Below are 72,089 nucleotides of genomic sequence, written 5' to 3' on the forward strand. Positions count from 1 at the left end.
ATTTAAGTGAAAAACTCAATTCAATAATTAAGTACAATCTAAATTACTAAATGTACGTTTTTAGACCCCTTAAACACAAACAGATTAACCTAGTTATTTAGCCAAGTGATTAACTTAGGTAAATTATTTAGATCTAGGTTAACACAGATAAATCATATCATTGAAAGAATGTGGAAAATAAGTAACACAATAATATGATAATCTAGGAAAATCAAATCGGTAAAAAATCTAGGGAGGATTTAACTTATCTATCCTCAAGGTAAAACAGATCCACTATGAAAGAATTGAAGTTTACACAATAGCGACGTAGACCACTAACATCCTATTGCTACCTTGAGTAGGAAACTTACTACCACGATCACGTGACAGCTTCGAGTCCATGGACTACTTCATTCTTGGATTCATAGTAACCACAAGTACTCCCACTTGTGTTTTCTTTAAGTTTTTTATGCAACAACTGAGATGATCACCAAACTCTCGACATCAATCTTGAGATTGGAAACCCTAAGAATGTATGAAGGCAAACACCTCTTGGTGTGCTGTCGTAAGCAACCAAAAATAAAACCTATACTCCTAAAAATATATGTAGTAGTGCGAGTAAGGATCGTTCCCACAGAGAGTATCTAGTCTAATTTTATGCTACGTGAACAAGGAAGGGGGGGGGGGTTTGTGTATAATGAAAACAATTTTAAGAAAAACAACTAAGGAACAATTCAAATTAAAGTATCAATATCAATCAAGAGAACAAACCTTGGTCCAAGTCAACATCCACCATCGGAATTTTATAACTGATCATCGATGCAAGTATATATCAATTCACACCTTGAATATTCACCGTTGGAACTATTTTCCTATCTCTCCTTAGTCATAGTTAATTAGAAAACAAGCGATCTAACAAACCCTAACTACTAAACAACCTAAGACATGGTGCTAAAGGTTTAATCTTGTAGCAGCCTTAAGAACTAGAGAGATCGATGAAGCTAAACAACACAAACACAAGCGGTTGCATTTAATTTAGTCGAGTGTTCTTCCTAAGATCTAATAATTTCTAACGCAGCAAATCATTAAATCTTGGTTACTTCACAAGTTAGAGAGATCAAACAATTACGGATTTGATATCTAACCTAGCAGTAGATTGAAACGAATAATAAACTAGTAGGCTTCCTAGTAATTAAACGAGACAATCATGAAAATAGGCACAGAAGAACATCCGATATTCAAAGTATAAATTAAATAATAAAAACAAATTAGATCTCACAGTTTTATTGATTCCGAGGCTTCAGTTTCCTTAAACCAAGTATAAAAGTTTTAGCCACGCAGAGCCATGACAGAAAACTCAAAGGAGAAAATTAGAGAAGAGGGGAGAGAGAGGCGTGTGTGTGTATGTAATTCTGATTTCTCCTCCCCATTTTACACGTTAATTCCTCCTTTCCCCAAGCCTACAAAATCTCCTAAAAATATTTTAAATAATAATATCCAAATCTGACTAATTAAGGAAAAATATTAAAAATAAAACAAAGTCCTAATATAACTAGGAAAGTGGTGTTTTTCAACTGGAAATTTGTGCATCACATCTGGAACCTTCCAAAAATAAACCACATCAGATCCACGTATTAGAATTTCAAGCAAAGGAACATTCCAGAACGTCAACAGTGCAGGTGCAGCAATTTCAAGGCCGATTTCGACCTTGATGTGGCCCGTATCTCTCAAAAATCAAAACATGAAAGTTGTAGAGCTTTGTCTTGGCATTCCATAGCATCTTGAATCATCTCAATCAGAGCTTTGGTGAGAGAGTTATGCCCAGATTACGAAGTGATGTCAAAGCTGTCCAGAATTGTCCAATTAGCTATGTTTTGCACTTTATGCCTCATTTGCATTCTAAATCAAAATATAAGAATAATGAGTAAATTTAGACACCAAATAAATATAAAAGACTAAACATTAGGGATAAAAATATGACATTTTGCATTCTCATCACCTCTAGATCTCACAAGAGATTCATACACATAGCATAAACAACAACCAACAAAATGTGGTTAGAGTTTTTCCTTTTATATTTAAGGCAAAACATAAAACTCTACACGTCATACGGGCTTGGGTTGAGTAGGAAATTTGCAAAAAAAAAAAAATATGCACGAGCTTCGATCGATCGAATTTAATTTTTGATCGATCGAGCCTGATAGATTTACACAATAAATCTTGTAGTACACTCGATTCCAACTTTACATATAAACACACTTTGAGCAGCCTAATTTTAAACTTTAAGTTTTGATCATGGTTTGCCAACATTACATATTGAAGTTCTAATACATTTAGATCCTAAATCCTTAGAACCTAACACTAAACATAAAAAGTAGCTTAAATGAAGCATCGAAAAGAAAGAAATATAAATAATAAAAAAGTAACTTCAGTGAAGAATAAAAAAGAAAGAAATATAATTCAAGACATAAACTCAAAGTTACAAAGAAGTTCCTATTTAAAAAAAAAAGTTATGGAGAAGAAATTGAGAGAATGAAGTCTAATATATGTGCAATGTTAGCAAAAAGAGTGAAGGAAAAAAGAAAAGAAAACAAAACAACAACTAAGTCTTCATATTTATCTAAAAAATTAATAGAGATGTATAAAAAAAAGTCAATAAGAATAACTATAATTTTATGTCAATATATGAGGTGTTTTAAAAAATAAAATTAAGCGTTATTTATTTATTTATTATTATAAGAAATTAAAAGTGTAGATAAATTAATAATAAAAAGATTACATGAAGAATTTGGATTGTAATCAAATTAAATTTTTTATCAATTTAGAAATTATAGAAGAAGAAGATAAGGACAAAAAATATATATCTATTTTAAAAAAAAATTTAAAATATTTTTTGCAATTTAGTGAAGCCACTTGACGCAATCACGGCTTCTAATTCCAACTTTTATTATATAGTATATAATATGATACAACTTTTTATTTTTTTTTATTTTTAGATAGGCTTTTCTAATAAAGTTGATAAAAATCACTTTGCCCCTATTAAGATGTGCCAATTTGATAAGTAAATGGACAGTGACATTTCAACCTTTTTGATTAACTCGGTTTGAAACCATCAAATTAATTAATCAATTCAAATTTAATTCATTAGTTTGAATGAATTGCAATTTGAATTTAATTCAATTCATTAAGAACTAAATGTAATGAAATTTAAATATGCACTTAGATTAAGTTAGAATATAATTTCTATCTTGTATTAAAAAAAAAAAATGCAAATTTGAATGGGTTGGTTGGTTTTACAATCTTATTTATTAGTTTGGAATAAGCATGAATTATTGGAAATATAAGACTTTGTGAAGACTCCAATTAAAACCTCAATATAATATATAGAGACAATACTATATACTTAATTTAAAAGTTTAAACATATGAATTTGGGTCAACTAGTGTTACTGTTTATCTTGTGTTCGTATTTATTTTATTTTATTTATTTATTTATAGGAACTTGTTTTGGTAGTTGATATATGGAGAGGCCAAAGAATAGTGGATATTAATTTATTGTAGTTGGTAAAAAAGTCTATCACATGTCAAGAAATAAATTGGAAATCGGATCAAATTTAAAGTGACTTGGTCCTCATTTTACGTAAGGAAGTTGGGATTTCAAATGTATAAATTGAACTAGACTGTAACTCAAGCGTATGCACAGAACCGAATTTTATCAATAATCAAATTTGGTGGTATGAAACGCTATGTTGTCGACAATTTGTTATAAAAATAAATTAAAATTTTTTGTTTATTAATTGAGATTTAAAATTAAAAAAAAAAAAATCAAATTTGAAATCTTTAGTACTTCGGGTTTTGTTAATACCAGGATCGTGTAGAAAATAATACTTGTATGCCATAGTTTAGTTTTTTTTTTTTTTTTTTTTTTTTTTTTTTTTTTTTTTTTGTTGAGTTTAATGTTATGATGATTACATTGTTTAGTATTTTTTTTGCTATTCAATTGAATAAATAGTGAAGAAAAGAGCATAATATGATTTTTATATGGCTAGTATTTAGATTCCAAACATATGAATTGAAAATTTTATTTCAAGAATTGGGGTAAATGAATGTCAATTCCATTCAAATGAACAATACCTGGGTTTCCAGAAAAGGACTGAACTACAAAATATATATCTGTTTATTAAACACAAATCAAAAACTAATCATACTATAAGCCAAAATTAGCGTGAGGCTTCCAATAAGAAAAGTTTCGCAGCTGTCAGCTGTAGGGTATGCATTAAATTCATGTTTAACCGTAAAGGAAGTAGTTTTCATACCACCAGCCCAATTCCCAAGTCCCAAAAAAACCTCCATTAACATAAGGTTTTTCTTTCTGAGTAAAGGTTATTAGGTCTTGTCCGGTAAGAAACTTGATTGGTTTCACTTTCAATCTCTTTCATGTGTGAAAGGGAAATCATAAAATCAAGTTTATCGTAGCATATACAAATATAATTTAGTAATCTTTTCAGTCCCGATTTGCAGCGCCAGTCGTGCCACAAATCAAACAATTACAGGAAGTGGGTCGTTACGTTTGGTAGAACTTGGGATGCACGGACGCGGCTCCAGAGACGCCGCACCCGCGTCCGCCGCGGCGACATGCGAGGCACGCCGCTGACCGTACATCGGTGCCACGTCAGGCCGCGTCTTGCCACGTGGTTTTTTTTTTTGTTTTTGTTTTTTTGTTTTTCCCTGACTCGTGCCGACACAAGTGAGACTCGGCCTAATTCGCGCTGAATCGGGCTGATTCGTGCCGACTTGGGCCGTATCGGCCGTATCAGCCAAAATTGGCGAAACTGCTGAATCATCCGAAATAGACGAAACTGTTGAAATGGCCGATTCGAGTCGAAATGGCCGATTTAGCATGAAATTCAAAAAAAAGAAATGGTGCAAAACACACCATTTGAACTTATTATCAAACCCTAAAACTCCCTTAGCATTCTCACTTCGTCCAAAACTCTTTCTCACTTCGTCACCCGTCTCTCTTCTCTGTACTCTGAAGATCCTGTGACACGAGGTGTCCACCCATTTCCAACACAATCTTGCCACTCCTTGTGAAACCCACTGCCCTCGGTATATCCTCTCTTCAAAGGAAGCCACATTGATTAGTTATAGTTAAACTTAAAGCTTTGGTCTGGTGTGCTCAATGTGCTCGGCTTCAATGATCACTCTCTACCTCTTTGTCTCTGCTCTCCGTCTCCCCTGTGAGACATAGCCACTCAGTCACTTCATTCAAACTTTAGCTCTCTCACGCATTCTCAACTCAGGTATTGATATAAAGCTTTCAATCTTAGTTTGATTTGTGATTTGTGAACCTGTGAATTTGTGACTTGTGAATCTTAGTTTCTTTTCAATCTTAGTTTTATTTAGTTAATAGTTATTACTTATTAGTTATTACTCATTGTGATTTGTGAATCTATGAACTTGGGTTTGATTTATTATTAATTAATTTAGTTAATAGTTATTATTTGTAGGTTAAATTGAATCTATTGAATTTGCAATGGACGAAGTCACTAGCACAAAAACTTCACCTTCATCTAATCAAGAAGTGCCAAATGATCAATCTCCTCTTTGGCAGTATGTGACTAAAGTAGAAAAACCACATGGTGGTTCTGTTAAATTAGGTGGAAACACATACTTTAAGTGCAACTATTGTGGTATAGTTTATATGGGATCCTATTCTAGGGTTAAGGTTCATTTATTACAAATTTCTGGCAAAGGTATTAAACCATGCCTTAAGGTGACATCGAGCCATAGGCTGGAAATGCAGCGGATGCATGATAGAGTTGAGAATGATACGTTAGAGAGAGAACAGAGAAGTCAAATTCCCTTACCCTCACCTCCCCCAGGCCATGGGCCTATACTTATTTCCCCATTTCAGAGATAGGAAGAGAGTGATAGTACAAATCTGGTTGATGGTAAGAGGAGGAAGGTGACTATGAATTCTACTTTGGAGAAAACATTCCAGAATAATGGTAGACATGATTTGGATAGCAGGATTGCTAGGATGTTTTACACCGGTGGGCTTCCATTTAACTTTGCAAGGAACCCATATTATCATAGTTCTTATGCATATGCTGCTACCCATAACATTCTGGGTTATCTTCTTCTTGGATACAATGCCTTGAGAACAACACTTTTGTAAAAAGAAAGAGCTTATGTTGAAAGACTTTTGAAACCAATTAAGGACTCTTGGCTTGAGAATGGTGTAAGTATAGTTTTTGATGGATGGTCAAATCCACAAAAGAGGCCTCTTATTAATATTATGGCTGTATCAGATGGAGGTCCAGTGTTTATAAAGGCAATTGATGGGTCAAGTGAGTTCAAAGATAAACATTATATTGCTGGGGTGTTGAAGGATGCTATAAAAGAGATTGGACATGAAAAAGTTGTCTAAGTCATCACTGATAATGCTAGTGTGATGAAGTTTGCTAGAGCTCTTATTAAAGGTAAGTATCCTAAAATATTTTGGACACCCTGTGTTATCCACACTCTCAATCTAGCTTTGAAGAATATTTGTGCAGCAAAAAACATTGAAAAGATTGAAGTTACATATGAGGAATGTAGTTGGATTACACGTATTGCTAATGATGCATCCTTCATACATGTCTTTATCATGAACCATTCAATGAGGTTGGCAATGTTTAATGAATTTTGTCCATTAAAACTTCTCCAAGTTGCTGATACTAGATTTGCTTCGGTTGTTGTAATGCTGAAAAGGTTGAAATTGATAAAAAGATGCCTTCAAGCCATGGCTATTAGTGACCAATGGGCTTCATATAGGGAGGATAATGTTGGAAAAGCTCAAAAGGTGAAAGATATGATTCTAAGTGATCTTTGGTGGGATAATATTGATTATATCCTTGAATTCACAGCACCCATTTATGATATGCTATGAATAGCCGACACAAATAAGCCTTGTCTTCATCTTGTGTATACGATGTGAGATTCAATGATAGAGAACATGAAGACAGTAATATATCGGCATGAAGGCTTGGAAGATGATCAGTATAGCTCATTTTGGGGTGTGGTGTATGATATACTCATTGATCGATAGACTAAAAATTGTACACCACTACATTGGTTGGCTCATTCGTTAAATCCTAAGTAAGTACATTTATTTTTCTATTTTCCTTAGTTCATCCTTTTAGTAAAACACATGTTTCATCTATATTTGTTTTTTAATCGTTAACTAGGTATTACTCTAGTGAATGGCTTTCGGGGAATCCAAAACGCATCTCTCCACATCAGGATCATGAAATTTCTATGGAAAGAAGCAAGTGTTTGGATCGATACTTTGAAGATAAGAATGAATTAACGGTGGTGAAGTTTGAGTTTGGTACATTTTCAGGAGGGAGGTTTCCTTCATCAGATGCCTTGATAGATAGATGGACCTTACAACCTTTGGTTTGGTGGCAATACTATGGCTCTGCATTTTCAACCCTTCAAACCCTTGCACTTAAACTTCTTGGACAACCTTGTTCATCCTCATGCGCTGAGAGAAATTGGAGCAAATAAAAATTCATTCATTCCTTAAAAAGAAACAAAATGGCTCCTGCACCCGCTGAGGATTTGGTATATGTACATTCTAATCTTTGACTTTTGTCAAGGCGCAATAAGGAGTACGTACATACAACAACAAAGATGTGGGATATTGCAGGAGACTCTTGGTATGAGAGCGACATACATGGAGGAGCTGGAATTCTTGAGAATGCAGCCTTTACACTTGATGAGCTAGAGTTGGAGGCTATGGTTATTGGGAATGCTAACACTAGTGCGACTACTAGTGAAAGTGAAGTTCGAAGTGAAGCTATTGATCTTGAGGATGATGATGTTGGTGTTTAATTGTCTTGTTGATTATCTTTTATTTTGTTTTAGTTTCAAACTTATGAGTTGTATTTTAATTTTTGAACATCATGGAATGTTTTAGTTTCAATCTTGTGGGTTGTATTTAATTTATGAACATCATGTTTTAGTTATTATTTAATATTGCTTTTAAATTTGGTATATGTTTATATAATGTGAAAAAGCATGCTTAGCAACATATTAAAAATATAAATAAAAATATTTTTAATAATTTTTTAATCGCCGAGTCCTGCTGCACCCACACCCACATCCACACCCGCACCCGAGTCCCGAACGCACCCGTGCTTCATAGGGTAGAATGCATCATTTTACAAATAGTTTTACAACTTATTTTTTTTGTTTTGACAAAAAATTTTATGTACAAATAGTTTTTCATATTTTTCAATGTTGGGTAGCATTTGAAAAAATGAATCAAAAGAAAATTGTTATTATATTTTCCTTATCATCAGACTAAAATACCAATTGGTTTTTAGTGTGAGCGGAGATTGAATTCTAGAATTTTTATTCAACTATGAAAGACTTTACCAATTGAACTAAATATAAAAAGTATAGTTTATTTTTAGAGATTTTTTTCAACTAAATTTTTTTGGAAAACGAACTTCTTTTCTTGGTAAGTTAAATAAGGGAAGTTAAAAAAATTATATTCCAACTCATTTAAGGTTTCTACCAAACATAAACAAATGAGATATTTTTATAGAAAACACATTATGAAAAAAGAAAAATGAATTATTTTCTAGAAAATATTAATGTTGAAATTAACAAACAAAGCTTTAATTCATAATTTTTTTTTTTTCACAATTGCCAAGTTATGAATGATAGAAAATAAATTGGTGTTAGTGGTGGATTCATGTGAAAATTATAAAACGTACAATTTTAGTAGATTGTGAAATTCATTGTGTCTGTAACACTACTAGAAAAATTAAAAGAGTCTATAACTCGCATGGCATTCATGATGCAATTAAATTACGTAATTTTTTAAAGTGAATTCTAGAATTTTTATTCAACTATGAAAGACTTTACCAATTGAACTAAATATAAAAAGTATAGTTTATTTTTAGAGATTTTTTTCAACTAAATTTTTTTGGAAAACGAACTTCTTTTCTTGGTAAGTTAAATAAGGGAAGTTAAAAAAATTATATTCCAACTCATTTAAGGTTTCTACCAAACATAAACAAATGAGATATTTTTATAGAAAACACATTATGAAAAAAGAAAAATGAATTATTTTCTAGAAAATATTAATGTTGAAATTAACAAACAAAGCTTTAATTCATAATTTTTTTTTTTTCACAATTGCCAAGTTATGAATGATAGAAAATAAATTGGTGTTAGTGGTGGATTCATGTGAAAATTATAAAACGTACAATTTTAGTAGATTGTGAAATTCATTGTGTCTGTAACACTACTAGAAAAATTAAAAGAGTCTATAACTCGCATGGCATTCATGATGCAATTAAATTACGTAATTTTTTAAAGAGAAAAATTAACTAATGCTCTAAGAGTATTTATGGGAAAATGGAAAAAAAAAAAAAAAGTAATTAATGTTTTGACAACTTCTTCAAATTTTCATAAAAGTGATATAAAAACTTTTTTTAAATAATTTATTAACTATTGCTTTAATGACACTAGTTAACAAAACCCTTTTTAAATTTAGGTAGGATTTACTTCTAATTTTTTAGGCACCTACTCTTAGTTCTCTTTGTTTAAAGGGAAATGTTAACGAGTGCCCTTAGGACACTGGTTAATAATAAATTTAAAAAAGGTTTTTATGGGAAATGAAAAAAAAGTAATTAATATTTTGACAGCTTTTTCATTTTACATAAAAGTGGTATCAAAACTTGCTTAAAATAGATTATTAATGAGTGCTCCAAGGGTACTCGTTAGCATGATCCTTGTTTAAATGATGTTCACGCCGCACAAAAGAAAGTAAGAAGTACTTAGAATGACATATTTATTAGGTATTTAATTACACATATTTCAATAAAATTACATAAATTTTAACAAGAAATTAAATGAGCAATAATTTTAAAGTAGCCAAATATATCTTCGCAAGTGCAATTGTATAAAGTAGCCAAATAGCATCAATAAAAAAATTACTTGCTGTTTGTGTTCGTGTAGCTCACGGTTTGTTTGATTTTTTTTTCTTGTGGACTTCTAGATCTGCTGTTAATAATAATCTATTGCGTGATTTTGATTTGCATCTATCACCAATAAGCCTATAAATATTAGGGTCAAGAAAGACACTAAGAGTGCACATATTAGTAAGATAGCAACGTTGTAGGTAAGGATATAAACAATGGGCACTCCCACCACTTCCTTCCTTAGGTTTCTCTTCTTTAGCGTTCTTGTATCTCTTTGCACTCTGGACAACCTGGGTTTGCCCTTCCACCAAGAGAGTTGGAAAGCGAACATCTTACTCATATGCATACCTTAATGTCAGCTCTCTAATACCATCAACTACTTGCAGCCCTTCTACCAAAGGTTTCTCATACAACTTTCATCTCTCTCACTCTCTCTCTCTCTCTCTTAATTACTCATATACTTATTATATTCATTACTATTCTTATAGTTTATTATTTTTTCAGTCTTATAGTGTATAATTTATTAGGTTCTTGTAAGTTGGAGAAACCTACTCGAGCAAAGTGTGGGTAGGTCTAGAAACAAATTGCCAATGAGCAATACTAATATAGAACTTTTTTTTCACAAAATGTTAAGAGGACATTATTTGGTAAATAGGATTGACATTTATTTCCATAAAGTTTTGGGATTGTTATTTATATTTTTTAAAGGTAAAAACAGGAGAACAGGGCTGGTGAGAGTAGAAGCTCAGTAGTCAAATACTATAAGAGGTGCTGGGGTATCCTTCTCATGGGGCAATTGGGAAAGAGCAAAATATTTTTGTCACAGCTAGGGAATGATTTGATAATCACTTGGCGGCTTTGAGTGGCGTTTTATGGTGTGTCATAAAAGGCTATGATTGGTTGGTGGTCTTAGAAAGTGGATGTAACTATTGCAACAGGGGGCAAGGGTTGATAATAGATAGAAGGGGCAATTAACATGGCTCCCGGGCCAACAAGCTTCAGGAATTGAGTTTGAGTTTTAACTTTTAACAATAGCTGTATATTGGTACTTTTTATATTTTATTTTTATTTCAAATGATAGACTTAAAAAATAAGTGAGTTTTTCACATAGATCAGAAGTATGGGTCTCGCCTAAGAGTAAGTAGGGTGCTATTATAATCACGCCTAAACAGAGAAGTCACAATAATTGTTCCCTCTACTCATTTTTTGTTTACCAAACAATTTTTTCAATAGGTCAATGTTACAGTTCATGAGATCACTCGACCCAATTCCTTTGACAGGACTTTTATAATCTTATTTTTCGCTTTTTCACATTTGTTATTTCACATTCACTTTCATGGGTCCGGTTATGTCAATTGTCAAGCACAACAAGCACTAAGCCACAAAGTAAACACATATCTCTTAAAAAAAAAAAAAACAAGCACACACTCAAGGAGAGCTGTCATGAGCAGTAAACCATTGTTATTGATTCCGTTCCGTTCCGGCCGGAACGACTGGAATTTTTCGTACTGGTATGCAAACCGGTACCGGAATACCCACGTTCCACCTCGGGTCAAATTCCGGGCCATTCCGGTCAATTCCGGCCAATTCCGGCCGAGATGCAAATTCCGGCCAGTACCGAATTTGGCCTATTATTAAAAAAAAAAAAAAAAAAAAAAAAGAGAGTAAAGTCCAATGGGTGATGTAGTTCTTGGGAGTTCTTTTAATGATGAATTTGATCCTTCTCTCATGATAATGATGAGAAGGAGAGTAAATCTTGTATTTTTTGATATTTAGTTATTGTCTTGTAAATTTTGTTATTGTCTTGTAAATTTTCTTATTATGTGATGTTAATGATGTTTAAGACTTAAGAGTTAAGACTAATGATTTGTATTATTTGATATTTAGTTATTTATTTATTAGAATTGACAATTTTATGTTCAACAAGAATATATAAATTTTTTAAGACCTCGAAACACCCTAAAACGGTTCGCCGAAATCGCTGGTACCGAAATATTCCATTCCACTGGACAAACCGAAACGGGGTCCGAAATGGTATTAATAACATTGTTATTGATTCCGTTCCGTTCCGGCCGGAACGCGGAATTTTCGTACCGGTATGCAAACCGGTACCGGAATACCCACGTTCCACCTCGGGTCAAATTCTGGGCCATTCCGGTCAATTCCGGCTGAGATGCAAATTCCGGCCGGTACGGATTTGGCCTATTATTAAAAAAAAAAGAAAAAAAAAGAGTAAAGGTCCAATGGTGATGGTAGTTCTTGGGAGTTCTTTGATGAGAATTTGATCCTTCTCTCATGGATGATGATGAGAAGGAGGAGTAAATCTTGTATTTTTGATATTTAGTTATTGTCTTGTAAATTTGTTATTGTCTTGTAATTTTCTTATTGTGTGATGTTAAATTGATGTTATATTGATGTTTAAGACTTAAGAGTTAAGACTAAATGATTTGTATTATTGATATTTAGTTATTTATTTATTAGAATTGACAATTTTATGTTCAACAAGAATATATATAAATTATTTTTAAGAACCCTGAAACACCCTGAAACGGTACGCCGAAATCGCCGGTACCAAAATATTCCATTCCACTAGACAAACCGAAATGGGGTCCGAAACGGTATTAATAACAATGTTAATAACAATGCAGTAAACAGATATGCGCGTGGTTGAGCCAATGGGCTTCTAGCCCACTATCCTTAACATCCCCCTATCTTCCACAAGTTCAACCTGTCATTCTCCTCCTTTTCTTTCTAGTTTCTATCCCTCCCTTTCCCCTTCCAAATACTAATTGAAAAAACAAATATTTTTCTTTGCAGAGAAAAACGATTGATTTATATAAAATGATTATCCAGTTGACAATTTGAGAAATATTATAATAAATGGTGCAATCTTAGTATAAGAATTCTTTTCCATACTTCATAGATTTGTTTTTGAAACTATTGACCTGATGGCTAGCAAGAATCCTTTGATGACCAATCAAATCACTATGGGAATGAACCTAACTATTTTTATTTATTTTTGATTAAGTAGAACCTAACTATGCCTGCCCTATTCAGATTTCATTTTTCTAGATGGGGTTCAGTGGAAGGACAAAAGTAAAGTTTGTGTTGACAAATCATAGGCCCTAAATTTTTATTTTATTTTATTTTATTTTTGGTCAAATTAGGTTTTCTTTGGCTGTCACGGGTTATTGAATAATCGTCCTATTATCTTTTTCTTCATAAACTAAAAATAAAAAAAATAAAAATAAAAATCCTATAAGCGTATCAATTGGTCAATCCATTTCATGATATTTGGCATATATTCTTTTGGTTAGCCACTTATTGTTACCTTTTCCTGAATAACAATTTTATTTTAGTTGTGTTTGGTGAAAACATACAATAATCGACAGGTGTATGAATTTGTTTATATGTGAAAACAATTCTAATCGATGTCGAATTAAAATGCAGGTTCTAATAAGAGGGCATCCTTAACAGTGGCAGATAAACATGGCCCATGCTCTCAACTCAATCAAGACAAAGTTAAAGCACCCACTATGACTGAAATCCTCGAACAAGACCAATCCAGGGTCAATTCGATTCAGGCCAGGCTCTCAAAAAAGCTGGGTCTTAATGATTTACGTGCATCAAAGGCCACTACCATCCCAGCCAAGTCTGGTAGCACCATTGGCTCGGGCAACTACGTTGTGACCATTGGCCTGGACTCCAAAAAGGGACTTAACACTCATGTTTGATACTGGTAGCGACATCACTTGGACTCAATGCCAACCTTGCTTAAAATCTTGCTACCAACAAAAGGAACCAACCTTTGATCCATCTAAATCATCGACTTATTCAAATATTTCGTGTAGTTCATCAGTGTGCTCTCAACTTTCCTCTGCCACAGGTATTTTATAATTTGAGACCTTTATATATAGGTAACTATAGACATAACAACAATTATAGTCGAATAAGAGATTTAAGATTTGATCCTATATTACATAAAGAATTAATTGATGTATTATCTAAAAATAGTCATACTTGCTAATTATTATTCTCTTTTAAGTTCTAAGTAATATTTTGTTATTTAATATTTATATTATCAACAATTAAAATTTTGAAAACTTGAAAAGTATGTTGCATAAGAATTAATTAATATTTCAAATATTTCAAAATTTTCTTTGAAAATATTATTCTAAGAAATAAAGTAAAATAATTTCTTAAATATATATAACAGGCAATTTTATTTTTTATTTTTGTAATAAGCTAATGAGGGTGAAAACTGAAAATTGTAAATTTGGAAAGTATTATTGTTAATGAAAGTCCTAAAATAAATTAATACTACTTTTCATATCCGATGTGATTCACATAAATAGAATAATTTAAAATAAATGTACATCAACAAATGTAAAATAGCCATCGTTACCGGAAAAAATTTGTGATAACGCAGGGAACTCACCGCGCTGCAGTTCCTCAACATGCGTGTACGCCATACAATACGGCGATCAATCATTTTCTGTGGGGTTTTTCGGCAAAGAGAAGCTTACCTTGACATCAACAGATGTGTTCAACAATTTCTTATTCGGCTGTGGTGAAAACAACCAAGGTCTCTTCAGTGGTGCAGCTGGATTACTTGGTCTCGGCCGTGACCCACTTTCCTTAATCCAGCAAACCGCAACAAAATACAACCGTGTCTTCTCTTATTGCCTTCCTTCAACTTCTAGCACTACTGGTAGCCTCACGTTTGGAAAAACTGCTAGCTCTTCGAGAGCCATCAAATTCACTCCCTTGTCGAAACTCACTGAAGAAACCTCATTTTACGGCCTCGACACACTAGGGATCACTGTAGGTGGAAAGAAGTTATCGATTGCAACCTCAGTTTTTTTGAATGCAGGCACCGTCATCGATTCAGGAACTGTCATAACACGTTTGCCGGCCGATGCTTATAGCGCCTTGAAGGCGGCATTTAAGGATGCAATGAAGAGTTACCCCTTGACAAGGGGGTTTTCGTTGCTTGATACATGTTATGATCTTAGCAAATACAAGACAGTTTCGATTCCAAAGATAAGCTTTTCGTTTAGTGGTAATGTGAAGGTGGATTTGGATGTGTCGGGGATAATTCTCGCTCAAAAAATCTCGCAGGTTTGTTTGGCTTTTGCTGGAAACAGTGATAATGATTCTGTTGGGATTTTTGGGAATGTGCAGCAGAGAAGGTTGGAGGTGGTGTATGATGTTGCAGGAGGGAGAGTTGGGTTTGGTCCTGCTGGATGTACCTGAAATGGTTTGGTGATCAAATAGTCTTGTAATATTAAACCATTGATAAAGATCAGTGGAAATGTTAATTGCCATAGCAAATTAGATTGGCAATGGTTAATATTAGTGACTTAATTAGGCACATGTGTATCCAAATAAAACCATGTTTGCAAGTTATGTATAACAAGGGTTACTTTGTTACGGATTTTGGGTTTAATATACTCTTTATAAATCATATGATGATAAAATCTGTAAAGTTGTAATTTTCAATTATGTTTTGTTGGCATTAATCCAATGTCAAATTTGATTGTATTTAGTCAATCATTTCCTTGTATATTTGTGGGATTAAATGTAAGGGTTGAGTGTGTGAAATTTGGTGAAAAACTGTGAAGAGAAGACAACTCACGACTTACTCATAACTAGCTTGCGAGTGGACAACCCGTGAAAGGCCACATGAGAAGCATATGCTGGAAGCTGAAGAGTTAAGTATTAGGAGGTATCTCGTGACTAGATTTTTAAATTTAAAGGATGATTTTTAAATTTGCATAGTTGCTAAGATTTTTGATGCACCTTAAAATGACAAAAAGGTATGGAAGAAGAAAAATAGATACAATCTAATGTGCTATATTAATTCTTTTGCTACACTATTCCTAAACTAACAAAAAAGTTTAAAAACATTTACAAAAAATGTCACATCACATTTAGATTGATGTAAATAACATTTTGAAATTTAATATGAATGCAAATTCCTACACAAAATCTTAGCGACAATAACTCTGCAAGTCCAAATTTTGCAAGATTAGTCAAGAATTGCTAGTTCATAATTAGTGATCAACACAAATGATGCAACAAAAGGAAAAAGTGATGAAAGCTCAAAAATTGAATAAATTAATAGAGACATACTAAACTTCAAATGTTGAAGATGAAGAAACAGATGATGATAATATACCACTCAATAAGCTTTACAAGCGTCGCCATATCACAAAAACAAAGCATTAAAGAAACAAAAAAACAAGATTTTGCAATGAAGCTCTTTATTACATCACATAATAAAGATAAATAATATAGAATGAATTAAAATGATTTTATCAACTTTTATCATACAATATTAATCCAAAGCTAATTTTTTTTATTGCTCATTACTGGAATAGAATAATTATAATGGATATGTATATACAATTTACAATTGTTTCTTCTTATAATGAAGTTATTACTAACAAAATTTTATATCAAATATGCTATAATATATGTACAATATTCTAAAAAAAAATTACCTAAAATATTACAATATTATCCGTGCATTACACGGGCAACTTACTAGTATTATTAATTAATTTTTTTGGACAAATTAGATTGGGGAAAGGATATTTTATTTAAGATATGATAAACATGCTTAAAGTTTTGTAGTTCTATTGATTGACAACTTTTGATATTTTTAAGAGAAACATTTAACGTTCAAATCTTTTCTCTCCCGTTGTGACCATGAAAAGTGTCAAACATATTTGCATACAAGGAACACAACTTCTTTTTGGCATAAAAGATAGGAGAATGAAAATCCTAGGATTATCAAGGGTCTTAAGAAGATTGCCTGCGTATATTACAAAATAGTAGACGATAACTATAAGGCACTTGCGCGAAGGTGGACTGGAAAATGAAAGCGAAAACAAAATTCATGTAGCCAAATTAGGAAGTAATGAGCAGAAAAGTTTCTCTAGATATCCACCAACTCCCTTTTTTTTTTCTTTTTTTCTTTTTTTTCTTTTTTTTTTTCTTTTTTTTTTAATACCAAACAAAGGGAGATAGAGAAAGTTACAAAAGTGTTGGATTGTACCAGCAATAGTTCATTGGCATTTGAGTTGCCAATTTTGCTACTAACCAAACAAGTTTTACAATCAAGTGGGGCACTAAGAACATATTGCACCAAAGTTTATTCTGGTTCAGAAAATTAAGATCAGCTAATCTGGTCTGTTGAAGCCAATCTGGAGTCTTCTTATGCTTGAAGACTTGGACTACCTTTATACTAGCTCCTAGAAGAAAAAAAAAAAAAAAACATGCTGATAACCATGGTTCTTTGCTCTGATCCCAGCTTCTACCACAGCATCCAGTATTGCTCTACAAGTTGTTCTGGCTACATTACTAGTTACACCATAGAAAATGCTATCTCCCTGCATGTTAATAGCTTCATAGGCAGAAGACCATCTCTTGGGCTTCTTGCTTCTAGCTCCTGCTATTTTGACAATCAGCTGCCACTGCCCTAAAGGTGGATATTGGTCTGTGCTAGTCCTTCTTCGCTAACTAGTGTGTCTTGGCTGTTCAAGGAAAGCATCTTTTTACCTGCAAGACATAGATTGAGATATTAAAATTACACTCATAGGATTAGGTGTTAATCCTTCATAAATCATCCTGTTTCTATGAATCTAGGTATTCTAAAGTATTGTAAAAATGGCTTGTAAGTAAGCCATTGATGTTGTTTCTCTGGTTTTGAACTTGATGAGAAGGGAAGTTAGCCATTGCTGGACACTTGAATTGCTTTAATCAGTGGAGTGGATGACCAAAGTTGATCCATGCCAGCAAGCTCTAAAGAATGGAAAGAGCTGGAAGAGGTGAGTTGAGGATTCTTCTTCAGAGTTGCATAGAGGGCACATATTCTGAGTTGTTATGCCTTTGTTACTCAGATTGAGGAGGGTAGGAAGTTTGTTCTGAATGAGTTTCCAAATGAATGTGTTAATTTTCAAAGGAATTTGACTCCCCAAATCAGATTCCACACTCCTCCTGAAGATGAGCAGTCCAAGGAGGAGATGAGTCCTGTACTAGCAACTCATAAGCTTTTTTAACTTTGTAATCACCGTCACCCGAAAACATCCATAGAACTTTGTCTTGCATAGCACTTGTTTTGGATAAGGGAATCTATAAAAAATTTTTGCTCAAAGGAAAAGGGTAAAGAGCTCGAACCAAATCAGCTCTCCATGATGTGGAACTCTAGTCAATCAAATCTCTCACTGCTAGGGTGATCCGATTTAAGTGGAAGCTTGGGAACCAGTTTTGATGGTTAAGAGGAACATTAAACCCATTATCCATTCTCCATTTCCCTTCTCTCAGTTTANTCCCAAATCAGATTCCACACTCCTCCTGAAGATGAGCAGTCCAAGGAGGAGATGAGTCCTGTACTAGCAACTCATAAGCTTTTTTAACTTTGTAATCACCGTCACCCGAAAACATCCATAGAATTTGTCTTGCATAGCACTTGTTTTGGATAAGGGAATCTATAAAATTTTTTGCTCAAAGGAAAAGGGTAAAGAGCTCGAACCAAATCAGCTCTCCATGATGTGGAACTCTAGTCAATCAAATCTCTCACTGCTAGGGTGATCCGATTTAAGTGGAAGCTTGGGAACCAGTTTTGATGGTTAAGAGGAACATTAAACCCATTACCAATTCTCCATTTCCCTTCTCTCAGTTTAGTGTTATCCTGTTTAATGATATTCTTCCAAAACCAAGAATGATGAGGTTTTGGGTACACCATTGTAAAGCACAATTAGGGAAATACTTAGCCTTATAGGTTCTTGCTAGCAGAGAATTAGGATTTTGGCTAATCTTCCAATATTGCTTTGCAAGCATGGCTTGGTTCATGAGGCTGAATTTCTTGAGATCAAGACCTCCATTTCTCTTAGGTTGACAAATTCTCTCCCAATTTATAAGATGAAGCTTTTTCTCTCCTTGCCCATGTCCCCACCAAAATGCTCTAACAATGGCATCCATCTTGTTGCATAACTGCTCAAGAACTCTAAAACATGAGAAAGTATATAGGGGTAAGGATTGAAGGACAGAAGAAATAAGAGTTGTTCTTCTTGCTTGTGACAATAACCTAGCCTTCCATCCCTACAATTTTGATTAAAGTTTTTCAATCAAAAATTGAAAATCAGCCACTTTATTGCCCCTCAGCTTGAAATTTAGCCTGTTAGGTTCTAAGGTCTTAGGATTTTATGTATTTAGAACTCTAATTTGTAATGTTGGCAAACCATGATCAAAACATTGTATTTAGTCTTATTTAGACTTGCTCAAAGTTGGTTTAATATTGTAAAGTTGGAATCGAGTGGCTGCAGAAGTACTTGGGACTCTCGGCCTGGCTCGATCGATCGAAGAATAGACTCGATCGATCGAAAATCGCACAGGTTGAATTTTCTGCAGAATTTCCAACTCAGCCCTACTTCATTAAACGTTTAGGGTTTTATGTTTTTACCCTAGGTATATAAATAAAACCCTAGCCACGTTTTTGAAGGTTGTCCATATTGTATTGTTGCTCATACATTGCTGTTTTGTGTGAATCTCGTGTGAGATCTTTGAGGAGCTTTCCTTTACACAAATCTTAGGGTTTTCATGGTGGAGATTATTTCAACATCTTGAAGATCATTACTGTTGCAACCATTGGAACTTAAAAAAAAAAGCAAGCGGGGAGCTTATAGCTGATTGAGGAATTCAAGAAAGAAGTAGTCCGTGGATTCGGAGCCTGCGCGTGGTCGTGTCAGGAAGTTCTACTGGTGGGTAGCATTAGGAAGTCGAGCGGGGAGCTTGTAGTCCTTTTGTACGAACTTCAATTCTTTCATAGTGAATTCAGGTTAGCCTTGAGGATCGGTGGGTCAAATCCTCCCCAGGTTTTTACCGTGTGGTTTCCTGGGTGATCATATCTTGTGTTATTTATTTTCCGCTGCTTTATATCTTGATATGATTGTTTAGATTGTTTTAACCTAGAATTGCTTAATTTGACTAAGTAACAACTTGGCTAATTAATCTAGGCTACGCAATCTGTGTGTTTAAGGGGTCTAAAATTTCCTTCATAGCCCAAGGTACTTGCTAGGATTTTGCACCAAATTAACTTTTTAAATCTCTAGCTAAAGCTTTCTGATCTTCCAAGGGCATATTTGGGTAGCAAAACAAATCAGATTTGGATAAGTTGATGCACTATCCCGATACTTTACAACACCATTCCAAAATCTTCTATAAGGTGTCTAAGGAGTGATTGTCTTACTTGAAAAACAGAAGGGAATTATCTGCAAACAAGAGGTGGGTAAATGAAATGCCACTTCTTCCAACCTTTACTCCTTTCAAATTGTTAGAGACCTCAGCTTGTGTTAAGGAGATGGAGAGGATATTTGCACTTAAAAGAAACAAATATGGGGATAAAGGGTCCCTTTGTCTTAAATCCTGAGCTGGGGTAAAGGACTTGGTCAAGTTTCCATTTATTAAAAAGGTGTAATGCACTGAGGTGACACACTCCATTATCCACTTTATTCGCTTTGAATCAAACTTCATAACAATAAGGATTGCATGAAGAAAATTCCATCTGACTTTATCATAAGTTTTGCTCATATCTATTTTCCAAGCTCGAAAGCCATATTTCTTCCCTCTTTTTTTCCTAAGGACATCTAGGATTTCATGAGCTAGGAGTATATTGTCAGAAATGTTTCTTTCTCGTATGGAAACATTTTGATAAGGTGTAATGAGAGTGTCCATAAGAGGTTTTAGTCTATTAACAAGAATTTTAGAAATAACCTTATAATTGACATTGCTTAGACTAACTGGCCTAAAATGGTTGACCTCCTTAAGATATAACCTTAGGGATAAGGGTGATGAAGATGTGGTTATGAGGTTTGAAGAGTGATCCTAAGTGGAAGAAAACTTGAACAGTGCTTATAACATCTGTCTTGACAATGGGCTAAAACTCATGAAAGAAGAAGGTAGGAATACCATCAGGACCAGGAGCTTTGTGTGGCCCCAATTGAAACGTTGTATCTTCAACCTCCATACTTGAGATTGGTCTATTGAGAAGATTGTAATCTTGATTAGATAATGTAGAAAATAGGTAAGGCTTGAAGCTCCTTAACTAAATCCTCAACACTGATATTGCTTTTGTTCTCATAGTTTTCCATAAAGTGGAAACTAATAATGGTCTCAATCTCATCAGGCTTGCCAGTGAAAGTGCCCTGACCATCCTTGATTTGGAGGATTCTACTTCTAGCTTTTCTTTGTTTAATCACCGTTTGAAAAAATTTAGTGTTCCTATCCTCCTGAAGAAACCACTTTGTCCTTGCCTTTTAAGCCCACATCAATTCCTCCCTATCCAGTAATTCCTCAATATCCATCCTAAGAGATTTTTCAGTTTTAGCATCCTCAACAGAATTGATGGAATTATGGAGTATCTGCAATTGAGCTTGTTTCTTTTTTATTTCATTTTTCAATCTAACAAATACCACCCTATTCCACTCCAAAGCTTTCTTTCTCTCATTTGATAATTTGTTTCTCAATTGGGCAGCTCTAGATCTATGAGACTGAAAATCTCATGACCATTGAATCATATCATGGCAAGTAGGATAGTGGTCCATATGTGTTCAAACCTAAAGGGTCTTTTCCTCAAGGGAACTTGGACCTCCAAATCCAAAACAATTGGTCCATGGTCAGAATGGATGATAGGCAGATTCCTAAGGGAGTATAAGGGATACATATTAACCCATTCAACCATGGCAAAGGCCCTATCCAATCTTTCCATTACAAGATCATCCTCTTCTCTATTATTCATCCATTTGAATCTCTAACCAGTGGTTGCTAGATCACACAGTTGAAGATCAGTTATCACCTGTTGGAGTAAATTAGCACCAACAATGTTCTCCTAATTGAAAGACAATTTGTCATGATTGCTCAGAACTTGGTTGAATTTCCCAACATAGAGCCAATTTGGTTGAGATTGACCTTTTAGGGTTTTAAGTTGTTTTCATACAAGGTCTCTCTTGGCATGTTCGGGATGTCCATACAAAAAGTGATTGAAAGAGGACTCCCTTTATTGTCTAGTAAATCAATATGGATAAGATGTTTTGTGGGAAACACTACCTTAAGACTTTGTCTAGGCATCCATGCAAGTAACAGCCCCCCACCAAAACCCACCCTTGGAACCTGCCACCCATTAGAAAAACCACATTTGACCCAAATTTGTTTCCCTTTATCTTTAACTAGTCTAGTCTCCATGAGGAACATAATGTCTGGCTTCAATTCTTGGGCTTTTTTCTGACATTTTAGAACTGTAAAGGATTTGATCAGACCCTTACAATTCCAACTCAGAATCCTCATGGTTGTTGAGGAAGCTGCATAGGGCGAGCTTCCCAACACCCATTTGGATTTTCAAGGATCATCTCATCATAAGGACTTACACAAGGCAGGTTATAGTATAAAAATTTAGCTGGGGGATTGTCATTGTTACCTTCCTTATATAGAAATCCACAGAGCAACTTCTACCATATATTTCTTCCTAGCCTCCCTAGTTCTAGTCCGAACCTCTTCTGAGAAGCTCCACTAGTCCCTTCCAACAATTCATTGCAATGTAGGCTCGAAAGAAGTCCCAGATCTGAAGTAGCTGAGGCGGGGAAGGAGGGCCTGGGCCAAGCCCATAATGCTCAGAACTAGAAATAATATTAAGCCCAGTGTCTAAGCTAACAGCTTGAGTAGGGGTTGCTCCTACCAGTGGTTTTGACATGTGTTGGACTTAATTTAGATGTTGGCCACATCATGAGTCCTCCTTAGTCTCGGCCCAGTACTAGAACTACCAAATTAAAACCGTAGCCTTTCTCTGTCCACCCTGTTGACCAAAGATTGTACAAAGGAGTTAGTAGATTTAAGAATTTGTCCCACATCCCATGCATCCCTACGTAGCCACTCGGGATGATCTTCATTCAGTTTGTCCAGATTAAACATTTTGACAGTTTTAGATTCACTCTTTGTATCCGAACTTATCTTTGTTTGTGTTCTCAATTCACCTGTTGTAATGTAAGCACTCGAACTGTAACATCCCAACCCAACTTTATAGTTAACCTATATGTTTGAGTGGTTAATTATTATTTTGAGTCACTTACTTTCTAAAATTAATATAAGAGTATTTAATAAGCATATTATTTTATAATTCCATTGAATAAGAATTTTAAAGATTATAAATAATTGAATGGCTAATTATGAATATATACTAAGCATGTACAAAACTATATTATGTGGTTGCGTTATTAGATATATAGTTGTTGGTGTTTAATTAAGTGTTTAAGGGAAGGGCATTTTAGTAACTTCCTACACACATGACTAATAGAATCAACATACTTGGGCCAACCATGTGTGGACATTTGCCCAACTTGCCATGCATGTGAGACAAGTGGCAAGGCCACTAACCTCTACATAACCCCACCCCACTAACCCTCTAGCCGGCCATGCAAGCCTAAATGCTCATTACCTCATTCTTCTTTCTGTTCTCTCAAAGCAACTAGAATAACCAAGAAGCTCTCGCCCTCTCTATTCCTATGGGTCCAAACAAATCAAAATTCTCACCTCACTTTGCTCTCATTTCTCTTAAGGAAAGAGCTAGAAGCTCTCTTGAGTCCCTTTTCTCAAACCCACAGGTCCACACATCAAAAGAAAAATAAAGCTCCATCTCATTTCTTTTTCATAGTCTCTCAAAGAAACTAGAAAACTCAAAAAATCTCTCAAGCTCTCTACCTCTTATACTTTCTGGTCTAGCAACTAGGAAAGGGAAATCCTTTCATGCAAGAGTGATTCTATTTCTATTTCCCCTCAAGAACCAAAAACTTGGTAAGGGTTCTAGCTACTCTCATCTTATTAGAATCCATGATTTCTTCATGGAATTTTTAGTAATGGTATTTGTGGTTTGTAAAATTAGGAAATCGTGAACTTGTAAGTCTATATATCTATAGTGTTTTAAGAAGCTTGAAACTGTGTTGTTGATTTGTTAGAGGTAGATTAGAGTTTTTACTAATTAATGAGTGTATATGATTAAGGAAGTAAGAAAAAGTTAGGGTGAGTATATTTGATGTTATTGCTGAGATTTTTGTTGTATTTAATTTTACTATAATGGTTAAGTGACTGTATATAGGTGTTTTATAAGATGTCTAGTGAGTGTATAAAAATCGTCATATGATAATACGACTATTTGCAAGCATTTTATGATTTTACATGAAAATGTTGCAAAGCTGCCACTGTGACAGATTGTGCATTTACGCATGATAAATTATGTATTAAATTGTATACAGTGAATTTGGATGCTAGGGATATTTCCTATGAAATATAAGGCACTTGTGGTTCTTATCGATTTGGTCTCACAGCAATTGGATCAATACAAAAGTAATAGTGCAATTTGTAAGTTAATTGAAATTCTGTTGGGACAAAGTTGAGTATGTTGTCTTTTATGATTTTTAGTAAATCATAGTTTTATGTTTTGGCTTTGAAAATGATATGGACTCTACTAGACATCCATAGAAGTGGATTTGTAAATTTTCATGAAAATTGGATGTGAATTGATAGCCCATTTGTATTTTATAAGTAATATATATGTTGCTAGAATAAACAGTGAACAATAAATGATCTAACTAACTTTGGGGATTTAATTCTAAAGCTAGGTTGAACGATTTGAGCTATAAATTAATTTGATCATCATTTGGTATGTCTGGATCATAGATAAATTCTGTTTAACTGGTTTCAATGTTTAGTACTCAAAGGAGGAGTTCTAAACCATTCAACTGTTGTTTTTATGAAGTTGTTTTGTTCATGTTGTATGTTGCCTTGTGTAAGTTTATGTGTGCATCATTGCTTCCATTCTCAAACACATTCTGAATTAATTTTAAAGCTTTTTGACATGATCTGAATATGAACATTAAAATAATGGTTCCTCTATGATTTGGTATATCATGTTGTTTGATGAATATATCTCGTGTTTGGGGAACCTCGTTGAGGTGAGATTAGGATTTCCTTAATTTTAAGAGATTGGTTTTAAGACAAATGTGTAAGTTTATTCTAAGGTAAAATTGATTGTAATTAGCTTTGATATTTGGTTTAGGTGTTACCGGCCCCTAGGTTTGAGCTCCTTTCACTTTATGCTATTGGTTCCTTTGCTTTCGGGTAAGGGATAAGTTATATGGGCATTTGATAAGTCATGAGGTTATTTTAAAGTGTATTATGCATTAAAAGGTTTTTGATTAGAGATATGACATATAATCATGTTTCAGACAAAGATATGTTCGTGAGCTTTTGAAACCTTATGTATATGATTTAAGCATATTGATGTTATTACTTATATCATGAACATAATATTTAAGAATGAAGTGGATATGCTACTGTTATGAAATATTTGTGTACAAGTATAGTTATCAAAAAAATATAGTTTTTGGTTATTCCATTATTATGATCTGAACTCAACCAGTAGGGGTTATAGTACTGGTATTTCCATGGAGATTTTGATTGGCCATTATAAGTGGTGAGGACTCTGCTGTACTTGCCCTCATTGGGAACGACCAATTTGTGAAGGATGCTAACCGACCCCCATGGTTAATGATACGATTACACTAAAAGGGGTGATACTTTCTGATATGATCTTGGGATTTCCTAGCGTTGTGGGGAATGCTAGATGCCTAGCACAATGTGCTGGAAGCCTCCCAAAATTATGATAGACTTACAATTGGATTGACTAATATGTATCATGAATGAGCTATTAAGCTATTTTGAAATTATAAAGAAAAGTTGGTTCTTTAAAGATAAAAAGTTCTGAAGTTCTGTTGTGCTTTAAAGATAAAGGTTCTAATGAAAGCTTATGTTAAAAAGTTATCAGGTGTTTGTTCTTTAAGAAACAACTATGAAAGTTATAATATTTATAAGAAGAAGTTTATAAAGAAAATTTTTCTTATACGTTAAGATGTTTCTAATTTAAGATGAAGTTATTAATTATCTAATTTAAGTCAAAATAATTATTTTGTAATGAGAATATGTGTGTGTGTGTGTGATTTTAAACAATCAACATTATATTTAGTGACTTTGTAAGAAATGAAAGAAATTTAGCCTGAAAAGGTTTTGTAATATTATTCTGATAAAAAAACGGCGAACAATTATTTTCTATAAAAAGTGTATAAATTTTAATTATAAAGAGTTCTCCTATCTGAATAATCATAAAATGAAATGATTTGATTTACATGCATTCTTATTAAATTCTTATGTATCTTACTTTTACTAAGCTGTGTAGCTCACCCCTTCCACGCTTTCAGTCAACATGTTCTATTTTGGAGTAGAGGGAGCCTTAGTCGAGTTTTGGAAAGAGCTGGTTTTAGTTTTAAAAGCATAGATCCCAAATTAGCAATTTGATGTTTAGCTTTGTAGTATTGTGAATTTTAGGATCTAATGAAAGTTGTGCACCTTAAAGCATTAAGAGATGTATTATGTGAAATTCAGAATTTGAATAACTGGTGGATTGTGTTATCCTTTGAAGTACAATGTAGATGCTCTGAATATCAAGTGAAAAGTTATACCAAGTGTTGGAAAATTTAGACATCGGTTAATATAATTAACAAGTTTTAAACTCAAGTTGTTAATTAGATTTATTATGAATAAAATTTATTAAAACAAACAAACATTAATATCGTGTCAAGATCGTGCACAGTGAAAAATTAAATAAGACAAGATATAATGATCTAGGAAAACCAATGAAACAAACTAGTTTCATAGTAAAAACCTAGGGGGAAACCTTTCTGAAAAGCAATCCACTATAGTAAAAGAGAAGGTTCAGATCTAGTACAAAACCTTTGTCCCTAGACTCTACAATCCTCGTAGATGAACTTACAATAGAAACCTTCTACTGCTTCAGAACCTCTGAACTTTTCAATATATGAACACCACCCTTTTTATACGGATCTCAGTATGTCACTAACCAATGATACATGACTCCCAGTACGTGACTAACACACCAACTTGAAGAAGATTGATGGCTGTAAAGTTTTTCACTTTATTAACAATGAAGATCAAGAAGTACTTGGTTACAAAACTCTAAGACGCAAAGACGCAGTAGTTTTCTTCCAACAAAACTCTGGTCACAATTTGTTTGAACAAACTTTACTCAACACTTGTGCAACTTGTTCCACTTTTGACGGCCCTTAAAATAATCATTTTATATGTCTAGGGTTGTGAGAAAAGAAAGCCCAAATATACAATCACGGATTGGACTAAAAACAAAACTGAAACTTTGTTTTTCATAAACCTCGACATATACCCTATCTATTGAGCTGCTGTTGAGCCATGGGGCTGGAACAGCTCTTCAAGCTCGATAGATGCTAGCTGTCGAGCTTTAATGATAGGCACTTTCTCAGCTTGAATCTCGGACAGACTTGCATAGTTTTAACACTTGATCTTAAAACAAGGTTTTTTAAGGTATTAAACACATCTTAAATCTACCAAATTACAAGTAAAGTGCGTTTTGTCTAACAAATGATTTAAAATTAGTCAAATCAGTTTTGGATTTCATACCTTTATCACCTTTCTCAGATTAGGGCACAAAGACAGTCTTTGATCCAGAAGCCGTGATAGAGGTGGGGCTAGAGGAAACATTATATCCTAAGCTAGTCTTATCAAAACTAGGCTTTTGAACACTCAATACCCCATCAAGTTTTGCACTAGACATCCTCTCTATTTGAGTTCTAGCTTGACTAAGCTCAACCTCAAGATTCTTGACCTTCTTCTCTAAAGAGATGTTCTCCACAGCAAGAGTCTCAACTAACCTTATAGTCTCATCTAATTTGACTAACAAATCAGCTTTTTCAGTTTTTACCTCGTTAAACTCTTTTCTACAAAGATGAGAAATCTTTTCAGATTTTATAAATTCAGTGCATAGCTTATCATAGGCTTCCTGAAGGGTCATTTTCTTAGGTACTTCATCATCAGAAGAATCCTCATTATCACTAGCACTTTCCACAATCAACTTATCGGTTGAGGTAGCAAAGGTCATAATGTGACTACATTCATCCACATATTCATCAGAAGAGTCATTTTTAGCATCACTCCAAGTAGCAACCAACCTTTTTATCTTTTGACTCCTTGGTCTTTTCCTTTATAAGGTAGTTTGGGCACTTTATCTTCATATGACTAAAACCTTTGTACTCATAGCATTGGATGAGGGGTTTCTCATTCTAGTCCTTCCTCGAGGATTTAGATTTTCTAGGAGGTTTGCCCTTATCTTTTTTCCTAAATTGAAGAAGCTTGATAATCTCATCAGTTATGAACATTAGATCCTCATCCTCATCCTCATCTTCATCTTCATCTTCATCTTCATCTTCACTTTTATTTTCATCTTCAAAGTCCTCAATCTCTTCCTCTATACCCTTAAGAGCTAAGTTTCTACTCTTTTTACCTTTTTCCATTAAACCTAATCCCATCTCGTAGGTTTGAAGGTTCTCTACAAGCTTAGTCAAAGGAATTTGATCAATGTCCTTCACTTCTTCAATGGCAGTAATCTTGGCATGGAATCTTTCAGGTAAGGACCTATGGACTTTCCTAATAATTTTGGATTCTGCTATAGATTCTCCAAGGTTGAAAGAAAAATTCATAATATCCATAAGTTTAGCATAGAACTCATTAAAGGTCTCATAATGATGTGGGAGATGCAAGAAAATTATTATTTAATATTATTTATGTGTGTAAGTTAATTGTATTTTTATGTTTTAGGTTCTTGTATTGGGCTATTAGTATTTTAATTTGGGAAGCAAGGTTATTTTTGTAATAAGGCAATAAGGGCTTTCTAGCCAATTAGAACTAGGGTTTAACAATCCTTTATAAGCAACCTATTGTACCCCTTGAGGAGTTAGTTGATATTTTGATGAATGAAAACAATGGCCGTTTGGTCTTTCTTTGGTCTGGTGCTGACTTCAGGTTTACCCTAAGTGCTGACTCCTAGTGGTTTCCCTGCTTGGTGCTGACTCCAAGCAAGGCCTAGGTGCTCACTCCTAGGTCATATCTTTTATTTTCCGTTATTTCAATTTTGTTATGGTTGTCCTGTGTCATATTTGGTATCCTTATTTCTTCAAAACTACTAGTGAGTTTTTGAAACTTCATAGTCTTTATTGCCTTGGTGCCTTTATAGGTGATCTCAAGAATGGTCCATGCTTCCTTGGCAACTTCTGTGGATGATATTTTCTTGAATTCCTTATTGGTCACCCCACAAAATAAAGCATTCAAGGCCCTATTGTTGAAATTTGCCACTATGATTGTTGCTTCATCCCAATCCATCGATGCTTCCTTTGGCTTAATTCAGCCAACTTTAACAGATTGCCATACCTGTTCACCTCGAGCCTGCAAAAAAACTTTCATACGAACTTTCCAATAAGCATAATTAGTTCCATCAAATAAAGTGGAATCAAAAGAGATTGTCCACGATTCATGACAACAGGGGTTAAGGATCACACTTAGGAAATTAATCCAATTAGAGTGTACCTGCTCTAATACCACTTGTTGGGAAATTTGGACCCCGGTTGATAGAATTAACAAGTTTTAAACCCAAGTTGTTAATTAAATTTATTATGAATAAAACTTGTTAAAACAAACAAACATCAATATTATGTCAAAATCATGCACAACGAAAAATTAAATAAGATAAGATATGATGACCCAAGAAAACCAATGAAACAAGCTAGTTTCACAGTAAAAACCTAAGGGGAAACCTTCCCGAAAAGCAATCCACTATAGTAAAGAAAAATTTTATATCTAGTACAAAACTTTTGTCCTTAAACTTTACAATCCCCGTAACTGAACTTACAGTAGAAACCTTCTACCGCTTTAGAACCTCTGAACTTTTCAATATATGAACGCCACCCTTTTTGCACGGATCTCAGTATGTCACTAACCAATGATGCACGGCTCTTAGTACTTGACTAACACACCAACTTGAAGAAGATTGTTGGCTGCAAAGTTCTTCACTTCATCAATAATAAAGATTAAGAAGCACTTGGTTTATAAAACCCTAAGGCGCAAAGACGTAATAGCTTCCTCACAAGAAAGATGAACTAGGGCAAATTCTGTCTCTGATCATAATTTGCTTGAACAAACTTTGCTCAACACTTGTGCAACCTGTTCCATTTTTGACGGCCCTTAAAATAATCATTTTATATGTCTAGGGTTGTGAGAAAAGAAAACTCAAACATACAATCACCGATTGGAGTCAAAACAAAACTGAAACTCTGTTTTTCATAAATCTTGATAGATACTTTATCTATCAAGCTGTTGTCGAGCCACGGGGCTAGAACAGCTCTTCAAGCTCGATAGATGCTAGCTGTTGAGCTTTAATGACAGGCACTTTCTCAACTTGAATCTTGGACAGACTTGCATGGCTTTAATACTTGATTTTGAAACAAAATTTCTTAAAGTATTAAATAGATCCTTGATCTACCCAAATACAAGTAAAGTGCGTTTTGTCAAAGGATTAGCCAATTATATAAAATAGTGACATATGTTCCTAACAAGTGAATCACATATGTCATAACATCAAGAAGGAAAGAAACAAGAATGACAAGAAAAAGGGAAGATTTTTGTTTAAAAGAGTTTAGTTGGTTCTTGTTAATATTAGGTTTAAGCTTGATATTAGTATGTCGGTCATGGTCAAAATCTGGGTATCGAGTTTATGACATGACACGTACCATCCACCCATGTCCACCGAAGTGAAGAATTAGGGGCACTCTCTTCATTTTGGTTTGTAGTTTGGGAACCATGCCAAGCTTCCTCAGGGACCAGGTTTAGTTTGTTGTTTTGTTTCGGGTGTATGAGGGAGAAGGTAGGGGAAAAGGTAGGCGAATTCATGGGAATGGGAGGCACGAATTTGTTTCCTAGATTAAGAGAAAAGATGGCAAAATACAGGGTTGCATGGTCTGTCTGGTGGTGTGGTAAAATGGTGGGGTTCATATTTGTTGGATGGTTATGAGGTATAGGAATTGTGGGGGTATCTGGGTTTGAGAAATTCTGGGTAGTCTCTACATGTGACTGGGAACTAGCATTTTGTGGTTGGTTTCCAAGGTTTGGGTCTGGGTGGTTGAAATGACCATGGCTATTAGGTTGCATGTTACCATTTTGAACTTAAGTCATCTAGTGTCTCCTTCTATTCTAAAAGGCCTTGAGCTCATTATAAAAGTGTGGCTCCATTGAATCAAAACCATACTATACATGATGAATCCTATGAATACGATGCCTTTGGCGAATCAAGTTCCTCTAAACTTTATCCATGCTCTCATTGCACTGCTCCCTTGTGTGACCGATCAAACCACACTTGGTGCATAATTTGTGTACCCTTTCATAACGGCACTGAATCCGTGTATTTGAACCACCATCTAAATGTAACATAAACCCAGATATGATCGGCATCCACGGATCTAGACGAACATGAACACGCATGAACCTGATATTCCTAGGAATACGATCCTCCCACTCTACTCTCTCAACAAATCCTATAAGATGACCCATTTGTTCAACCAACTCTGGATATTGGTACTCAAAGGGTAAATGTAACACCCCGGCCTTTACAAAATAAATAAATAAACAAATAAAATGGTTGTTTCGGAAATTATTTGAGTGAGGGCATTTTTGTAATAAGACCCAATCCTAGCCCTAGCCTTATATGTAACCCACGTTGGCTTCCTCCTCTATTTTTCTAAAGTGCTGCCTCCCATCACCTTTCCCTCTTTCCTCTGGTGTTGCCATTCCTCATGGCTGAAAATCCTCTCTCTTATCCTCATGTGAAGTTTATTCACTTCTGCCTCTTAAATTTCTATCTTGGTCGACTCATGGAAGGTTATTTTCCAGTAAAAATCCACCACCAAGAGTTCTAGTGGCTATTTTGGTAGACCTATTTGAAAGACCATCCCTCTAAGTTTGGTTAATTCAATAGATGAGGTAAAAAAATCTAAGTTTTGTGTCATTTTCTTCTATGAAATCCTTTGGGCTTTGTTGTTTCATGATGTTTATGATAATTACTTTGTGGGTATTTGAGGTGTTGGGACATTTAAGACTTTATTTGGAGGCTATGTATTTAATGAGGTGAATTGGATGTTATGTTTGGCAACCATGTGAGTCGGGTTTCTTGAGAAATCATATGGGTTTTTAATTTATGTTGAGAATTGGATTGATTTTTGAAAGTGAGCTCCTTGCATTTTGGAAAAGATATTGACGTATGTGAAAGTTGATGGTATTGACTATGAAATTGTTTAATTGATATGTACATTATGCTTGCTGCATGCTAAGCGTTTGATGAATTGCCTATATGAGTTATGGTATTGAATTTCTCGCTTGCGTTGTGATGATTGTTATATGAGGTTATGGGTTGCATTCCTAGTAGTTAATGTGTGCTAACATATGTAGCTTTAAGGTTAATCAAGTCTCAACGCTTTAGCAATAATATTAAAATTATTGTAATTTTGTTTTGGGACTCTAAATCTGTCCTTGACAGATTTGAGTCAGCTGTGATAGGAAATTTTTAATAAATTATAGAAAAATTATTTTGGGCTGAATTTTCGATGGTACATACTACACATATAAGAGCTTATCCCTATTTAATTTCAAGTTAATCGGATAACTTTTTGTGGACCAAAAAAGTTTTACAAAACGGCTGGCCTGCTGTATCTTGAATCTTAAAATGGGATGAAAACATTGAGATTTTGTGGAATTTACTTCAAATCTTTGTTGAATGGATTGATTTGCAAATTCATGTGCTTTCTTCGACATGTGTTTTACTTAGTTAAGTCTTATAATGGTTTGGTTTAATCATTTAGTGCTCTAAAGGGAAACTCATGAGATATGCTACCCCTATTATGTTATGTTTATATGTGCACAATGCTTGCAGTGGAGAATTAAAATGCTTTGGTTTTGTGTTATGGCACTATGAGTTTGTATGCTTGTTTGGTTTCCATTTGGGAATGGTTACTTGTCTTAGGTTGGGCAAGCTAGGCTTTAGTGCATTTGATTTGTTTTAGAAGATCCTATTCGATTTTGGAAACAAATGTGATGATAAACTTTGTGATAGGCCATGTTATTAATAGGCTTGTTCCTTATGTTTCTAGGTTTTGAGATTCTTGGTGATGGACCTAGTGACAAGATTGGTTGATTTTGTGATGCCCAGTTGAGGTAAAATTGGTTGGCTTTCTGAGGTAAGTAGCCTTTTAATGAGATTTTTGAAAAATAACTATGTTGCATAAATGTTGTTTTTGGGTTAGACACGCTTTTGGAAACTATCTATGGAAACTATATTTTCCTAAAAACTATTGTGTCATAACCTTTATATATATATATATATATATGATTATATATTAAAATGCATCATACTTGGTATTGCATTTGAGGAAATGCATGAATTGTTGATATGAAAAAATAAGCATCTTTTATTTAATCTTTGATAAGGAAATCATGGATTTTATGGTATATTATAAAATTTAAAGATGCTTATCTTGTCTTATTATGTGGGAAATTTATAGAAAATCTCTTGACAAGAATGAAGTTGAAAACCTTACAAACTTTGTGGAAGTTAGATTATTTAAGTTTTTTTATGAAATTACCTAGATATAAGCTATGTGTTTCAAAGTAATGTAACTTGTGAGCTTTATGTGGTTTTAACACCATGCCTTGTGTGATTTTCCGGTGATCACCCGATTTGGTTTTCGTAGTCTTTATGACAACAGAATCAAATCCAGGTCAGTGTCCATTCACTTTGGATGACACATTCTTCCTTGCTACCCATGGGGGGAAAATGTTCCTTGATTGTGTGTGGGTGAGGCTAATGTCCATAGGGCCAAAAGACCAAATGCAAAAGAGGTCCTATTTGATGCGCTTTCTCTGCTACCCATGGGGGGAGAGAAAAACCTTGAAGGTATGGGTGAGGCTACTGTTCGTGGGGCCAAGAGTCTACATACCAAAGAGGACAATATCATGCCAGTTGTGAACAGGTGGATCCCCTGACTAGTCTATGTGGTAATGTGGTATATTTATGATAATTTACCTTATATTAGATATTATGGCTTCGGAAATTATATTTTTAGTGCTCACAGATTATAGTATATAGTTTCATGGTATTATTTTGAGAAATTTTGTGTTTCATCTTTTAATCATTTTTGTTACATTATTATTGAAAATGATCTTGCAGTATTTTGTTAGCAATTTCTCAAACTAAAACATTTTTTTCAAACTATTTATCATCATGAAACTTGCATTCCCTCCACCCCTTTTAATTATGCTACTTACTGGGCTTTAGCTCATTCCACTCTCTAACAGTTTTATAGATATATTAGCAAAACGTCGGGCATGAAGCTTAGTTATTGGTGGTGATTGGAGTACTATGCTAAGTGGGAGTTTTGTGCTATAAATTGTTGGTGCTCAATTTACTAAATTATTCGAGGCCATAGCTAATTCTCTTGGAGGTTGGGCTCTTAAGGTTTGTTAGCCTTGGGCATGATAGGCCTAGAATTTTCTATTAAGATTACGTATCTCAGAAAGGATCATGATTTTGTGTTTATTTATTTGGAGCTTTGGATTTTCATGTATATTTGGAGACACATGATTTGTAGTTTGTATTGTTTGTAAGTGTGTCATAGAGCTCTGACTTATATTGTGGAGAGATCAATATATTTATTTATTTTATCAAATGGAAAGAAAAAAAAATCCCCTACAATAACTCTTTTAATGCTCGGTTTTTCATGCTTTGGACCCTTTTGGGTTTGGGGTGTGACAGTAAACCATGTAGTTGAACCCATATAGAAACGTAGTTAAGTTGAGGTCTGTTAAAAACCAAGTTGGATCTCTGTTTCTCCAAAACAAGAAGAGCTCCATCAATAGCCAATGGACCTTCAACACACATATGCTCTAGATCTTCTGCATGCTCGAAATGAATCAGATAAAAGAACGAATCTTTACCCACAATAGTAGCCACACCTCAGATTCGCCATGCACTGTTGTTAAGCTGCTACAGGTACAAGATTGAAAACTTCCTATGGTCAAGTATGAAGCCAATTGCATAGTGACTCCAAAACTCGCGTTGCATGTCAATATTTTTTGGATCTGCCTCTAGAACAGGCCCATGTCTTGCGAAAGGGGTCTCGCTATCCTCACTGGATTAAGAATCAAAGTCAGATTCTTCTATAAAAGGCCTAGTATTCACATCTGACCCACTGCTTTCATACCAGCCAAAGCTGCGTACTGTAAAATGGTCCCCTATGGTCACATGACGAGGGAACAATAGCTCTATAGCAAACAACCAATAGGATAACACTTAGCACAAGCACAAATGACAAGGACAACACAAAAAACAAAAACAAAAGAAAACAAAAGAAAAGAAGGAGAGGTAGAGGAAAAAAGAAAAAGAAAGGCAAGGGGAGACTAATGTTTTGTTTAGAAAGGAGAAAAACCAAAAGGTGTACGTAGGATTCAAAGAAGGTGTAAAATAGGAGAAAATGAATGGTGTTTTTGATGCATGCATCTACTCTCTCACATGAGGGTGGACACCACAAGTGTGGGGTTCACCCTCATGTGAAAGAGAGGATGCATGCATCGAAAATACCATATACCACCTCGTAAAACAGGTGGGTGACACAGTGTAAAGGGGACCGTGATAGGTAAGAAGTAAATGTGAAGGGGAGTAATGGGAGAGGAAAGTGGCATAGAGTGAAGGATTTTGGGTAAAGGTGCTGGCTAAACCTGGGTAAACACAAACACCCCTAGGTAGAAACAACACAAACACTCCTCGGTAGAAACAAAACTCTTTAACGTAGAGAGAGAAGCTCTCGTAGAGAGAGAAATATCTAAAGTAGCCTTAGATATCCACCAACTCCTTAAAAGGACAAGAATAACCTTAATCCAACTATGCGTTTTTTAGGGATTTGCAATTCCTCCAAGTTATGTCAAGCAAGCTCAATTATTAGGGATAGCTAAATAACATAAATAAATACAAAATTGTCCTCAACTAAATACACTTGTTAAAGTGAGTGACGTGTGAGATTGATAATCTATTGTACCTTCAATTAGGGATGGAAATGGAGCGGAGTAGGGCCGAAGGATGGGGTCTTCACCCCTGCCCCACATGGTTTCGTCTTGCTCCATCCCCAACCCACCTCGCATGACAGAAATTTTTTTTTTGCCCCATCCCCGCCCCTTGGGGTCCTATGAAGCCCTACCTCACCCCACCCCGTAAAACTCTACTTCTTGTTTATTTGCTTACAACTATTACAATTTTTTTTTAATAAAACTTTTTTCATTAGTAAAAATATACTTGAAATTAAAAATAAATTTATCCCATCAAATCAAACTAACTTTTAGCAAAAACTAAATAATATTATCCATGTTTAACAAGACAATATCACAATAAAAACAAAAATTTCATAGTACAAAATCAATAATTTAATAATATATAAATTTATTTCTAATAAAGATAAAAGAAAACTTTAGAATTTGTACCTTATTTCCAACCTTGCTAGAAAGAAAAAAGAGGCAGAGAACCACGTTAGGTATAATAAAATAAGCTAATAATATGTTTGTTTAAATAGTAGGGTTTTAGGGTATGAAAAATTTATAATTTAACCCTTATCAACATGAGGTAGGGTGGGGATGGGGTGGAGTGGGGCGGGAAGGATCTAAAAAGTCTAAATTCATCCCTAAGCCACCTCGTTGTGCGGGGCTAAAATCTCGCCCCATTCCCACCCCATCCCCGCCCCATCACCTTTGCGGGGCGGGAAAATCTGCATGGGACGAAGCGGGGAGGAGCAGTTCAAGTAGAGCGTGGAAAAATTGCCATCCCTATCTTCAATTAGGTTATATTATCGCACCAATAAAAATAAAAATAAAATAATAACTGTATGTTTGTTTGTTTAGATCCCTTGAAAACAGATTATTTTAATTTAATGAATTAGCCAAGTATTTATTTAGGTTAATTATGAGATCTAGGTTAAACACATGCAAACATATTACTTAGTGCGAAAAAGTAAAGAAGACAGTAATATGATAGCTTAAGAAAGCCAATGAAATCAACTACTTCAAGGTAAAACACTGGGGAGGATTTAACTTGGCTATCCTCAAGGTAAACAAATCTACTATGATAGAATGGAAGTTTATAATTTATTTAAATCCTAAATCTAAAACTAATTCTTGTAGAACTTACTAACATAACCATGTGCAACTCCGACTCCATGGACTTTTCTATCTTAAATTTGATGAACACAAACTCCCACGTTTGTGACTTTGAGATCCCATGTTTGTGACTATGTGATCCCACTTAAAGGTTTAGCATCACAAACTCTCCAGTTTGTGACTCTAAGGCCACCCTTGAAGATTTAAATCATCAGCTATATATGATTTTATTGCAACAACTTCAGATCTATTGGTTCTATTGGTATGAGAATGATTTCTAGTAGTGATTTTGAAAGAAGAAGGTACATCACCTTTTAGATCTCACAAGAACACCTCCAAAGTCATCACAAAACGTGTCTTAGGATTACCTTTATATACTAGGAGAATAGATCTAAAACCCTAATCACTTAATGGGCTTAATAGGCTGATGGACTTTAATTAAATTCTGCAGAACCTGTCTTTTGATTGGTCAAACCTATTCTCTTGATCGGTTGAACTTGTTCTCTCGATTGGTCGAACCTAGCATGTTTTTAATTTTTGAACCTGCAGTTTGCTTATTCTTGTATTCAGACTTGTAGCACATTGAGCATTGTCTAATATTCCCTATAGACTCTGAGATTTATATCTGGACAAGTTTGTGATCATAGTTTGCCAATTATTTTAAACTTATAGAACCTAACATTAAAAAAAAACAGAAAAAAAAAAGAAAAAGAAAAAAAGAAGAAGTTTATATTAAGGCCAAAAAAGACCATAAGAGTGCACACGCTACATTGGAAAATGAGTGTGAGTTAAAGAGGTTTAAATTCTGTGCTGTATTTCCAAGACTTAGACCATTTTGGATATACACAACTGTTAATTTCTTTAAAACCTTCTACCCTCTCCCTGTGTGTGTGTTAAATACTTAGTATTCTCAAAAGAAAAAACAATGGGTTAATTCCACATTGGAAAATGAGCGTGAGTTAAAGAGATTTAAAGCACGTGCTGTGTATCCAAGAGTTAGGCCCTTTTGGATATACACCACTATCAGTTTCTTTAAGACCTTCCCTTATCTCCCCGTGTGTATGTGTTAAATACTTAGTATTCTCAAAAGAAAAAACAGTGGGTTAATACCACATTGGAAAATGAGTATTAGTTAAAGAGGTTTAAAACCTATACTATATATCTAAGAATTAGGCCCTTTTGGATATACACCACTGTCAATTTCTTTAAGATCTTCTCCCCGCTCCTCATGTGTGTATATTAAATACTTAGTATTCTAAAAAAAAAAAAATAGTAAGAGCAACATAGTTGAGAGTTGAGAGAGAAGGATAAACAATAATGGCAACTTCCACTTCCTCCTCCTCCTTTCTTGGGTTTATCCTCTTTAGTTTTCTTGTATTTCTTTGCTCTCTAAAGTAGCTGGGATTTACCCTTGAAGGAAGAGAGACTTTAGAAAACAACCATCTTACTCATATGCATACCCTTCAAGTCAACTCTCTACTAGCATCAACTAGTCGCAGCTCTTCTACAACTAATATAAATTAAAATATATTAAAATGCGCAAAGGTGCCTTCTATGCCCATTTTAAAATGTAAATATGTGTGCTTTTAGATTTCTTCATTTTTTGGTCAAGTAGATGGTTTATGTTGTCTTCAAATTGCCTGTAAACAAACTCCCTCTCTATCTATGGTATTTATTTATTTATTTTCCCTTTAAAATGTCTATTTTCTTAAATATGTTGTTGTTTCATTACAGGAAAATCTTCAACAATGGCTGATTGATGAAAAAGCTCGTGATCAGTTTGTGATTCATGCTGGTTCAGATACTAAGGTTTTACGGAATGATACAAGGCATCTGAAGCCTGAGCCAGTTTATAAGCGTGCTGTGAGTAGAATATATATCTGACTGTCCAGATACCATCACATAAGACTGTTAATTATGTATTGTTGGGACTTAGGAGTCTTTGTCTCTCTCCTGTGATAGTTTGATACTAAAGCTTAGACTGGGCTTCTAGTTCGACATTTTAATGAACTTCTACTCATTGCTACAACATTCTTAATTGAAATTGTAAGGTTGAAATTTATTAACCATTTTGTTGGCTTTATTCCGTGCGAATTTGCTTGTAATTTAGCACTTAGTAACCCTGTATTTAGGTGGGATTCATGTAAGGGTAGTGTGTGAAGAGAGTGTAAAGAATTGCTCATCTTTGTGCAAAGAAGTAGAGACTCACGGCTAGGACTCGTGACTGACTCGTAGCTTGCAAGTCGCCAAATGCTGTACACGTGAGAAGCATGCGGGAAGGTGAAGGGTCACGCCTGCTATCGCACTAGAGGACAAAAGTCTCAGGCTGGACAGGCCGTTACCTTCAACTTGAACTTGCGACTTGGACAAGTCGCCAGGCCAATCCACCAACTTATCTTGTTTGGCAAAAACTGACTCTTCGTATTCTAAACACACACCACTATATATAGACCCTTATACCCACGAAATCAAGAGAGCTTCTAGAGAGAATTTTGTGAGAAAAACTCTAGAGAAAAACAAGATTGCCTCATCCCCAATCTTCACTAAGAGACTCTACAAATTCCTCTACACTCTTCCTCTCCATTGATACATCCTTGAGAGGTTATTGACCAAATCATTTTCTCATCACACCCACGTCTGTGAGAATGTACATTTGGTGCTAAGGGAAGCAGTTTGGAAGGGACCAATGACTATTGGTTGATGCTATAGGTTTTAGCGGAATCCGGTAAGTTAAAGAAGAAATAGGCTCGGCCCAACTTCGTTGAAGCAAGAAGCTTGGAGGGCTTAGGTACACTGGGTAGATTAGGCTTGGAGGGTCTTCTTCTGTTCATGTATTCCAACTGCATTCTTTAGTGGATTATTTACCTCTTGGAGGACGGCATAGAGGTTTTACACCTAGGGCTTCGGTTTCCTCTTCGATAACACATCGCGTGTTGTCCTTGTGTTTGCATCTCTCTTCCTTTATCTTTGCCATTTATTTTATGTCGTGGATGTAATTATATTTGGCTTAGATTGTTTATCAATTCTGTGTTTGGCTTATGTTCATATTCCGCACATTAATTGTTTGATAATAAACTTGAATTGATATTTTGTAATTTGGGGTCTAAACGTTCAAAGGTATTTTACACGCTTTTTGAACTTTTAATTGGTATTAGAGCGGGTACACTCTCTGTGATTTAAATAACTGAGTGTGATCCTTGACCCTTTTTGAGATAGATAGGTCTTAATCCTTAAATGTTCCACTATTTTTTGATGGTAACAATTATACTTTCTAGAAAGTCAAAATGAAGGCAATCTTATGCTCTATTGATGACACCGTTTGGGATATGGTTGAAGTAGGGTGGACTAGGCCGTAGGCTGCTAAATCCACCTGGGATAAGGCAGCTCTTGTGGCAGCCAATGCTAATAGTAAAGCTTTAAATACTATATTCTGTGGTGTGTCTCCAGATGAATTCCACAGGATATCTCACATAACAGTTGCCAAGGAAGTTTGGGAGATTTTGGAGACAACTTATGAGGGGACTAAGAAAGTGAAGGACACAAAGCTCCAAATGCTTACCACCAAATTTGAAGAGCTTAAGATGGGTAAAGATGAATCTTTTGATTCGTTCTATGGGAAGCTCAATGAAATTGTCATCGCTAAGCTTAATCTTGGTGAAAAGATTGAAGATACAAAGGTGGTGAGAAAAATCTTGAGGTCTTTGCCTAAAAGCTATAAAGCAAAAGTCACAACCCTAAAAGAGAGTAAAGACTTGGATGAGATCAAAATTCAAGAGCTAATTGGGTCTCTCCAAACATATGAACTGGGACTGCATTCCCACAAGACAAGTAAATCGCTTGCTCTCAAAACCATCACCGAAAGAATGGATGATCCTTCCGAAGAAGATGGAGTGGAGAAGGAAGTAGCATATCTTGCGAAAATCTTTCGCAAATTTCTGAAGATGAAAAACAATGGGAAACCATTCAACAGAGGGAAGTTTTCATCTTCAAGAGGTGATAGGAAAGAGTTTAAGAGGAAAGAAGGAAAGGATTCTCAATTTCCTTTAGATATTGTATGTTATAAATGCAATGGCCATAGACATCTCAAGAAGGAGTATCCAAATTTCTTAAGAGGGAAAGGCAAGGCGTATGCCACAACACTGAGTGATTTGGATTCTTCAAGTTTTGATTCTAAAGAGAGTTGTGACGGAGAAGGAAACTATTCCGCATTCATGACCATTGCACATGTGGAGTCCTCAGATGATTTGGGTACACTTGTGAAGGAGCTTGGTGAGCATTCTGATTTGGAGTCTATTGGAATAGTTGAAGAATCTGAAGATGAGGAAGCTGGAGAAGTAGTGGGACTGCAAGAGACTTACAACTCACTTATTGAGAAAACTGGTGAATATGCTAAGGTGGCTAATGCAACCATTAAGAAGATGAAGAAGGCTGAGGAAGATTACAAAATTCTTTTGGCACGATACAAGGAGGCGAAGTGTGAGACTGAAACACTAAATGGTGAGCTATCAGAAGCTTATACAAAAGTGAGATTTCTTAAGCAAGAGGTAGTGCAAGCTCATGCCAAGATAGAGAGAGTCTCCTCCAAAAAGTTAGAAGATGTTATTTCATCTCAAAAGCCTTCATCAGACAAGTCCGGGTTGGGATACACTAGAGAGAGTACCTCGTCAGCCAAGGTCATCAAAGAAGTGAAGTTTGTGAAGGCTAAAGAGATGACTGTGGATAGGTCCATTCCTGAGAAAATTAAGGCTGAGAAGAAGAAGAATGTGGATGATCAACGGGTGTTAAATAAGTCTCGTAATCAATCAAAATTCAGATATGGAGTTAGAGGAAGATCACTTCCAAGATCACAACAGGGTCATAGAACAAACTATCTCTGTCACTATTGCGAAGTGCAAGGACATACTAGACCAAACTGCTATAAGCTGAGAGTATTGAACAATGCAAGCGCTCCTCAATCACGAGGAAGGAGAAATGACGAGAGGTCTTGGGGTGGTGAGCAACCAAGAAGTCAAAACTATGATCCAGGAATGATGGACATGATAAAGATGATTGGTGCCTTCAAAAATTGCTTGGAAAGCTCCACAAAGAGGTTTGACAGTCCTAATTTTCGTACCTAATCCGTCAAGGATATCACCCCAAATGCACATGACATGTGGGTGACGAAGGGTGCTCATGCATAAGCATCATAACATGTCCATGCATCAATTCTTCCTATGCCTTGTGAATATGTTTGGTTGCTTGTTTTATGCTTCTGTTTGATTTGTTTTGTTGCTTGTTTATTTGTTTCGTTTTAAAAATGTCTTTACATTGTCTTTGATCAATCTTTATTTCTTTTATGTCAAAAATCCAAAAACACATAAAAAGTAGAAAATCCAAAAGTTTGATCAACTGTGTTGAGTGTTGTCTCAAAACATGTTTTGCCTTGTACCTTTGTACAAATGGCTTTATGCATTTAACGAGCTTAGCTTGTCTCTTATACACTCATATCTTTGTGGGAAAAATCTTGAAATCTTTGTGATTGTTGTAAATAGATCTTCAACCTTGTCATGAATAATTAGTGAATGGTTTTATTGATCTTGAAACATGCATACACTTGTGCCTATATATCTTCCCACTTTATTTTTATTGCTTTCAATTAAAGAGCTCATCAAATGTAAATCTTCAAATGAAAAGAGATATTGAGCTGCAAAAGTCTGTTGCACATACAAGTATTTGACTAAGAAAAAGGGAAAGCGACCAAAATAAAATGTATGATGCCCAAAAAGCCAAAGGCTAACTCATCAAAATTGAAATATTAAAAATTTCAGGTTTTGATCTCACAATAAGATCTGTTTATTCAAAAAGATCAAATGATTTGTTGTATATGGAGCCAAATGAAAAGTTTCAAAGAAATGTTCTCAAGTCTATATGGGAAGTCATATATGCACATTTCTATAATTGAGATGAGTTACATTATCTAGTGCTAGTTGTGTTTGCCTTGATCGAATTGATCATTGAAGCTTCACATTAGACTAAGGACTATCTCATTTTTTATATTCGCACACAACACACAAGTCTATGTTCAATGAATGCCATATTCATTTGTGTGATTGCACTTGTTTAAATGTGTTATCATAAGCTCAATCTTTGTTGATCAAACACAAAAAGATCTTTGAGTTTTTTAGTTTGTTTTTGGAAAGTATTTTGTTTTTACAAAAATGTCAAAAATTTTCAAAAACAGTGTTGCCCTGTTTTGGCAACTCAGTCGCGGGTAGGTCCAGTTGCATGCCCCAGTCGCGAGCTCACTCAGAGATTTTTCGCGGCTCATTGGCAAGTCAAGGTTATAGTCGCGAAAAATACTTAGAGAAATTTTCAAAACTTGAGTGTTTGTGATTTTTGTGGCTCAGTGTGGTGACTTGTTCGCAGGTGGAAGGTCCAGTCGCGAGAGGTACACAGAGATTTTCACAGCTCTCTTGGTGACTATCTCGCGGGTAGACCTTCCAGTCACGAAAAACACTTAGAGAAAATTTTCAAGTTTCTTATCTTCACAGTGTTTCGCGGCTTACCCTGGTGACTTAACTCAGTCGTGAAAAACGCATGTTTTGCGTTTTAAGGACAGTTTTTAAAATTGTTTTTCAGTTTTTCCCTCGAATATTAGTGACTGTTCATTGTCTTCTTCATTTCTCTCTCTCAAACACTCTGTGTCTCTCTGAAAAAGATTCCATTTTTACATGATGTCTTCATCAAACACCAAGAAAAAGGTATGGGTTTTCCTTTCCTTACTTCATTCTTACTATTTTGATCTTTAGTTTCTTGTTTTGGAAGTTGCATCTGTGTTCTGCAATATAATGTGTTCTAACATGGGTTTGCCTAAAATGTTAGGTATGATTGTTTAGGGTTGTTTTATCTTGTTGCAAAAGTGTTTTAGTGTTATATGTTTAAATCAGGTTGTTAATCTTTGGTCTGAGCATTGTTATTTGATAGATTGTTTTCTCTTCAGGCATATGGTTTTGGGGTTTTTTGTAATTCTCCTCTTTGATTGTAGTTCTAAGTCTATCAGTTTAGTTAAGTTTTTGGTGTTTGTGGTTAGCGTTATTTTGATCACCATATCTTGGATATGCTGCTGTCTTTGTTTTCTTTCTTGCACTATTCATACTCATTAGGTCTTGTCTCATTGACATTTGCTCACATTTATCTGAATGGATTTGATCACTTGCTCCTATCTGCGTACATACTGTTTAAACTTGTTTGACTTGATCCATCCATTTTTTTTTATAAACTGTGCTTATTTTGTGTTTTGTCTGGTCACTCTGTTACTTTCTTTATAACTAACTTGTTACTAATGTGTGTGCATTTCCACTTTTTGTGTTTTGTTCTTGTTGTGGTCATTTCTGCTTGTTTACAAATGATTGCTTCTCCTACAAAGAAGAAGACTGCTGCTAAGAAATCTGACAAAAAACTAAAAATGGATCCTAACTTCTTTAGGTCAGTTCAACACTTTGAGAGATATAGGGATTCTTTTTCAAAAGGAACCATCATTTAGGAAAGATTTGTTGATTTAAGGGATTTGAAAGACACTTTCATTCCAAGCTGTTTTGAGGGTAAAGGTTGGGAAAAATTACTGAGTGACCTACCTCCTATTTGTGAGCCTCTTATCAGAGAATTCTATGCAAATGCTGTGATAAGGGAGGAGGAGTTGAGTTGTTGGGTGAGAAGAAAGGAATTTACCTTAGATGCTCATGACATTGATAAGGTTCTAGAGCTTGAGGGTTTCGAGGATTATAAATTCACTAACTACAAGGACAGAATGCTTTCTTTAGTCGCTGTCCAGACTAGAATTGGTGGGATTAAAGAAAACAAATGTCTCAACACTACTGATTTTCCAAAAGATATGAGGTGTCTGACCACCATAATGATGTACAATCTGTACCCTATAAGGAAGATGACTACACTGACAAATGCCAGAGCCATATTTCTCATGGAACTTAAGGTGAAAACCTTCATTAACATCAGCTCTAACATTTTTGACACTATAGTGGATGAGACTAGAACCACCTCAAGACCTAAGCTAATATTTCCTAGTCTTCTCATGAGGATTTTCAGAGCAAAGGGTGTTGCAATTCCTTAGGATATCATTCCTTTTTCTCCTTTATCAACCATAAACAAATTTACTCTCACAAGGATTCAAAGTCGTCTTCCAGGTGAAGAAGTGGAGGATGTCCAAGAAAAAGGTGATCCAATGGAGACTGAAGCAGAAACTGCAGAACAATCAGTCACACCCAAGAGCAGAAGAAAGAAGAGTAGAGCCTCAACTTCATCAACTGTACCTCCTGATGCATTTTAGATCATCCTAGAGAGGCTTGATACACTCAGAGAGGTTCAAAATCAACATATTGAAAGGATGACAGCAATGCAGGATCAACTTGATGTACTTTCATCTAAGTTTGACAACATACACACCAACCAAAAGCAGTGACCCTTTGGCCATTCTAGTAAAAAATGGGGAGAATTTTTGGGGCAGCTCTTGAGGGTGAGCCCTTGTTTGAGGGTGAGCTTTCAATTTTCTAGTGTTGTTATGTCTATAGCTTTGATACTGTGTTTTGGTTAAATGATGGTTTTATTAGTTTGTTACACCGTGGTTTCAGTTTCTGTTTGGCTAAACTCTTAACTCTTGGATAGTTTTATTTCAGAAATTATTCAGTTATAATATGATGTTAGAAATTATTCAGTTATAATATGATGTTTATTCAGCATATCTTACTTTGTGAGTTTATGTTTTGTACCTGGTACCTTTGTAGGTTGTTAAGGTTTCTATTTTTGTTTTTGTACCCACATTGCTTTTGTAAGCTTTGAGGGTTTGTTTCTATGCACCATGTAGGCCTTTGTGGTTTGTACCTTGCTTTATACAGCTTGTGTGCTTTGCTAAATCAGTACATATAACTAAGTGTTATGCATTTCCTTCTAAGAACTGTCACTCTTATGCCTTTGTAGGACTTTATTCCTAGATGCATATACTTTTTGTACTGTGCATTGGTTGGTTGAGTGTTGGTCATTCAGGTGATTTACCTAGTGTTTGTAAGCTTGAATGTCTGGATGTTCATTCCAAGTGTGAATGAGCATTGTGATCACTTATTTATAGTGATTGCTCATTTTGGTCTTGCTATGGTTTATTGCTTTATTCCATTGTGCTTGATTGCATTGTGCTTGCTTCATATGCTTTACACGTTTTCTGCATACAATGAATTTATTGTGTTGTTGTATTTCAGGAGTTTTTGTTCTTATGGTTCAAAAGCTTCACAGATTCTAAAGTTAGGTGTGAGTGAGTTTTCCAATTGTTCCCAACTCACGTGTTAAGTCTAGAGTTTGTTTTAGGGTTTTGTCACGGAATAGCTAAAAGGGGAGATTGTAAGGTTGAAATTTTTCAACCATCTTGTTGGCTTTATTCCGTGCCAATTTGCTTGTAATTTAGCACTTAATAACTTTGTATTTAGATGAGATTCATGTAAGGGTAGTGCGTGAAGAGAGTGTGAAGAATTGCTCATCTTTGTGCAAAGAAGCAGAGACTCGCGGCTTGCAAGCCGCCAAATGCTGTGCACATGAGAAGCATGCGGGAAGTTGAAGGGCCATGCTAGTTGTCGCACTACAGGACAAAAGTCCCAAGCTGGCCAGACCGTTATCTCGTGACTTGAACTCGCGACTTGGACAGGCCATGAGGCTAAGCCGCCAACTTACCCCGTTTGGTAAAAACTAACTCTTCGTATTCCAAACACACACCACTATATATAGACCCTTATACCCACGAAATCAAGAGAGCTTCTAGAGATAATTTTGTGAGAAAAACCCTAGAGAAAAACAAGATTGCCTCATCCCCAATCTTCACTAAGAGACCCTATAAATTCCTCTACTCTCTTCCTTTCCATTGATACATCCTTGAGAGGTTATTGACCAAATCCTTTTATCATCACACTCACATCTGTGAGAAGGTACATTTGGTGCTATGGGAAGCAATTTGGAAGGGACCAATGACTATTGGTTGATGCTATGGTTTTTAGTGGAATCCAGTAAGTTAAAGAAGAAATATATTCAGCGCAACCTCGTTGGAGCAAGAAGTTTGGAGGGCTTAGGTACACTGGGTAGATTAGGCTTGGAGGGTCTTCTGCTGTTCATGTATCCCAACTACATACTTTAGAGGATTATTTACCGCTTGGAGGGCAGCGGAGAGGTTTTACGTCGAGGGTTTCGGTTTCCTTTTCGATAACACATCGCATGTTGTCCTTGTGTTTGCATCTCTCTTCATTTATCTTTGTCATTTATTTTATGCTGTGGATGTGATTATATTTGGCTTAGATTGTATATCAATTCTATGTTTAGGTTATGTTCATGTTCCGTACATTAATTATTTGATAATAAATTTGAATTGATATTTTATAATTTAGGGTCTAAACGTTCAAAGGTGTTGTTTTACACGCTCTTTGAACTTTCAAAAATTAATAAATTGACCAATTTATACCTTTTTATTATTATATAAATGTCACTTTGATGAATGGTCCTACTTGTTTTCTTTTAAAGTTCTGGACCGAAAGTTCTGTACAGTGGTCCCTACTGGGGACTTACTTGGCGACAGTTCACAGGCAAGGTGCCGGTGTTTGGGTTGGTGCCAGTACCTTTAATCGCCTTATGCTTTATGCTCCCTCAGGTTGATTTTTAAAAATAATTTTTTTTTAGTTTCACATTGTGTACCATTTTTCCTTGATATTTAATTTAATTGATATATGAACTACAGGTTAAACTGATTGATTTTTCCCTTGGTGAGAAATATTTTAGTGACCTACAGCAGCCATGAACCAAGTAATCCTTGTGATGCGAATGTGAGTTATTCTACTTTGTCAGCTATTACTTAAAACTATAAATTAACTGGGTACAGAACCATTGATAATGTGAATTTATATTTTAGAGTGTTGTGATAAATATTTTTGATGTGAGAACTGGAAAAGTGTTGAGAGATTTTGAGGGAAATGCTGATGACTTTGCTATTGGAGGAACTTGTGGTGTTACAGGGGTGTCATGGCCTGTTTTCAGGTGAGTTTCTTTACATTTAATCTACATCGACCTGGTGATAGCTCTTTCTTGCTTTTCCACATATTACTATTTTCAATATTTTTCAATATTCTAATGGATTAATCTTATTTTTCCTGATGGACGGGAGGTAAAGAGGACAAATATTTTGCCAGAATTGGGAAAAATATTATCTTTGTCTATGAAACAGAAACCTTTTCACTTATTGACAAGAAATCCTTGAAGGTAGAAAATATAGTGGATTTCAGTTGGTCACCAACGGATCCAATTCTTGCACTCTTTGTTCCTAAATTAGGGGACCATCCTGCTAGGGTGAACACTGTTGTTTAATATGGATATGTTTTATTTATTTTTATTCACAAGTTGTGCTCTCTCTCTAATTTCTGCATTAAGGTAAATTAATGTTACTTCATCCAATCAATTCTCAAGTGAGTCTAATGCAAATTGTTGGTGCAAACACAATAATAATAGAAAAACCTCCTCCCTTCATATTAGCCCAATATCTGAACTAATACATATTAGCCCATTAATCACCATAATTAAAAGGAATAAAATAATCTCTCTCCATTTCAATATGGGATTAAACATTTCCACTAACTCCTCATCTTTCATATTAACTCTCACATCGTTACATTTATGTTGTAATATAAATTAATTTTAATTATATAATATTAAAATGCTCCAACAATCCCCCACTCATTTTAATATTAAAATTTTTATTTAAAGAGAGATTACCAGGTAAAGAAGGACCACTATGCATCATGAAGGTGTGCTCTGCATTAAACCTTCACTTAGTAAAATAGTGATCTTGGCTCTAGAGTCGTAGTGGTCTTCGACTTGAACTAGGATTGTCTTGGGGAAATTAAGCATCACTGCTTCCACATAACAACCTAGGTATTCACATGAGCTTTTATAGCTAGCACTTTACGGCCGTTTGCTGATCCTAGTTTCATGAGTGAATTTGAGATTAAGTGCAAATCTCATAGGGAGCGGCCCCACCCTCACACTCACATAGGTGAAATTTTGTCAAGTGTGCTCCTATAATTTTGACACCCCACTCAGACGAGCTATAAATTTCATTAAAAAATTTTTACTTAATCTCTTCACATTATAGGATAAATGCACTTACATCACAGGGATGAACAATTAATAAAATATATACAAAATAAATAATTAAATAAATAAATAGTGCATTTTTTATGACCATCATATGGCTTGTTTTTCCCATTGAACCCAATTCTTAGAATCTCTAGTCCTTGGGTTGGGTATCCTCATACATGGCTCATGAATCTATAGACTTTAGTCCCATCTCCCTCGATATATTCCATACTCTATCTTTTGTCAAGGCCTTGGTAAATGAATCTGTAAGATTATCATTAGATTTAACATAATCCACAGTTATTATGCCACTACTCAAATAAGATCGCAAGGTACTGTGCTTTCTTTTTATAGGCTTGGATTTACTGTTGTAATAATATTTTTTAACTCTACCAATTGCGGCAGTGCTATCACAATGAATTAATATAGGTGGAATTGGCTTTTACCAAAGTGGAATTTCATATAACAAATCTCTAAGTCAATTTGCCTCTTCACTAGCTAAAGCTAATGTTATTAATTTAGCTTTCATTGTTGAATTAAAAATTATTTTTTGCTTTTTAGATTTTCAACAAATAACACCACTACTTAAGCTAAAAATATAACTAGTGCTAGAGAGAGAATCACCTGACAAAGTATTCCAATCGGCATCACTAAAAGCTTTAATCACAACAGGGTATTTTTTGTAAAATAAACCATAGCTTTTGGTACTAATTAAATATCTCATGACTCGCTCAATAGTTAGCCAATGATATTTACTAGACTTGCTAGTAAATCTACTAAACACTCCTACTGCATATGCAATGTTAGGTCTAGTACAATCGGTAGCATAACACAAACTACCAATGATGCTAGCATAATCATTTTGATTAAAAATCTCATCATCATTATTCACAGGAAATAAATGAACACTAAAATCAAAAGGAGTAGCTACACTTTTGTGATCATGAAAATTATATTTTCTCAAAATTTTCTCAGCATAATGTGATTGATCAAGAAATATTCCATCACATGTTTTTGTAATTTTCATGCCTAAAATAAAATTAGCCCCACCAAGATCTTTCATATTAAAATGGCTTTTAAGCATATTTTTCGTTTCATTTATAACATGCATATTTGCGCAAAAAATCAACATATCATCCACATAGAGGCTAATAATAACATGTAAATTATTCCATGATTTAGAATAAATACATTTATCACATTCATTTGATTTATAACCATTCTTAATCATGTAGGAATTAAACTTTTCATGCCACTGTTTAGGTGCTTGTTTTAAGCCATATAGGGATTTAGTTAGCTTATATACCTTGCTTTCTTGTCCAAACTCTACAAAGCCTTTTGGTTGATCCATATAAATCTCTTCCCTTAGATCCCTATTTAGAAAAGCAGTTTTTATATCCATTTGATGAATTTTCAAATAAAAAATTGTAGCAATAGCAATTAACAATCTAATAGATGTAATTCTTGTTATTGGAGAAAATGTATCAAAGAAATCAAGATTAGCTTTTTGTTTAAAGCCTTTTGCAACAAGTCTAGCTTTAAACTTATCTATCGATCCATCCGGTTTTAACTTTTTTCTAAGGACCCATTCACAACCTATGGTCTTACAACCCGGTAGAGGATCTACTAATTTCCAAGTTCTATTAGAAATTAGAGATTCCATCTCATCATTCACAGTCACTTTCCAAAATATAGCATCAGGTAATGTTAAAACTTCTTTTAAATTTTAGGGATTTTCCTCAATGTTAAAAACATAATAATCAGGGCCAAAATTCTAGCTCTTTTACTTCTTCTAGGTTCCATTTAAAGATTTTCTTGATTTTGTAAATGAGAAGTAGAAGAACTAGGTTGTGACAAAATATTTTCTTCACTCCCACTATTATTTAATTTAAAAGGAAATTTTTTATCATGAAAAATTACATCACCAGATTCAAAAATTATTTTGTTTTCAAGATCAAAAAATCTACAGGTTGCACTATTAATCGCATAACTAAGAAAAGCACAAGTAGTAGCTTTTATACCTAATTTAGGCATTTTAGGGTCAGTAAGCCTTATATAAGCAAGACAACTTCATACTTTCAAATATTCCAAATTTAGATTATGTCCTTTCCACATCTCGAAATGCGTAGTATGTGACTTTTTATGTGGCACCCCATTCAAAACATGACATGTAGTTAAAATAGCTTCACCCCAAAAATTTAATGGTGCACCAAATTCATTTAACATGACATTTGTTAACTCAATTAGTGTTCTATTTTTTCTTTCAGCCACACTATTAGAAGTAGGTGAATATGGTACAGTAGTTTCATGGAAAATTTCCAAAGACTGAACAAATGAGTTGAATGCATTTGATTCATACTCACAGGCTCTATCACTTCCTATTCTTTTTATTTTTCTAATGAATTGATATTCAACTTCTTTTAAAAAATCATGAAATTTTTCAAAAGCATCACTTTTATTTTTCAACAAATAAACCGTTGCATATTTTGATAAATCATCAATAAAAGTGACTATTTCCTCCATGAGTTAACATTCCCTCAAATTCACATAAATCAGAGTGAATTTACTCAAGCAATTCAGAATTTCTTACAACACTTTTATAAGGCCTTTATGTCGTCACTTTATCAGATAGTAGATATTAAAAGTGATCACCATGGTTTTAAAAACCATACTAGAATGATCGGTCGAATTGGGTCAATTGTGAATTAGTCACTAGTTTGGGCTTTAAAACCCCTCCCCCCCACCTATTGTCTTCTTCATTTCTCTCTCTCAAACACTCTGTGTCTCTCTGAAAAAGATTCCATTTTTACATGATGTCTTCATCAAACACCAAGAAAAAGGTATGGGTTTTCCTTTCCTTACTTCATTCTTACTATTTTGATCTTTAGTTTCTTGTTTTGGAAGTTGCATCTGTGTTCTGCAATATAATGTGTTCTAACATGGGTTTGCCTAAAATGTTAGGTATGATTGTTTAGGGTTGTTTTATCTTGTTGCAAAAGTGTTTTAGTGTTATATGTTTAAATCAGGTTGTTAATCTTTGGTCTGAGCATTGTTATTTGATAGATTGTTTTCTCTTTGGGCATATGGTTTTGGGGTTTTTTGTAATTCGCTTTGATTGTAGTTCTAATCTATCAGTTTAGTTGAGTTTTTGGTGTTTGTGGTTAGCGTTATTTTGATCACCATATCTTGGATGTGCTGCTGTCTTTGTTTTCTTTCTTGCACTATTCATACTCATTAGGTCTTGTCTCATTGACATTTGCTCACATCTATCTGAATGAATTTGATCACTTGCTCCTATCTGCATACATACTGTTTAAACTTGTTTGACTTGATCCATCCATTTTTTTTATAAACTGTGCTTATTCTGTGTTCTGTCTGGTCACTCTGTTACTTTCTTTGTAACTAACTTGTTACTAATGTGTGTGCATTTCCACTTTTTGTGTTTTGTTCTTGTTGTGGTCATTTCTGCTTGTTTACAGATGACTGCTTCTCCTACAAAGAAGAAGGCTGCTGCTAAGAAATCTAACAAAAAGCTAAAAATGGATCCTAACTTCTTTAGGTCAGTTCAACACTTTGAGAGATATAAGGATTCTTTTTCAAAAGGAACCATCATTCAGGAAAGATTTGTTGATTTAAGGGATTTGAAAGACACTTTCATTCCAAGCTGTTTTGAGGGTAGAGGTTGGGAAAAATTACTGAGTGACCTACCTCCTGTTTCTGAGCCTCTTATCAGAGAATTCTATGCAAAAGATGTGATAAGGGAGGAGGAGTTGAGTTGTTGGGTGAGAAGAAAGGAATTTACCTTAGATACTCATGACATTGATAAGGTTCTAGAGCTTGAGGGTTTGGAGGATTATAAATTCACTAACTACAAGGACAGAATGCTTTCTTTAGTCACTGTCCAAACCAGAATTGGTGGGATTAAAGAAAACAAATGTCTCAACACTACTAGTTTTCCAAAAGATATGAGGTGTCTGACCACCATAATGATGTACAATCTGTACCCTATAAGGAAGATGACTACACTGACAAATGCCAGAGCCATATTTCTCATGGAACTTAAGGAGAAAACCTTCATTAATATCAGCTCTCACATCTTTGACACTATAGTGGATGAGACTAGAACCACCTCAAGACCTAAGCTGATATTTCCTAGTCTTCTCATGAGGATTTTCAGAGCAAAGGGTGTTGCAATTCCTTAGGATATCATTCCTTTGCCTCCTTTATCAACCATAAACAAATTTACTCTCACAAGGATTCAAAGCCGTCTTCCAGGTGAAGAAGTGGAGGATGTCCAAGAAGAAAGTGATCCAATGGAGACCGAAGCAGAAGCTGCAGAACAATCAGTCACACCCAAAAGCAGAAGAAAGAGGAGTAGAGCCTGAACTTCATCAAATGTACCTCCTGATGCATTTTAGATCATCCTGGAGAGGCTTGATACACTCAGAGAGGTTCAAAATCAGCATACTGAAAGGATGACAGCAATGCAGGATCAACTTGATGTACTTTCAGCAAAGTTTGACAACATACACACCAACCAAAAGCAGTGACCCTTTGGCCATTCCAGTCAAAAAGGGGGAGAATTTTTGGGGCAGCTCTTGAGGGTGAGCCCTTGTTTGAGGGTGAGCTTTCAATTTTCTAGTGTTGTTATGTCTATAGCTTTGATATTGTGGTTTTGGTTAAATGATGGTTTTATTAGTTTGTTACACTGTGGTTTCAGTTTTTGTTTGGCGAAACTCTTAACTCTTGTATAGTTTTATTTCAGAAATTATTCAGTTATAATATGATGTTAGAAATTATTCAGTTATAATATGATGTTTATTCAGCATATCTTACTTTGTGAGTTTATGTTTTGTACCTGGTACCTTTGTAGGTTGTTAAGGTTTCTATTTTTGTTTTTGTACCCACATTGCTTTTGTAAGCTTTGAGGGTTTGTTTCTATGCACCATGTAGGCCTTTGTGGTTTGTACCTTGCTTTATACAGCTTGTGTGTTTTGCTAAATCAGTACATATAACTAAGTGTTATGCATTTCCTTCTAAGAACTGTCACTCTTATGCCCTTGTAGGACTTTATTCCTAGATGCATATACTTTTTGTACTGTGCATTGGTTGGTTGAGTGTTAGTCATTCAGGTGATTTACCTAGTGTTTGTAAGCTTGAATGTCCGGATGTTCATTCCAAGTGTGAATGAGCATTGTGATCACTTATTTATAGTGATTGCTCATTTTGGTCTTGCTATGGTTTATTGCTTTATTCCATTGTGCTTGATTGCATTGTGCTTGCTTCATATGCTTTACACGTTTTCTGCATACAATGAACTTATTGTGTTGTTGTATTTTAGGAGTTCTTGTTCTTATGGTTCAAAAGCTTCACAGATTCTAAAGTTAGGTGTGAGTGAGTTTTCCAACTGTTCCCAACTCACGTGTTAAGTCTAGAGTTTGTTTTAGGGTTTTGTCACGAAATAGCTAAAGGGGGAGATTGTAAGGTTGAAATTTATCAACCATCTTGTTGGCTTTATTCCGTGCCAATTTGCTTGTAATTTAGCACTTAGTAACTTTGTATTTAGATGGGATTCATGTAAGGGTAGTGCGTGAAGAGAGTGTGAAGAATTGCTCATCTTTGTGCAAAGAAGCAGAGACTCGCGGCTTGCAAGCCGCCAAATGTTGTGCACGTGAGAAGCATGCGGGAAGTTGAAGGGCCATGCTAGTTGTCGCACTACAGGACAAAAGTCCCAAGCTGGCCAGGCTTTTATCTCTTGACTTGAACTCGCGACTTGGACAAGCCATGAGGCTAAGCCGCCAACTTACCCTGTTTGGTAAAAACTAACTCTTCGTATTCCAAACACACACCACTATATATAGACCCTTATACCCACGAAATCAAGAGAGCTTCTAGAGATAATTTTGTGAGAAAAACCCTAGAGAAAAACAGGATTGCCTCATCCTCAATCTTCGCTAAGAGACTCTATAAATTCCTCTACTCTCTTCCTTTCCATTGATACATCCTTGAGAGGTTATTGACCAAATCCTTTTATCATCACACTCACGTCTGTGAGAATGTACATTTGGTGCTAAGGGAAGCAGTTTGGAAGGGACCAATGACTATTGGTTGATGCTATGGTTTTTAGTGGAATCCAGTAAGTTAAAGAAGAAATATATTCGGCGCAACCTTGTTGGAGCAAGAAGTTTGGAGGGCTTAGGTACACTGGGTAGATTAGGCTTAGAGGGTTTTCTGCTGTTCATGTATCCCAACTACATACTTTAGTGGATTATTTACCGCTTAGAGGGTAGCGGAGAGGTTTTACGTCGAGGGTTTCGGTTTCCTTTTCGATAACACATCGCGTGTTGTCCTTGTGTTTGCATCTCTCTTCATTTATCTTTGCCATTTATTTTATGCTATGGATGTGATTATATTTGGCTTAGATTGTATATCAATTCTGTGTTTAGGTTATGTTCATGTTCCGTACATTAATTGTTTGATAATAAACTTGAATTGATATTTTATAATTTAGGGTCTAAACGTTCAAAGGTGTTGTTTTACAAGCTCTTTGAACTTTCAAAAATTAATAAATTGACCAATTTATACCTTTTTCTTATTATATAAATGTCACTTTGATGAATGGTCCTACTTGTTTTCTTTTAAAGTTCTGGACCAAAAGTTCTGTACAGTGGTCCCCACTGGGGACTTACTTGGCGACAGTTCACAGGCAAGGTGCCGGTGTTTGGGTTGGTGCCAGTACCTTTAATCGCCTTATGCTTTATGCTCCCTCAGGTTGATTTTTAAAAATAATTTTTTTTTAGTTTCACATTGTGTACCATTTTTCCTTGATATTTAATTTAATTGATATATGAACTACAGGTTAAACTGATTGATTTTTCCCTTGGTGAGAAATATTTTAGTGACCTACAGCAGCCATGAACCAAGTAATCCTTGTGATGCGAATGTGAGTTATTCTACTTTGTCAGCTATTACTTAAAACTATAAATTAACTGGGTACAGAACCATTGATAATGTGAATTTATATTTTAGAGTGTTGTGATAAATATTTTTGATGTGAGAACTGGAAAAGTGTTGAGAGATTTTGAGGGAAATGCTGATGACTTTGCTATTGGAGGAACTTGTGGTGTTACAGGGGTGTCATGGCCTGTTTTCAGGTGAGTTTCTTTACATTTAATCTACATCGACCTGGTGATAGCTCTTTCTTGCTTTTCCACATATTACTATTTTCAATATTTTTCAATATTCTAATGGATTAATCTTATTTTTCCTGATGGACGGGAGGTAAAGAGGACAAATATTTTGCCAGAATTGGGAAAAATATTATCTTTGTCTATGAAACAGAAACCTTTTCACTTATTGACAAGAAATCCTTGAAGGTAGAAAATATAGTGGATTTCAGTTGGTCACCAACGGATCCAATTCTTGCACTCTTTGTTCCTAAATTAGGGGACCATCCTGCTAGGGTGAACACTGTTGTTTAATATGGATATGTTTTATTTATTTTTATTCACAAGTTGTGCTCTCTCTCTAATTTCTGCATTAAGGTAAATTAATGTTACTTCATCCAATCAATTCTCAAGTGAGTCTAATGCAAATTGTTGGTGCAAACACAATAATAATAGAAAAACCTCCTCCCTTCATATTAGCCCAATATCTGAACTAATACATATTAACCCATTAATCACCATAATTAAAAGGAATAAAATAATCTCTTTCCATTTCAATATGGGAATAAACATTTCCACTAACTCCTCATCTTTCATATTAACTCTCACATCGTTACATTTATGTTGTAATATAAATTAATTTTAATTATATAATATTAAAATGCTCCAACAATCCCCCACTCATTTTAATATTAAATTTTTTAGTTAAAGAGAGATTACCAGGTAAAGAAGGATCACTATGCATCATGAAGGTGTGCTCTGCATTAAACCTTCACTTAGTAAAATAGTGATCTTGGCTCCAGAGTCGTAGTGGTCTTCGACTTGAACTAGGATTGTCTTGGGGAAATTAAGCATCACTGCTTCCACATAACAACCTAGGTATTCACATGAGCTTTTATAGCTAGCACTTTACGGCCGTTTGCTGATCCTAGTTTCATGAGTGAATTTGAGATTAAGTGCAAATCTCATAGGGAGCGGCCCCACCCTCACACTCACATAGGTGAAATTTTGTCAAGTGTGCTCCTATAATTTTGACACCCCACTCAGACGAGCTATAAATTTCATTAAATTTTTTTTACTTAATCTCTTCACATTATAGGATAAATGCACTTACATCACAGGGATGAACAATTAATAAAATATATACAAAATAAATAATTAAATAAATAAATAGTGCATTTTTTATGACCATCATATGGCTTGTTTTTCCCATTGAACCCAATTCTTAGAATCTCTAGTCCTTGGGTTGGGTATCCTCATACATGGCTCATGAATCTATAGACTTTAGTCCCATCTCCCTCGATATATTCCATACTCTATCTTTTGTCAAGGCCTTGGTAAATGAATCTGTAAGATTATCATTAGATTTAACATAATCCACAGTTATTATGCCACTACTCAAATAAGATCGCAAGGTACTGTGCTTTCTTTTTATAGGCTTGGATTTACTGTTGTAATAATATTTTTTAACTCTACCAATTGCGGCAGTGCTATCACAATGAATTAATATAGGTGGAATTGGCTTTTACCAAAGTGGAATTTCATATAACAAATCTCTAAGTCAATTTGCCTCTTCACTAGCTAAAGCTAATGTTATTAATTTAGCTTTCATTGTTGAATTAAAAATTATTTTTTGCTTTTTAGATTTTCAACAAATAACACCACTACTTAAGCTAAAAATATAACTAGTGCTAGAGAGAGAATCACCTGACAAAGTATTCCAATCGGCATCACTAAAAGCTTTAATCACAACAGGGTATTTTTTGTAAAATAAACCATAGCTTTTGGTACTAATTAAATATCTCATGACTCGCTCAATAGTTAGCCAATGATATTTACTAGACTTGCTAGTAAATCTACTAAACACTCCTACTGCATATGCAATGTTAGGTCTAGTACAATCGGTAGCATAACACAAACTACCAATGATGCTAGCATAATCATTTTGATTAAAAATCTCATCATCATTATTCACAGGAAATAAATGAACACTAAAATCAAAAGGAGTAGCTACACTTTTGTGATCATGAAAATTATATTTTCTCAAAATTTTCTCAGCATAATGTGATTGATCAAGAAATATTCCATCACATGTTTTTGTAATTTTCATGCCTAAAATAAAATTAGCCCCACCAAGATCTTTCATATTAAAATGGCTTTTAAGCATATTTTTCGTTTCATTTATAACATGCATATTTGCGCAAAAAATCAACATATCATCCACATAGAGGCTAATAATAACATGTAAATTATTCCATGATTTAGAATAAATACATTTATCACATTCATTTGATTTATAACCATTCTTAATCATGTAGGAATTAAACTTTTCATGCCACTGTTTAGGTGCTTGTTTTAAGCCATATAGGGATTTAGTTAGCTTATATACCTTGCTTTCTTGTCCAAACTCTACAAAGCCTTTTGGTTGATCCATATAAATCTCTTCCCTTAGATCCCTATTTAGAAAAGCAGTTTTTATATCCATTTGATGAATTTTCAAATAAAAAATTGTAGCAATAGCAATTAACAATCTAATAGATGTAATTCTTGTTATTGGAGAAAATGTATCAAAGAAATCAAGATTAGCTTTTTGTTTAAAGCCTTTTGCAACAAGTCTAGCTTTAAACTTATCTATCGATCCATCCGGTTTTAACTTTTTTCTAAGGACCCATTCACAACCTATGGTCTTACAACCCGGTAGAGGATCTACTAATTTCCAAGTTCTATTAGAAATTAGAGATTCCATCTCATCATTCACAGTCACTTTCCAAAATATAGCATCAGGTAATGTTAAAACTTCTTTTAAATTTTAGGGATTTTCCTCAATGTTAAAAACATAATAATCAGGGCCAAAATTCTAGCTCTTTTACTTCTTCTAGGTTCCATTTAAAGATTTTCTTGATTTTGTAAATGAGAAGTAGAAGAACTAGGTTGTGACAAAATATTTTCTTCACTCCCACTATTATTTAATTTAAAAGGAAATTTTTTATCATGAAAAATTACATCACCAGATTCAAAAATTATTTTGTTTTCAAGATCAAAAAATCTACAGGTTGCACTATTAATCGCATAACTAAGAAAAGCACAAGTAGTAGCTTTTATACCTAATTTAGGCATTTTAGGGTCAGTAAGCCTTATATAAGCAAGACAACTTCATACTTTCAAATATTCCAAATTTAGATTATGTCCTTTCCACATCTCGAAATGCGTAGTATGTGACTTTTTATGTGGCACCCCATTCAAAACATGACATGTAGTTAAAATAGCTTCACCCCAAAAATTTAATGGTGCACCAAATTCATTTAACATGACATTTGTTAACTCAATTAGTGTTCTATTTTTTCTTTCAGCCACACTATTAGAAGTAGGTGAATATGGTACAGTAGTTTCATGGAAAATTTCCAAAGACTGAACAAATGAGTTGAATGCATTTGATTCATACTCACAGGCTCTATCACTTCCTATTCTTTTTATTTTTCTAATGAATTGATATTCAACTTCTTTTAAAAAATCATGAAATTTTTCAAAAGCATCACTTTTATTTTTCAACAAATAAACCGTTGCATATTTTGATAAATCATCAATAAAAGTGACTATTTCCTCCATGAGTTAACATTCCCTCAAATTCACATAAATCAGAGTGAATTTACTCAAGCAATTCAGAATTTCTTACAACACTTTTATAAGGCCTTTATGTCGTCACTTTATCAGATAGTAGATATTAAAAGTGATCACCATGGTTTTAAAAACCATACTAGAATGATCGGTCGAATTGGGTCAATTGTGAATTAGTCACTAGTTTGGGCTTTAAAACCCCTCCCCCCCACCCCCCCCCCCCCTAAAAAAAAAAAAAAAAAAAACTTGGCCTTTGAACCTCTGGATTTGTGGTTTAATCAGTCGATTTGTAGAACTTTTCATTATTGGTCAGATTTGCTTTATCACCTTAACTCCCATGTTTTTCCCTTAATAATGATTGAAACACCAATTTGTGTGGTTTAATTAAACCGTTGGTTTGTAAACCTTCTAATTATTGGTTGGATTTGTTTTATTCCCCAACTCTCATATTATTTTCCCATAATGATGAATGAAACACCAATTTGTCTCACATGTAGATTGAAAGTTTGAAAATGTATTGAAAACACAAGAGCTGTTTAAACCCCAAATTAAAGTTACGACTCGATTGATTTTACACTAACTTAATACTAAGTGTGGAATAGTGTAAAAGTGAGCGGATAAAAAAAAAACTACTCTAATTCATAATCAAGGCAACACAGCAGTAAAATGGAATGTAAAAGAGTAGGGAAGAAAGATGCAAACACAAGATAACATGTCGATGTGTTATCGAAGAGGAAACTGAAGAACTCGGCGAAAAACTCTCCACCGCCCTTCAAGCGGAAATCGATTCACTAGTTAATCAGTCAGTTGGGATACATGAGTTAGCAAGAGACCCTCCAAGCCTAATCTACTTGATGTACCTAAGCCCTCCAAGCTTCTACTCTAACAAGGCTTCTCGGAACCGTGTCTTGTCTAGTTCTCCGGATCCCGCAACAAGCTCCATGTTGTATTTGCCATTCTTGGCCTCTTCCACTGCTTTGCAGCAGCACCAAAACTTCACTTGACACTCTGAAAGGGTGTGGTAAGTGTTTGGGCTATCAACCTCTCAATGATATGGAAATGGAGAGATAGGAGTTAAGGAAATTCCACAAGCAAATGTGTAAAGGATTATGGGTGTAACAATCTCTAACTCTCAAGGTGTTTGGCTAGAGTTTTCTCTCAGAAGCACTCTTTAACATTTATGGGTAATGTGGGTGTATATAATGTAGGCACATAAAGTGTGTATCAAAATGGATAGGTTGGCAAAACAGGATGTCTCGCGAGTGTCTCGCGGGAAGGCCTTACCCACGAGATACTTGTGAAACATAGCTATCTCCATCCTGGCCTAACTCTTCACATTCCAGCATGTGTAAGGCACATGAGTCACTTTGCAGGATGCTTAGTTGTGAGCTACTTACGAAAACTCCTCAGTCTTCAATTGCTTGAGTCTTCACACACACACACACACACTCTCTCTCTCTCTCTATCGCACAACCCTTACAATCAAATCCCACAATAAATACAGGATACAAAAGATTTAACAAAATTACAATCAAATTTGGCACGGAATATAAGCCAATAAAATATATAGTTGTAAATAACAACTTTACAATCTCCCACTTTGGCTATTCTGTGACAAAACCCCTAAAACAGACCCTAGACTTAAACGTGAGTTTGAGAACAATGGCAAAACTCACTTACACTTAATCTAGAAGCTGTGAAGAACTTGCACATATATACCTGTAACCTGAAACACTTGCACACAAACAAACTTTCATTAAGCTTAAGACAAGTTGAACACAAGGTACGTACATGAGCAAGTAAAATGCAATCAAGTTTATAAACACTATAAAACATGTAAGCATATATTGATTATACAAAAACACAATTATTAAAGAATGACTACAGTGAACATTTAGCAAGTAAATGCTCATCCGGGCACGCAATAAAATTAAGAACAATCCCAAGGATCAATTACATGTCTAACACTCAACCAATGCAAAATACATGAGGTATTTACATCTATGATACAAAATCCTACTAGGGTACAAGAGTGTGGTACTTAAGACATATTAGCAATATCTTAAAAGTACAAAAAAAATGCTACAAAGCAGTAAGGTAAACACAAATACTGAACAAATAAATTGAAATTAAAACAGAATATTTAAGCTTTAAACAAAAGATATAAATAGCAACTTCAACTTCTATCTTGTCCTCCCCCTATCACTATGTACACTTCCTTTCTTGTGATGCTTTCCCTCCTACTATATGCTATCGTCCAATCTATATACTCTGTACGCGGAGTACACTTTCCCCCTTTTTGGCACGAATAGCTAAAGACGCTCCTTTAACTTGTATTGAATCTCATCTAGCTGTGTCTCAATGACAGTGAGGTGCATTTGAACCTAGTTGTTTATGGAGTAGATGCCATTTGTAATTCCTGACACACGCTTATGCAAACCTTCAGCCAATATGGTGAACTGGTCGGTGTGAGAGCTAGATTGACTTGGCTGAGTGCTAACAATTGGAGGCTCAAGAATATGAGAAGATGTAGTCTCGGTAGTGTGAGCAGCTAATCCATGATCGGAGTGAGAGACATGTTGAATAGATTCACCTTTTGGTGTTGTGGACAGATTTTGCTTTTTTCGCTCAGTAGAAGAGTGACTTTTGCTCTTTTCAAGAGATGATATAGAAATTGGACGATGATAAAAAAAAATCTTTCCATCTCTTGGTGGATTAATTCCTTCATGCAACATGATTTTCATGATTAGGCTGCAGGACAGAAGACACATTTTTGCTACTGATCTTGTAGTTGTTTTGCCTATAGTCTAAAAGATATGAGCACAAATGTCAATCGAAGTTCCAGTGATGAGGTTGCATAAGAACTGTGCCTGTCCAAGATTGATAAACCCCATGTTGGACAATGGATATAGATTAAAGAACATGATGAAGGTGAGAGTCTTTAGCTCAGGTTTGAACTTCATTGTTCCAATGGATGTGCCTTTTGCTGAAACTTCATATTCATCTCCAAGAATATGAAGAACTATCTGTCACTGCAGGAAGCCTGTCATCGTAGGGAGACCTGTCTACATTTGTGGGCCAAGGATACGAAGAAGCTTTGCAATATAATCCGGATTGATGGTGAACTCTTTTCTCCAAACCTAACATTGTAGGTCTACTCCAGTGAATCTTGCATTTGAATGAAACTCCTTAATCAATTCATCGTTCAGATCTTCAAAGTTTCTAAATAAATCAGTCCAATCCTTTTCTGCAAAAATCCTGGGGATAAAGGTGGATCCCAAGAGAAGGTCTGAGAGTCCAGGGGAGTCTTAAATCTCTCGCTGTTTGAGACTTCAGATGAATGCTGTGTCCTTTTTGACACTAGTGATGACGTAAGGTCAATAACGGGATCTTTATTGCAAGAAGAATGACGAAGCATCTGTATAGATAAGCACGCAACAAGAAAAAAAATGTAGAAACATGGAACAGAACACAAAACTTGATTAGATTCAAGTTATTCCCAAAACAAAGGAAAAAGCAGCCTAAAATAGAGCATAAATAACTCAAAACAGCATGATAAAGCAGATAAAGCAAGTGAACATAGACACAATGCATGAAATTAAGTAGCTGTGCATGTGTGTGCATATGTGTGGATGTGCTGATACATGAGGATGCAGCATGAGATGCATGAGGTGTGCCTAGAGGGTGACTAAGTGTGTGCCTAGTGTGTGCATGGCATGCCATTGAGGCACAAAATGGGCAAAGTGTGTAAAACACACAACCATTGAACAAAACGTGGTAAACATGATCAACCAAAAGGAAATCCAAGAATTGGAATTCATTTGGGTCCAATTCAACATAGAAATGTCACTCGGACATTCTGTCAAACACTTGACATGAAACAATGCACAACAGTTATGAATAATGCATGAACATGGCGAAAACTTGCCTCAATACATGCTAAAATGCCTTATGGGGCAACACAGATGCGCAAATAACAAATGGGACATAGCCCAATCAAAGATTTTGGAAAAATTTCACAAAATAGAGAACCCCAACCCATTTTCAAAAAATCCCCAAAATTTTAAGACCCTAAGCTAAAAACTACAAAAATTTAAGGAAAACAAAATTAATGTTTAGAAAAACATACCTTGAAGTGTTTTTGCAGAGAAAGTTGCTTGAAAATTGATGGGGTTTGTGAGAAAAAAGATTTTGGGTTGAGAAGGGTTCGAAGAGAGGCAATGCGAGGGAAAGTTTAAGTGTTTGAAAAACTGTCACATTTGCATTATAAAGCTGAAAACACGCATTTTTTGCGAGTTAGACAGTAGTGAGACAGTCACGAGAATGGCCACTGAAGCTCAAAAGCTTTTTCGAGAAGCTTTAAGTGGCGAAACAGTCACAATGGCTTCTATTTGAATTTGAGGAAATTCCAGTTTTTGCCTAAAACTCATTTCATAAGAAGTTTTTAGTCGCAAAACACTTGCAAGACAGTAGTGAGAGCCTCTATGTGAAATGACCAAAAAATTATTTCCCTTAAGCACTTTTCACGAGAAGCTCTTAGTCGCAAGCTTCTCGCGAAACAACCTCTAAACCAGTTTTTGAAGAAAAACACAAAAATGCATTTTGAACAAAAACTAAAGACACGAAAGTATAAAATCACTTTCAAAAACATATAAAACACTCAAAAAAATTTTGGATTTGATCAGCAAGTACTTGAACATACACATCACATTTGAATATGTACAATCACACAAATAAAATAAGCATTAATTGAATCAAAGTCTTGTGTGTTGTGGATGAGTATCAAGTGTGAAATAGTCCTTAGACCAGAGTGAAGCTTCAATGATCAATTCAATCAAGTCATACACAGCTAGTACTAAATCAAGTGGTCTATCTTAGTTATAGAAATGAACATATATGACCTCCCATAAATTGATTACAAATCTTAGAAACTTTACATTTGACTTTTGCATAAATAATAACATTTGATCCTTTTTGGATAATACATCTCTTTTTGAGATCGATGCTTGAAATTTTTGATATTTCAACATTTAGAATTAACCTTTGGCTTTTTTAGCACCATAGATTTCAAAACAAAAGTCGATTTCCTTTTTTCCTAGTCAAATACTAGTATGTGTGACAGGCTTTTGTAGCTCAATATCTCTTTACATTTGGAGATTTACATTTAGTGAGCTCTTTTGCAAAAACAAAAAATAAAGTGGGAAGAGATATAGGCACAAGTCTATGCAAGTATCAAGACCATCAAGACTATTGACCAATCATTCATGAAAAGCTTGAAGATCTACTTACAACAATCACACATAGTTTTCAAGATTTCTTCCACACAGATAAATGTGCATACATAACAAGCTAAGCTTGTAAATGCATTACGCCATTAGTACGAAAGTACTAGGCAAACTCTCATGTGATATACACAACACAAGCGATCAAACATTTTGAAAATTTTTCAATTTTTATGGGTTTTTGAATTTTTTGAACACACACAGAAAAAAAAAAAAAAAAAAAAAAAAAAAAAAAAAAAAAAAAAAAAAAAAAAAAACGAAAACAATAACAAAGCAAAAGCTTGTAAAAGAAACATGCTATAAATCAGAAGCAAATGATACAAAGTAAATTATGCATGAACAAATGTCCATAAACATCGGAAGTATTAATGATGGATATGTTGTAATGCTTATACATGAGTACCCCTCTTCACCCACACAGCACGTGTGTTTAGGGTGATATCCCTATAAGATTGGGTACAAGAGTTAGGACTTTTAAACCATCTAGTGAAGCTTTCCAAGCAAGTGGTAAATGCATCGATCATCTTCATCACATCCATCACACCGTGATCACCATTTTGACCTCTTGATGACTCAATAGCCTAATTTCGTTTGTCATTTCTTGGTCCTTTTGACCTCTGATCACTTGCATTCTTTAATGCCCTCAGTTTATGACAATTTGATCTAGTGTGTCCTTGAAGTCCACAGTAATGATAGAAATGTTGAATTCTCGAACCTTTTGATGGCTTTGGAGGTGATTTCCCTTAAACCTTAGGCTTGACCACTGATTGGTTACGAGGCTTATACAACAGCCATTGGTCAGCCACAATCTTATTCTTCTCCAGCTTTGCTTTCTCAGCCTTTGTGGTAGCTACAATTGGCTCATTGGCTTTCACAAACTTCACTTCCTTGATTACATTGATAGTTGAACTACTTTCTCTAGTATATCCCACTCCAGTTTTGTCGAATAAATTTTTTTGATGAGAGAGGACTTCATCAAGCTTCTTAGAGGAGACTCGCTCTACTTTTGCATTGGCTTGAACCACCTCAAGCTCAAAGAATTTTATCTTTGAGTAGGCTTCCGTTAGCTCTCCATTCAGCGTCTCTATTTCACATTTGGCCTCCTTATATCGTATTAGGAGACTTCTATAGTCCTCCTCTGCCTTCATCATCTTTTTAACAGCTACCTTGGCCACCTTTGTTTATTCTCCTAACTTTTCAAGAAGGAAATTGTAGTTTTCTTGAAGTTCCACTACACTTTCATCCTCACCAGCATCAGATTCTTCTACTACTCCCATTGATTCTACATCACTATGCTCTCCAAGCTCTTCAACAAGTTTACTCAAATCATCCGTTGATTCAACATGGGAAATAGTCATAAAGGCGATGTAATTTCCTTCTCCATCACAACTTTCCTCAGAATTAGGATTAGATGAATCCGAGTCACTAAGAGTTGTGGCATAAGCCCTGCCCTTCCCTCTTAGATAGTTAGGACACTCCTTCTTGAGATGTCCATGGCCATGACATTCATAACACACAATGCCTTAAGGAGATTGAGTATCCTTCGCTTCTTTCTTCTTAAACTCTTTCCTATCATCTTTGGAGGATGAAAACTTCCCTCTGCTGAACGGTTTTCCATTATTCTTCATCTTTAAAAATTTTTGGAAGTTCTTTGCAAGAAATGCTACCTCATTCTCCACTGTATCTTCTTCGAAGGAATCATCCATTCTTTCGGTGATGGTTTTAAGAGCAAGAGATTTGCTCAACTTATGAGAAGGTAGTCCCAGCTCATACGTTTGGAGAGATCCAATGAGCTCCTGGATTTTAATCTCATCCAAATCTTTGCTTTCCTCTATAGCTGTGACTTTTGCTCGGAAGCTCTTTGGTAAGGACCTCAAAATTATTTTTACCACCTTAGCATCTTCAATCTTCTCACCAAGATTGAGCTTAGCAATTACAATTTCATTGAGCTTCCTATAGAAGGAATCAAAGGACTCATCATCTCCCATCTTAAGCTCTTCAAATTTGGTGGTAAGCATTTGAAGTTTTGTGTCCTTAACTTTCTTTGTTCCTTCATAGGTGGTCTCCAATATCTCCTAAGCTTCCTTGGCTACTGTTATGTGAGAAATCTTGTGAAACTCATTTAGAGAAACACCATAAAAGATTGCATTCAAAACTTTACTGTTAGCATTAGCTGCCGTGAGTGCTGCTTTATTCTAAATGGGATTTAGCATTCTTTAGTGATAGGCCACAAACTGAATTGACCCCTTGTGATAGAAATTAATTGATTAATTAGTCAAGTTATTAATTAATCAATTTAACATGCAAACGCGTGGTAGCATAAACAAATCACCAAATACCTAAATATGCAGCAGAAATTAAGTGACACAGTGATTTGTTTACGAATGGGTAAAAACCTGACGGCAAAAACCCCACCGGGTGATTTTCAGGTCACCACTCCCGAAACTCCACTATTATCATAACAAGCGGTTTTAAGTAAGAGAATCCTAAGTACCTTACCAACCTACAGTTGAACCTTTACCTAATACCCAATTGGACTTATTTTGTAGTGACAGTTCCCACCTTTAAGGCACAGCTCCCAAGTACGTGACTAACCAATTATGCGGATTCCAATACGCGACTTCAACACCAACTTGAAGGAGAGGTTGGCTGCAAAGTTCTTCAGTTCATCCTACACGATGAAGATCAAGAAGATGCTTGATCACAAAACCCTTTGGTGCAAAATACACAACAACTTCTTCAGAAGAGATGAACTAGGTCAAGAACTTCGTCTTTGATCCCAAATTGCTTGAACAGAGTTTGCTTAATGCTTGTGCAACTTGTGTACAATTCAATGGCCCTAAAAACAATCCTTTTATATGTCTAGGGTTAGGAGAAAAGAAGGCTCAAAGACACATTCATGGATCCCAAGAAATTAGATTAGAAAATCTGATTTTATAAATTTCGACAGATAGTAAGGTGTCGAGGAGCTATCGAGTAGGTGTCGAGATTTAATGAATTTGCACTTCTTCAGCTTGTTTCTTGGACAGACTTGATGATTTCAATACTTGATCTTGAAACCTTGTTTCTTGAAGTATTAAAAATACCTAGAACTACCCAATTACAAGTAGAGTACGTTTTGTTAAAGGATTAGCCAATTTACATAAACAAATGACATATGTTCTTAATAAGTGAAAACACATATGTCCTAACAATCTCCCCCTTTGGCAATCTGTGTCAAAACCACAACAAACAAATAAACATATAAGAGAAGTTATAAATCACTCAACTCATACTCACTTGTTGAATACAATAAAATCTATCTTATCACAAATCCTTGAAAAAATTTGCAAGAAAAGAGTTTATGGCAAGTAGACTTTCACAACCTGTGTTTCTAAAAATCTTTAAACAAAACTCATTAAGGCATCTTTTGTGAAACAGAAATAATAGATTGCATACAAGTATAAGAAACATATGTATAAAGATAGAGTAGAAATAACACATGAAAAGACAGGTGAAAGAAACATACATTTATATATATAGAAAATAAGTACAATGTATGTAAAAACTGGTCACAAGACCTCATATACAAGAAAAATGTATCTAAAAAATAGAAAAGAAAAAGATACATCAAATCCTCTCTACATCCCTCAAGTATCAACATTCTCCCTAACAAAACTATCTTATACTAACTCTCTCCCTAAGATGACTACTCTCATATCCAAAACTACTCCCCCTTTTTGTCACGAGTGACAAAGGGTAAGTATGTCAAGTAGACATCTCATCAGTAGAGCTAGCATCTCCATCGTCATCTGAGGCATCATCGTCATCGTCATCCTTTGAATTAAAAGCCGCTGGAGGAGGGGGTGAAGGAGTAGTCTCAGAAGCAAACCCACCCATGGTCACCTGCCATCGTGCAATACGACCAACATGAACATTCACCTGATACAACTCAGTAGAAAGTGTATCTAGGCGAGCAGCCATGCGCTGCAGCTGCGCCATGATATCTCCAAGAGATACATTGCCCATAGAGGAAGAAGGAGCGGATGTAGACGGAGTGGTACAAGATGGAGCTAAACGGGAGGAAGGAGTGAAATCCGGCTGTCGTGACCTAAACTGCACTGCACTACATTTTACGGTAGCGACATCTATGGCACAAATGTGTGTGAAGTGTTCGAACATAGGAAAAGGGACAGAAAAATGGCGTAAGATCCTCATGATAGCTGAAGGAAAGACGAGCTTATCACGGGACGCTGAATCTAAATGAACATCTATGATAGAAAGAATGAAATGAGAAAGAAAATCTATGGTAGGATGCTCAAGAAAAGATAACAAAAATCGAGCACGATGCTCTGTGATGGAGTTGTAGTGAGAGAGTGGATGGAGTAAAAAGTCATCACCATGTTTAAGAATCTAGGACCTTTAGCAAAAGGTCTACATGATGTATACTGATGTTCACCCCAATCAGTAGGGCGCTCACAAAAAGTAGAAATGAGCTCATCTTTGGACACAATCCTTAGACGCTTACAAGAAGGATAGTCAAGAAACTCTATCTTAGGAACCCGAAGCATATCCGCAACAAGTTGCAGTGTGATAAGGATGCGTGTACCTCGAACACGAGTGAAAAAGAGAGGTACTGAACGATCAATCCCATGCATGTTAGAGTAAAACTCCTGAATAAGCACGAGAGGACATGTGACCAGGACGTTACACAGTGACTCCCATCCCCTATTGTGAATGACAGAGGAAAGGTCAGTGTCGGCGAAGTCCACCAAAATGACTTGGCGTTCCGAATGAACATCTCGTCTAGAGAAGTTCTCCAAGAATGCCTTGTGGGCATTATCATCACGAAACCGAAGATTAAGAGGAACAAAATTAGAAGAGGAGGAAACTCCAGAACGAAGAGGGTTCCGAGCAGGAGTGGATTTACGCTTAAGTGCCATAGACACTACTAACGTAAACAGAATAACAAAGAGAGAGAGAAAGAGACAATCAAAAAAGTCTCAAAACAATTCAAATATATCAAATATATTGAATAGAGAGTATGTATGCATGGGAAATGCATGAACATGTGACATGCAAAGTAAAAAGCATCATGGGCTCAGCCCAATCCAATCCTACCAGCACACAAGCATAGTTCACACATCTAAATGCATGGAAATACCATTCTAATGCAAATGTGATAAAATGCATGAGACTTTGAACACATTTAAATGAAATCCCATACCAAAAGTTTAAGAAAAACTCATCAATTTTGAAAAACCCTAAAATTTTTCAAAAACCCCAAAACCTAAGATTCAAAACATGAAATGCATGGAGAAAGAGGAAAAAAGAGATCATACCAAGTGATTTAAAGCAAGGAAGGGTTGAAAATCACGTGGGTTGAAGGTTTTGAGTGAGAGAAAGGAGTTTGGGAGATGAACAGTCACGGACAGATCGAGAGAGATCGAGAAAATGAGAATCGGATCGCGTAAGAGGTTTATATAGAAACCTCAGTAAATCTCGACAGATGAGGTGTCGAGAGGTGTCGAGATATCTATTGAGGTAGGTGTCGAGAAAATGGCCTTCGACAGCTGTAAGTGTCGAGAGGTATCGAGGAACAAGAATCACCTTCAAGGAACAGAAGCTCAATCAATCCACCAGGTATCGAAAAGGTACCGAGGAGGCAGGAACTTTCTCGATCAATCCACCAGGTGTAGAGGAGGTGTCGAGATTGTGATAAGAAAAAGGCTTGAGAAGCTCGACAGATAACAAGAAATCAAGGAGGTGTAGAGCCAGCTTTTAAAAACAGTTTTTCGAGAAGTGAAAAACACAAACGTGAATGCAATCCATCATGCACCTCAACCAAAGATCCAATCAACATATTAAGCTCTCAAAATCATCTCTCAACAAGAATTTTAAGCACATGGATCCTCATAAACACACACACAAACACACAGACACACACACACACACACACACACACAACAAGTCTAACCAATTTTATTTTTCAAAAATAAGTCAAGACAGTTTAGTGAGTATATATTAGCACATGTAAAACCTTTGTGATGGCCAAATCATATTGTACCTGCACATGTATCAAGAGTAGCAAAAAATATTGCGTGTTGTGTGTGAAAAATATCGCAAGATTGCATATGTGTATACATGTTATGACGATCTGAGATATGAGAAAATAACTTTAACTCACACATATTCATAACTGTTTGATGGGGACTATCACCTTCGAAGTACATCCTATAACTCCCAAATCTCCTAGAATACACGCTTGCAACCATATTTAAAGCATTTTTTTTATCTTTTTGCTTTTATTTTTCTTTTATTTTAGCATATCATGCATGGGCATAAAAAACGAGAAAAGAAATACACAAGATGTTAAGCATTTGACACTGTACTTTTGCTATGCCGAAGCATACGGGTGTCTTTGACACTTCACTTTTGCTATGCCGAAGCATATAGGTATCATTTTATGATTGGCGGGCAACAGTAGTGAAATGATTATTTATGCCTTTCTCTTAGGATTTTCTAGTTCTACCCGTCAAAAAGAGTGATATGAGTGTTAAGTTCAAGAGATAACTTAATCTTACTCATCACAAACAAGAGCCACAAAGCTCACTTACTTAGTTGAGCATAGAGATGCTCATCTAAGTTACAAACGATACAAAGTTTAGAAACTTTGTTTCAATGGGCATCTAAGGTACACACAAGTACCGAAGTACAAAACATACACTGTTTTTGTATTTTTCTGATTTTTTTAATTTT

General features: G+C 35.1%; 1 protein-coding gene and 1 long non-coding RNA gene across 4 annotated transcripts; both read left to right on the top strand.

Annotated features, from left to right (window-relative positions):
* The first annotated feature begins 10,130 nt into the window (after positions 1-10,130).
* Positions 10,131-15,410, top strand: LOC112039154 (aspartyl protease family protein At5g10770). Its single transcript, XM_024072000.2, is given in 5 exon segments — positions 10,131-10,295; positions 10,297-10,361; positions 13,412-13,661; positions 13,663-13,847; positions 14,391-15,410. Coding segments are annotated over 5 exon segments (1,446 nt in total). The 5' UTR covers positions 10,131-10,176; the 3' UTR covers positions 15,218-15,410.
* An 8,032-nt stretch (positions 15,411-23,442) lies between these two features.
* On the top strand, positions 23,443-47,956 carry LOC112039153 (uncharacterized). 3 transcript variants are annotated; one of them, XR_010630108.1, is made up of 6 exons: positions 23,443-23,809; positions 33,088-33,174; positions 33,688-33,966; positions 38,870-38,998; positions 47,684-47,810; positions 47,898-47,956. It is a non-coding gene; the product is annotated as an uncharacterized LOC112039153 (long non-coding RNA). The 3 variants fall into 3 exon arrangements; XR_010630107.1 differs by lacking the exons at positions 47,684-47,810; positions 47,898-47,956 and having other exon boundaries at positions 38,870-39,209; XR_010630106.1 differs by lacking the exons at positions 38,870-38,998; positions 47,684-47,810; positions 47,898-47,956 and adding an exon at positions 34,292-34,673.
* The last annotated feature ends 24,133 nt before the right edge of the window (positions 47,957-72,089 follow it).

This window comes from Quercus suber, unplaced genomic scaffold (assembly GCF_002906115.3).
Source record: "Quercus suber isolate HL8 unplaced genomic scaffold, Cork oak 2.0 scaffold_133, whole genome shotgun sequence".
In the NCBI taxonomy this organism is placed as follows: domain Eukaryota; kingdom Viridiplantae; phylum Streptophyta; class Magnoliopsida; order Fagales; family Fagaceae; genus Quercus; species Quercus suber.